The sequence below is a fragment of the Leucoraja erinacea genome, chromosome 24, assembly GCF_028641065.1.
Source record: "Leucoraja erinacea ecotype New England chromosome 24, Leri_hhj_1, whole genome shotgun sequence".
Lineage (NCBI taxonomy): Eukaryota > Metazoa > Chordata > Chondrichthyes > Rajiformes > Rajidae > Leucoraja > Leucoraja erinaceus.
Genome location: NC_073400.1, coordinates 26296795 through 26368883, shown reverse-complemented (window position 1 = coordinate 26368883; position 72089 = coordinate 26296795). Strand labels below are relative to the sequence as shown.

General features: G+C 42.4%; 2 protein-coding genes across 4 annotated transcripts in view; both read right to left on the bottom strand.

Annotated features, from left to right (window-relative positions):
* Nucleotides 1-3637, bottom strand: part of LOC129708843 (uncharacterized) — a 3646-nt gene extending 9 nt beyond the window's left edge. The window contains exons 1-2 of the mRNA XM_055654866.1: nt 2646-3637; nt 1-2309 (exon numbers count right to left, since the gene is read on the bottom strand). The exon at nt 1-2309 is cut by the window's left edge and continues 9 nt beyond it. Coding sequence (XP_055510841.1) covers nt 1009-2309; nt 2646-2766 — 1422 coding nt within the window. The 5' untranslated portion in view covers nt 2767-3637 and the 3' untranslated portion in view covers nt 1-1008. The remainder of the gene's footprint in view (nt 2310-2645) is intronic.
* Nucleotides 3638-12375: 8738 nt separating this feature from the next.
* Nucleotides 12376-71435, bottom strand: cttnbp2nlb (CTTNBP2 N-terminal like b). 3 transcript variants are annotated; one of them, XM_055654864.1, is made up of 6 exons: nt 71258-71389; nt 53289-53394; nt 30372-30602; nt 25790-25897; nt 17915-19630; nt 12376-14349 (listed from the first exon to the last, which is right to left on the bottom strand). In XM_055654864.1, exons 1-5 carry the CDS (start codon nt 71260-71262, stop codon nt 17933-17935), a joined length of 2148 nt encoding a protein of 715 aa, XP_055510839.1. In that variant the 5' UTR covers nt 71263-71389; the 3' UTR covers nt 12376-14349; nt 17915-17932. The 3 variants fall into 3 exon arrangements, with proteins under 3 accessions (XP_055510839.1, XP_055510840.1, XP_055510838.1); XM_055654865.1 differs by lacking the exon at nt 12376-14349 and having other exon boundaries at nt 17653-19630; nt 71339-71435; XM_055654863.1 differs by lacking the exon at nt 12376-14349 and having other exon boundaries at nt 17653-19630.
* Between the last annotated feature and the right edge of the window lie 654 nt (nt 71436-72089).

Below are 72089 nucleotides of genomic sequence, written 5' to 3'. Positions count from 1 at the left end.
CATAATGTGCAAGTGAAATGAATTTGTCAGCAGCGGTACAATGGTAAAGAACACACAATACACAATAAAAATTTAACACAAACATCCACCACAGCATTCATCACTGTGGTGGAAGGCACAAAAATTGGCCAGTCCTCCTCCATTTTCCCCCCGTGGTCGGGAACCTCAGATGTTGGGAAAGAGGGAGATGCAGCGAGACCTGGGTGTCATGGTACACCAGTCATTGAAGGTAGGCATGCAGGTGCAGCAGGCAGTAAAGAAAGCGAATGGCATGTTGGCTTTCATAGCAAGAGGATTCGAGTATAGGAGCAGGGAGGTTCTACTGCAGTTGTATAGGGTCTTGGTGAGACCACACCTGGAGTATTGCGTGCAGTTTTGGTCTCCAAATCTGAGGAAGGACATTATTGCCATAGAGGGAGTGCAGAGAAGGTTCACCAGACTGATTCCTGGGATGTCAGGACTGTCTTATGAAGAAAGACTGGATAGACTTGGTTTATACTCTCTAGAGTTTAGGAGATTGAGAGGGGATCTTATAGAAACTTACAAAATTCTTAAGGGGTTGGACAGGCTAGATGCAGGAAGATTGTTTCCGATGTTGGGGAAGTCCAGGACAAGGGGTCACAGCTTAAGGATAAGGGGGAAATCCTTTAAAACCGAGATGAGGAGAACTTTTTTCACACAGAGAGTGGTGTGTCTCTGGAACTCTCTGCCACAGAGGGTAGTTGAGGCCAGTTCATTGGCTATATTTAAGAGGGAGTTAGATGTGGCCCTTGTGGCCAAGGGGATCAGAGGGTATGGAGAAAAGGCAGGTACGGGATACTGAGTTGGATGATCAGCCATGATCATATTAAATGGCGGTGCAGGCTCGAAGGGCCGAATGGTCTACTCCTGCACCTAATTTCTATGTTTCTATGTTTCTATGTTACCGCTGTGGGCGTCCAGATGGTAAAAGGACAAATCAATCACACGCAATCTACCAAACGTAGGATGTTGAATTTTCTTTGTCTTCTAACCGAGGGTCAAACAGGCATCATTAATATTGATGATGTTGACATTTCTAATGGTGGTGATTGCAGATTTTTGAGTGGCCATCCTGCCACGTTTTCTGATTACGTGCACCGTGGCTCTTTGAATGATGATTTTGTTGGTATTTGCGCTGGTGATGTTATTCACTTCTCCACCGGGGCCTCGAACAATGCTCCCGCTGTGATTTTTCATGCTGATCCAATTGGAACGTTGAAGAAGGACCCCTCCGCGTTTACGTGCGGTGTTCCGAGGAGGATATTGAGCTGCGGCCATCTTGGACGGTGGACGAGAGGTCCAGGCGATGCTTCCACTGCATCTCCGGTTGAGTTTCTGAACTGTGGTCACGTTGGGGTTTTGAGTGGTGACAGTGCAAGTGTTCCTGATGATGTTATTTGGGTTTCTGTTTGCCGAGTTTTTAATGAGGAAAATGTTGGGGTTTTTAGTGGCAATTAACAACAAGTTGTGACCAGCAGTCGTTCTTGGCTTTTCGCTGGACACCATCGAAGGATTTTGGTTGGTTGGTCTTGCCTTCTGAGTAGACGTTAGCACAGAGTTTCTTGAGATGATTCCCCAAGGGTTCCTAGCGATGGTTGCCGACACTTTTCCGATGCTGTTTAACTTGGGTTTCCTCGCTAAAGTTATCCAAGACCCATCAGCGTTCTCGATGGCAGGAGTCCGGTGACATCTAGTGGAACTCACCGAGTAGTTTCTAGTAGAGGGACGAGGGGCTGAATGGCTCACATCTTCGTTCCTAGCAGAAGCCTTAGTTGGCCCATCATTGGCATGGATAAAGATTGCTGCTTCAGGGTACTTTGTGGCAGTGGCTGAAATATTTGCAGTGATGTTTGACCTGTGGTTGTTCATTAGTCTTTCCTTAAGCCTTTTTGCAGTAGTGCATAATTTCTCTCTGGTAAAACACCCATGAAGGAACTTGAGATGTTTATACACATTCAAAGTGCTGGGTTGAAGCAAATCATTATTTCTGTTGGTAACCACGGATGGCAATTTAATCCTCGGGTTTTTCGTGGATATTACCCATTGTTTTAAAGGCATCGATCCTTTAGAACCCCGAGTTGTCGGACTGGAAACCTGGGCAACATTTCCCATGGCTGTAAATTGTTCATAGCTTGGACGTAGCAACTTTTTGACTTCAGCTATTAAAGGAATCAGATATTTTCGGTGATGTGTTCTCCATCCAGGATGGGCACAGAAGGATATCAGATCTTCTGGGTCAGATTCAATCCCAATTACATCACACAGAGAGGATTTGGTATCCTCATCAGCTGAAGGGAGACCACAGAAAGAGTTATTAATTATACGATACGATACGATATGCCAAGTCATAAAAACACAAAATACATGGAACATTTGGTCCAACCATTCATCCATTCCTTCATCCATCCATCCATCCATCCATCCATCCATCCATCAAGGCAAAGCAAGGTAGGCATGAGGGAGAAAAGAATTGGGATATTAACGGATAGCGTTGGATGAAACAGCTGTAGATAAGGGGGCGCACAGCTGGAGATAAGGGGGCGCACAGCTGGAGATAAGGGGGCGCAGAGATGGTGGGGAAACATGTTGAACATAAACAGACTTAATATTAAATATTCTTGTACCAAGTGTGTTCCAAATGTTGCCCATCCCCGACCAACACCTGCGTTGACTTGGTCTCGTTCCTTCAAGGATCTGATCTTGTGTAATAATTTCCAAGCTGGGGGAATAAAAGATTGCAGCCATAAATGTTGTGAGAAACAAAGAATCCGCAGATGCCAGTTTAAAAAAAAAGTCACAAAGTGCTGGAGTAACTCGGTGGATCAGGCTGCACCTCTGGAGAACTCGGATAGGTGGCGTTTCTGAAGAAGGGTACCGATCCGAAATGTCACCTAGCCATGGTCTCCAGAGATACTACCTGACCAGCTGAGCTATTCCAACGCTTTGTGTCCTTATTTGGCATTGAGAACCATGCGCCCATGCCTCTGCAGTGGACAGAGGTCCTCTGTAACCAGAGGAAGGAGTGTACTCTCTCATTAACTACCCATCTCCCTGCCTCTTGCACGGAAGAGTCTACATGCACAAAATGCTGGAGTAACTCAGTGTGTGAGGCAGCATCTATGGAGAGGCAGCATCTAAGGAATTAGCGACGTTTCGGGTTGAGACCCTTCTTTAGACTACATACTCTTGGCCAAGCCGCTATCACATATCCCACTAAACTGGAGTAGAAGCAAGTCTTACTTGATCCCTGCATCGGAATAATAATTTGGAGGTTGGAGGTTGGGATTCACAAGTGCTGGTGTTGGCATTGTACCTCAGTTAGTGTCATGTAATGGGGGTTGAATGGAGTCATTCAGAAATAGAACATCATGAGAGGTCTGGGTCACATTTAAAATGGACCTACTGGATAGGGTTCCAACCAAAACGTCACTTATTCTTTTTCCCCAGAGATGCTGCCTGACCCTTTGAGTTACTGCAGCATTCTGAGCATATCATGGGCATAAACCAACATCTGCAGTGCCTTCCTAAACAAATTCACAACTCATGGCTGGTTCTGGACCCCCGACATTGGGAACATGTTTGCTGCATTTAGCGTGTCCAATCCCTTAATAATCTTTTATTTTTTAAAATATTTCATTTATTAGAAGTAATGTACATTACAGCGATATAACCCAAAAATAACATAATACATTTCCTGTACCACTTCTTAGTTTAAGCTTTAAAAAGAAGGAAAGTAGAGAGAGTTAGATAGGATAGTAAGTGCGTGAAAGAGTGACCGAGAGGGACCCGTAGAAACGTAAAACCTGAAGAGGAGATAAAAAGAAAATCAAAGAAAAAGAAAAAACAAAGGGAGAAAAATAGAGAACAAAAGATATAAGAAAGTAAAATAAGATAAAAGGGATATACCTACTTCGTATCTTTACACACCCCTCACCAGGTCCTGAAACCATTTATTTTCAAAGTTATGTTGCACCCTATACTTATAATAAGTCGATAAATGGAGACCAAATCTTTTGGAAATGGTCTGCGTTGCCTGCTAGGAGGAATCTCATGTCTTCCAGGGGTAACATTTCGGACATATTTGAAATCCACATTTTTATCGTTGGTGTGGGAGCGTTTTTCCAGAATTTAATCCCTTAATAATTTTATATGTTTCTATAAGATCCCCCTCGCATCCTTCTAAATTCCAGTGAATACAAGCCCAGTCGCTCCATTCTTTCATCATATGTCAGTCCCGCCATCCCGGGAATTAACCTTATAAACCTACACTGCACTCCCTCAATAACAGGAATGTCGTTCCTCAAATTTGGAGACCAAACCTGCACACTATAGTCCAGGTGTGGTCTCACCAGAGCCCTGCACAACTGCAGAAGGACCTCTTTGCTCCTGTACTCAAATCCTCTCGTTTTGCAGGCCAACATGCAATTAGCTGTCTTCACTGCCTGCTGCACCTGCATGCTTGCTCCTGCTTCTAATATCCCATTGAACATCTCAAATTCAAACATTTGACATCGGACAGAGTGCCAAGAGATTTTTAAACCGGTTTCATATGTTATTAATTATGCTAGATGCTTTGACATAACTTAGTACATATCTAAATGGTAAAACTCACCACGAGGAAATCAGAGGAGCTTCTGAATGTGGATCACAGTCAGAACACGTGATTTATAGAGAATATAGTTCCTCCCCTTAAAAGCCGATAGTACTTAGCAACCAACCACACATTAGGAAATATCCACTAAACCTAATTTAGACACTTTGAAGATGATGCTGTATGTGGAATGGGTATTGGCTGATAGCAAAGTTCACTGATCTCAAGCAGCACGAACAGGATGTCTCTGAATCGGTATTTGGAACATTCTTTGGACGAGGAATGTCAGTGAGGTTTAGCCAGCTGACTTTACACCAAAGAGAAAAAGACACAAAGTGGTGGAGTAACACAGCGGGTCAGGCAGCATCCCTGGAGAACATGGAGAGGTGATGACTTGGGGCAGGATCCATCTTCAAACCCAGGTGTCTGTGGAAGGTTTTCTGACCTGAAATGTGTGAGGAAACCGGAGCTGCTGGAGGAAACCCACATGGTCGCAGGGAGAACATGCAAACTTCACACAGACAGCAGCAGAGATGGAACACAGGTCTCTGGCGCTGTGAGGCAGCGGCTCCACCTGCCGCACCACTGTTTGTTCTTTGCTCAAGACTATCTCTCGTGTCTGTCGACAGCTTATAGTGTTCCCAAAGGGGAAGTTCATTATAACGGTAAACCATGCTTTGCACTAAACATGTTCAGTTCAAATAGGGTGGCACAGCGGTAGCGATGCTTCCTTGCAGCGCTGTAGACCCGGCTTGGATCCTGACTGCAGCTGATGTCTGTACAGAGTTTGTACGTTCTCCCTGTGACCTCGTGGGTTTTCCCCAGGTGCTCTGGTTTCCTCCCACGTACAAAAGACCTGCAGATTTGTTGGTTAATTGCCCCTGGTGTGTAAGATAGAACTAGTGTATGGGTCATCGTTGGTCAGCGGGCCAAGAGGGCCTGTTTCCATGCTGTGTCTAATGTAAATCCTCTATTGCACCAGCATGGAATCATTTCATAGTGTATAAACTCAATGCTGAATAAGGTGCAACTTTTAGTACTTGTATGTACTTGGAAACAGATTTAAGGTGCCCACTCATTTTATGCAGAATTCTTCTCAGCAAAGTCTTATGACTTAAACCCTGAGGCACGAAGATGAAAAGTTAGTGGATAATCAACACCATTTGAAAAGCTAGCAATTTGGACAACTACAAGAGTATATTTCACAATAAATGGGCTTGTAGATTAAAAGTGAAAATCAAAACCAAAATTCTGAGGGAGGGAGACAGCTGGGAGTTGGGGGCAGGATGTTTGGCAAGTGATAGGTGGATACAAGTGAATGGGAAATGGATTGGACCTTGGACAAAGAACAGAGTCAAAAAGACAATAGAAAAGTGAGAAAAAGAGATAATAGAATATAATTGAAATGTGAGGCCAGAGGAAGAAATATAATAATAATAATTTTATTTATAGAGCACTCTAAAAACAAACATAGCTGCAACAAAGTGCTGTACATCACTAATCATTGACAAAAAAGTTAATACACACCAAAAATAACAATCAAAAGAAATAGTAGGAAAAGACATGTAAAATAAAGAAACATCAAAAACACCACAAACAGAAGCAAAGCCTCAGGCATGGTCAAAAGCCAGGGAGTACAAATGTGTTTTAACACTGGATTTGAAGATGGAAGGAGATTGCGGGGAGGGGGAGGGAGAAATGGATGTGTATCCAGGTGGGGCACAGGGAAGAGCAAGGGAAAAGGGAGGGGGTGGGGGTGTTTGCGAGTTAACTACCAAAAATTTGAGAATTCAATGTTCACCCCATTAGGTTGCAAGGGCCTGTTACCACGTTGTATCTCCATATTAAACTAAATTAAAAAAGACAGCTTCAGGTTGGAATCCTTCTTCACGATGGTCTTGAAGAAAGGTCCTGACCAAAAGCACAGTCTGGCCATTTCCCACTATAGATGTTGCCTGACCCACTGAGCAACTCCAGAAGCTTATTTTCACTCAAGATTCCAGCACCTGTAGTCTCCTGTGTTTCGTTTAGAGATACAGTGCAGAAACAGGCCTTTCAGCCTACCGAGTCCGCACCGACCAGTGATCCCCACACATTGACACGACCCTACGCCCACTAGGGACAATTTTACATTTTATACCAAGTCAATTAACCTACAAACCTGTAGGTCTTTGGAGTGTGGGAGGAAACCGAAGATCTCGGAGAAAACCCATGCGGTCACAGGGAGAACGTACAAACTCCGTAAAGACAGCACCCGCAGTTAGGATTGAACCCGGGTCTCCGGCGTTGTAAGGGAGGTAGCTTTATCGCTGAGCCATCGTGCCTGCTATTTATCTCCAGTATGTATGCAGGTATTTGTTGACTTTGAAATGCTTGCGATGAGGAAAACGTCAATGAAATGCAAGACCTCTTGGTAAGAAATCTATGTTTATTAATTGTATTTACCATCAAATGTAAATATGCAATACCTATACATTTTTAAAATTTACAACATGCGGATTCAAAAGGCACATAGAAGTTGCACTTTGAATTACGTGAAATATCCCAGCAGTACAAACAAACCCCTATTAAGAGAGAGCAGCTTTGAATTTAGAAGTTTGTAAATAAAGTACAAAAAGGAATAACTTCTTTACATGCATTTTTAGTTACAAAGTACATCAAATGTATGGAAAAAATACCGATTCTACTGTATCAAAAACATGTTTATAAATTATTAAAAATATATTGTCATATAAGATTTTAAAATAAAAATACTAATTGGTCTAACCAATTAAGCTGTGACTTGGAAGCATTACATTATGTTGCACTGTGAGCAATATTGCAGTATTGTTCTACTGAAGCAATATTAACATGTAATCTGCTTCAAAAGGCAATTTTAAAACACAATGATTCATATCAAGAGCAACCTACCTTTTGATTTATCGTCGGTATACAGAGGGACAAATATTGCAATGATTTTTCACCACCAGGACATGTTTAAGGAATGCCTCCACATGCTAATGTGTAGTAAGCATAGTGTTCTATAGACTTTAGAGATGCCACATGGAAACAGGCCCTTCGGCCCACCCAGTCCACGCCAACCAACAATCACCCCCGCACACTAGCACTTTCCCACACTCTAGGGACGATTTACAACGTGTTCAATTCTGGGCACCGTTTGTAGGAAAGATGTTGTCCAGCTGCAAAGGGTACAGTGGAGATTTACGGAGATGTTGCCAGGACTCGAGGGTCTGAACTATAGGGAGAGGTTGAGCAGTCTGGGACTCAGGAGGATGAGGGGTGATCTTATGGGTGTATAAAATCATGAGAGGAATAGATCGGGTAGATACACAGAATCTCTTGCCCAGAGTAGGGGAAATCGAGAACCAGAGGACATAGGTTTAAGGAGAAGGGGGAAAAAACATAATAGGAATCTGAGGGGTAACCTTTTCATTCAAAGGGTGGTGGGTTTATGGAACGAGCTGCCAGAGGTGGTAGATGAGGCAGAAACAATTGCAATGTTTAAGAAACAATTAGACAGGTATATGGATATGACGGGTTTGGAGGGACATGGGTTAAACACAGGCAGGTGGGGCTTGTGAAGATGGGACATATGGGTTGGCGTGGGCAAGTTGGGTCGAAGGGCCTGTTTGTATGTGGCTCCCAAGAATTGCCAATTACTAAGGAATAGGATACCTGTCTGGTTATCTAATCTTTAGGAAAAGATTCTGTCATGCAGACATCAATCAGATAGCTTACAGGGGTCATTCCTGCTCACTATAGCTCAGTTACTCTGGTCTTACCCACCAACGCATAGAGAGATGGGTGAATGAAGATTAAGGTCCGCTATTCTTGAATGAAACCTGCAGATAATCAGTTAATTTCAGCACTGTTTTCAATATTCAGAAATGGAACCAAAAAGCTTTCGATTTGGTTTGTTATTCACAAACAATAATGCAAATTAGGAACAATGCAGAGTTTATGTACATCAATTCTTGCATGCAGAACTTGATAAAATACTTAAAATAGACACAAAGTGCTGGAGCAAATCAGCGGGTCAGGCGGCATCTCTGGAGAAAAGGAACAGGTGATGTTTCGACTCGGAACCCTTCTTCAAGATAAGGGTAAATATATAGTTTGTCATGACTCAAGTGGTATGGTAAATAAATCTTGGCAGCAGTTTTGTATAAGGAAAAGATTACAAAAAAAATCATATCTCAAAAAAAAAAAATCAAAATTTGTTTCCTAAAAATTGCGATTAACACATATTCGTTACTTAGTACATGAAGACAAAAATAAATTGAATGCATATCTTTCAAAGGTCAAGTAGTTCTGATTTACAAGAACAGGCAGTTGCATTGAGCTTTTCCTAAACCCCACCCCCTCCCCCGAAGTTACAGTAGAAATTAAATCTAAAGCAGCAAATAATAAACGCATCCGATACACCTCAAGTAAATTTGAGTTGCGGCATTTGTCTAAATCTTAGATGCACGTGGTATTTACGGACATTTATCAGCTGAGTTTGTTGCATTCATGTTAATAATCATAAGGAATAGGAGTAGAATTAGGCCATTCGGACAGTCAAGTCTACTCCGCCATTCAATCATGGCTGATCCATCTCTCCCTCCTAACCCCATTCTCCTGCCTTCTCCCCATAACCTCCGATACCTGCACTAACAAGAATCTGTCTAGGCCTTAAAAATATCCACTGACTTGGCCTCCACAGCCTTCTGTGGCAAAGAATTCCACAGATTCACCACCTCTGACTAAAGAGATTTCTCCTCATCACCTTCCTAAAATAAACTCCTTTAATTCTGAGGCTGTGACCTCTAGTCCTAGACTCCCCCACTCGTGGAAACATTCTCTGCACACCCACTCAATCCAAGCCTTTCACTATTCTGTAGATTTCAATGAGGTCCCCGCTCATTCTTCAAAACTCCAGCGAGCACAGGCCCAGCGCCGACAAACCCTCATCATAGGTTCACCTACTCATTCCTGGGATCATTCTTGTACACAAGCCCTCTTGAAAGAAATGCTAGCATTGAGTTTGCTTTCTTTACTACCGATAGTAGATTAAATTGATTTGATTCAGAGGATAGGTTTCCACACAATGAGTGGAAAAGCTACAATATTTAACATCCTTGTTGTTTATCAGAGCATTTGGTTGCAGCATAGATTACTTAAATATCAGTATAAAGATGGATACATTTCTTTCAAGAAATACTAGCTACCATTATATACTCCAGGAAAGCTGGCTACTCTTTGAGGTGGAAAATCAAAGATCACAAATCTTTTAAACACTCGTTCAGAATTATCTTTCTTTAAAAATAATATACATCAACCATGCATCTTTTGTTTGCTGCTTGTTTGTTTAAATATATGTATCTACTTACATATGTAACATGCACAAAATATATATATATACGGATGCAAGAAAATGCTAAATGTTATCTGCACTGTTGTTTAATTTCATGGGATAATAAGATCATAAGTAATAGGAGCAGAATTAGGCCACTCGGCCCATCAAGCCTACTCCGCCATTTAATCATGGCTGATCTATTTCTTCCTCCTAACCCCATTCTCCTGCCTTCTCCACATAACCTCTGACACCCGTACTAATCAAGAATTTATCTATCTTTGTCCTAAATATAACCACTGACTGCCTCCAAAGCCTTCAGTGGCAAACAAATTCCACAGATTCGCCACCCTCTGACTAAAGAAATTCCTCCTCTTCTCCTTCGTCAAAGACCGTCCTTTAATTCTGAGGCGATGACCTCTAGTCCTGGAGGTCATTTTCTAATTTAATTCTTATGATGCTAATTTAGTCCATGTACACTGGCCACATGTAAAACAAGGAAATATTCAAAGACATTCAAAAGGCTTTCATAATCTATTTTGGAAAGTATTGTGAGAAGGGAAGTAGAGAGGAACAATTTTGACAACGCAGGAATAAAGAACCTCTACATAATGATGCGTAGGAAGGAACTGCAGATGCTGGTTTACACCCAAAATAGACAAAATACTGGAGTAACTCAGCGGGACAGACAGCATCTCTGGAGAGAAGGAATGGGTGATGTTTCGGGTCGTAACCCTTCTTCATACCCTTCTCCAGGTTGACCCGAAACGTCACCCATTCCTTCTCTCCAGAGATGCTGCCTGTCCTGCTGAGGTACTCCAGCATTTTATGTCCATCTTACTCTACGTAATGATAGTTGGCAAGAACGAGAGGAAGATAACACTGTGGGTTCACATGCTTCCAGTTTCAATACAGACATACTTGTGAACTTTGTAGTGTTTCCAGCTGACGAGATAAGCTGCAAAGGCTAGCGAGTAACAGGGCAGGTTTCATCTATTCTCAGTAGAGTTACGTTAAATGTGGAGTAATTAATATTAATTTTAAGCCAACTGTGTGCAATTCCCAGTTATCAAAAATCCAGAATTATAATAGATAGGTTGTATTAAAATAACTTTTGTAAATTAACTTGAAGCAATCTGTAATTGTAAGGTATTAAAAAGGTAATTAGGTTTACAAGAATCATAAAATCACTTGCTTCACAGAGTGGTGAAGAGATTTGCATTTCATCCATAGCGCTTAGTCCTCATTGTTAGATTTAATTAATTGGACAAATTAATTCAAATCATATGCATCCATGTACAATTTAGAGCGATTTTGGTCGATACCAGTTTCATTGATTCACGTCAACTCTAGCAAGACCTCTTGTCTTCTGCTGCCCAATGAGTTAGCGTCAATTTGAAAATGAATTGCATTATACAAATCCCACAAGAATATTTGATAAAGTTTAAAATGTACAATGCTTTCTCATTTTTTTCCAATGTCGCAAACCGCACAAATAACAGTCACCTTTGTCGGCTTAATTCCCAACTATGAACCGCTGAAGCACAAAATCGACTAGCCTTCCCATTTCAGATTTAATAGGTTTGGATAAAATTTGTGCCAAGCCAGACTTCGTTCCAAAGAGAGTAAAATTAAACATTTTGAATCATTTCCTCATTCTAATTTAATTTAACTTGCATTGTACAAATTACTGCTAGTGGAATTCATGGATGAATTTAATGTCGCTTATTGCAGAATACAAAAAATAAAACTCCTGTATTATGGACACAGGCCAGACCAGCACACAAACCAACCTCCCTTCCATTGACTCCATTTATACCTCACGCTGCCTCTGCAAGGCCAGCAGCACAATCAAGGACGACTCGCACCCTGGCCGCTTCCTCCCCTCGGCAAAAGGTATAGAGGTATGAAAACACACACCTCCAGATTCAGGGACAGATTCTTCCCAGCTGCTATCAAGCAACTGAACCATCCTACCAACAACTAGAGAACAGTCCTGAGCAACTATACACTCATTGGAGAGCCTCGGACTATATTTGATCAGGCTTTACTGGACTTTATCTTGCACTGAACATTATTCATGTTATTGCCTTTATCATGTATCTGTACACTGTAGATGTCTCGATTGTAATCATGTATTGTCTTTCCGTTGAAAGATACATAGCACGCAACAAAAGCTTTTCACTGTACCTCGATACATGTGACAATAAACTATACTAAATTCATTAACAGTCACAACTCCCTACCTCTCTCAATCCTCCATCACTATCCATCTCCCTGCTTTCACCTACATCACGCCATCTTAATTTATTGCCTCTGCATGGTAGCAATCGTCTTTTTAATCCCTGAAGAAAAACACATTTTTAAGCCTAATGGTGGCATGTTTGAGGCAGCAATTATAAAATAATTCTAAAAACCTCAACTAAAAACCTCCATAAACTGTTCAACCTTTCCCTCAGCAGCTTATAATGCCAGAAGTGCTCAGGTGATTAGCTGCACTGCAACTCAATTCCAGGGTCTACTTATGAGCATGCATGTTGCTAACTGGAGTATATTGACCTATTCTTCTGCAACTAATTAACTTTTCCTTCAATTTAAAATTATATCAGCACCGTCAGTTCTTCAATATGACAAAAGTATTTAACATCTGCATTCAACATGTCTATAGTTCCTCAATCATTTTCATGATCATTTGTTAGTGTGAAGGACTTCCTGCAAATGGTCGTGAATTAGCCCAGTCCCAGTCACTCTTAGAAACCACTCTTAGTAACCTTCCATTAGTTTACCTTTCTAAGTTCCAGATTTACTGACAGAATATTTACTTTTAGTTTTAGAGATACAGCGTGGGTAGAGGCCCTTCGGCCCACTGAGTCCGTGCCAATCACCAATACACTAGTTCTATTCTACACACAATTTACAGAAGCCAATTCGCCTACAAACCTGCACGTCTTTGGAATGTGGAAGGAATCTAGGAGCACCTGGAGAAAACCCACGTGGTCACTGGGAGAATGTACAAACTCCATACAGGCAGCACCTACGGTCAGGATCAAACCTGGGTCTCTGGCGCTGGGAGGCAGCAACCCTGCCACTGCGCCACAAGGCAATGCCTCCAGCATAGTCTTTGAAGCATTCCCAACTATTTCACAGAAACAGTTCTCAGAACCATTGAAGATAGACACCCAACGCTGGTGTAATTCGGCGGGACAGGCAGCATCTCTGGGTAGATGGAATGGGCGACTTTTCGGGTCGAGACCCTTCTTCAGATCAGCATCTGGTGTGTAAGACAGCCAACTGCATTAATTGGGTTTATTGACACTTCAGTTCAGTCTTTCGACTTTAGAGATAGGGTGTGGAAATAGGCTCTTCAGTCCATGCCAATCACATTACACCTCTGATTTCATTTTCGCTAGTATTATTGGACAGTCTACACAGCTTTGAGAAAATAAGTAATTTAAAAAAGGTCTCCTTGGATTTTAAAAATACACCCTAAAATATTGATATGTTAAACCATGCATCAAGCAACAGGATATGGTGAGGATGTTTCCACTAGTGGGAGAGTCTAGGACCAGAGGCCAAAGCCTCAGAATAAAAGGATGTACCTTTAGAAAGGAGATAATGAGGAATTTCTTCAGTCAGTGGGTGGTGAATCTGTGGAATTCATTATCACAAATGACTGCGGAGGCCAAGCCAATGGATATTTTTTAAGGTGGAGATTGACAGATTCTTGATTAGTGCGGGTGTCAGGGGTTACGGGGAGAAGGCAGGAGAATGGGGTTGAGTCAGAAAGATAGATCAGCCGTGATTGAATGGCGGAGTGGACGTGATGGGCTGAATGGCGTAATTCTGCTCCTAGAACGCATGAATATTGTACTAATCGGAGAGTCCACTTATCAGTCACATTTTTGTCAAAGTGGAATATGTCCCTTTGGGATCAGCGCGTATAATGTCTCCATAAAGCAATGCTTGACCACCTGCGATAGATCAATCACAGCAAGGCAAGTCAATCACGTCACAAATGTTCTGTTCACATATCATAATGTTTTCTGAACTAGTTCAGGGGGTGCCTTTATAAAGCATTTCTCTCTTCTGCTCCCTTTCACATGTCAACTGCTGAATTTTCCAACACATTGCAGAAGTCAGCAAGTCAGCTGAGAACGTGCGTGATCCCGGAGAAGACTTTGATCGTAGATGGTGCTGCTGCTGCCGAGTAAAGCTGGAGGAATATGGACACTGCTTCCATATACTGGTAGAATTTTAAATGCCGACGGCCAGCCAAGACGCAGGACGAGATGACGCAAGTTCCTCTGGGTCTCCCACAATTGCAGTTCATGCAGCCAAGATGATGATATCACTGGAGTCCAAACTGCTAGTTCCCCGATGTCAACTGATTTTTAAATGGTTGCTGCAGAACAGATCATTAAAAACAAACACAGAAGACTCAGACATTTTGAGAGGGCTCAGACATTTAAGACATTTACCTCTTCTTTGGAAACCTAATACTTAAGCGTTACTCTATTCCCCCCACATCTTTTAACCCATTAACTTCATACTCCAAGGGCATCAGAACTACCAAAGGTTGTTCCGAAGATAGACCCAAAATGCTGGAGTAACTCAATGGGTCAGGCAGCATCTCTGGAGGAAACGAACAGGTGACGTTTCAGGTTGGAACCCTTCTTCAGTAAGTCCATTTTAAATGTGAACCAGAACCCACATAATGCTCGATTTCAGAATGCCACAGTTTATGACACAACCCAGAAAAGGAATAGGTGACATTTTATGTTGAGACCGAAGAAGGGTCTCAACCCGAAACATCATCTATTCCTTTTTCCCCCCAGAGATGCTGCCTGAGCCACTGAGTTACTCCAGCATTCTCTGGGGTAAACCAGAACCTAGGGGTTGTTACCTAGTTTAATCAAAAGGATTTATTTCCAAGGTTTAGTCAGGGATGAGCCAGAATATCTGTCAAAGGACCTTTACATGGCTGGGTGAGTTTTCTGAGAATTTCAAGTCGATAGACTTTGTAATATTGAGTGTTAACCAAATTTTTGTTCTATTGTTGCCTGGGTTAGATAACACAAGTAAATGTATGGATGACAGTGAAGATGGTTATGAATTACAATGGGAATTTGATTTTCTGGGCAGGTGGGCTGAGGAACGGCCCATGGCATTTAATTCAGATAAGTGTGAGATGTTGCAATTTGGAAAGCTGAACCAGAGCAGGGTCTTCATAACAATATACATGTGTATAGTTTGCTGAAGGTAGCATCACAGGTAGGGAGGTTATCATGACAGGTCTAGATCGGGTAGGCACATAGAGTCTCTTGCCCAGAGTCAGGGAATCAAGAACCAGAGGACATAGGTTTAAGGTGAGGAGGGAAAGATTCAATAGGAATAAGAGGGTTAACTTTTTCACGCAAAAGATGGCAGGGGTACGGAACAAGCTGCTGGAGGAGGTAGTTGAGGCAGGTACTATTGCAACATTTAAGAAACACGTAGACAGGCACATGGATGGGATAGGTTTATAGAGGGATATGGGCCGAAAACAGACAGGTGGGATTAGTGTAGATGGGACATGTTGGTCGTTGTGGGCAGGTTGCGTAGAAGGGTCTGTTTCCATGCTGTGTGACTATGATTCTATGAGCCATCAAAATGGGTTCCCACTGGCAAGGAATTTGATGGGTCTTATCTCGCTTCAGGTAGAGTTCAGGAAATCCCACGACTCCATAATTGCACTGGGTAATCTGAAGAAGCTCCACCTTCATATCTGTGGTAGAGAGCCAGAAGTGAACCTTCCGCCATTTTAATCATAAGAATGCACATGGGAATAGGAAGGCCCCACACAATACATACATGATTTTCATCAAGGGGTTTGGTAAAGAAAAATAAAAAAAATTGTTTTATATGTTCATTTCAAAAAACATGATAGTATCTTCTTAGTGTTGATAATGTCTCCTAAATATCATAGATTTCATCTCCCTATTGTATACTGGCTTCCAGTTACACTGAATATTTATTTTAAACAAGCTGTTGGAACTCATAAATCTGTTATTACTGCATGTAGTTTAGAGATACAGCACGGAAACAGGCCCTTCAGCCCACCGAGACCATGCCGACTAGCGATCACCCATATACAAAACACAATCCTACACACTGGGGACAATTTACAATTTTACAAAAGCCAATTATTCTACAAACTTGTACGTCTTCAAAGTTTTGGGAGGAAACCGGAACACCCAGAGGAAAAAAAACGGGGCACCCAGGCAGGTCACGGGGGGTGGGGTGGGGGGTGGGAAACCTACAAACTCCGTACAGACAGCACCTGTGATCAGGATGGAACCCGGGTCTCTGACAATGTAAGGTAGCAACTCTACCGCTGCGGCACCGTTGCTCAAAGTCTGCATGGGAAGGACCTGCCACTGAACATCGCTAATAGTTTAAGTGACTCTGAATAAAGTTTAATGACCCATTAACTAATGGGCGTAAACCAGAACAATCGATCACTTTGCAACCTATTTGGCAGAGCTATTTGTAAATTAAAGAGACACTTGAATTTGTTGCTCAAGTATTGGTGACTGCCCCAAACATGATGTGCAGGTACTTGGAAATGAAGGAATCGAATGAGCATTAATAAGACTTAAATGACAGGGCTAGTCCAATTATTTAACTCCCAAACGAAAATTGAATACCAACAATAACTGTAGCAAGTGGTCACTTTGTTAACTAAGATAATGTGGCAATATATATAGTTCAGTGGAAGTCTTCACTGAGTACATTATATTTTATCCAACTGGCTTAAATGTACTCAACGCAATAAAACATTTAATAACCACCACAATAACGATTTCTTTAAGCATCATAACAATACAATAATGAAGGCTTAATTAATGTAGTTATGTGACGTTATCAGATGTTTCACATTCACTATTTCCATCCATTACATGTCCCACCCCTCATTTACCATTCCATTACAAAGTGCCACCCTTGGGTAGAGTTGCTGCCTTACAGTGCCAGAGACCAGGTTCGACCCTGACTACGGGTGCTGTCTGTACGGAGGTTGTACGTTCTCCCTGTGACCGCGTGGGTTTTCTCCGGGCGCTCCGGTTTCCTCCCACATTCCAAAGACGTTGGTAGAAATGGTAAATTGCTCCTAGTGTGTAGGATAGTGCTAGTGTACGGGTGATCGCTGGTAGGTGCAGACACGGTGGGCTGAAGGGCATGTTTTGATGCTGCACCTCTAAAGTCTAAAGTAAAGAACCAAAGTGGTTGTCAATTTGTTCACTGTGTCCACTGAAAGATCTCTCTATACCTGATGGCACTGTCATAATTCCTTACATGGAGGCTGGTTTACTCAGCAAAATGATTCTAAACAGATTTACAAAGTATATCATTTTCATTCCCTCTCAAACACCCTCCTATTTTACTTATGCACTGTGGAACCCACAAATGTAACTTTACATGTATTAAAAACAAATAAATGTGATTGCTAGGTAGACAAAAATGCTGGAGAAACTCATCGGGCGAGGCAGCATCTATGGAGCGAAGGAAATAGGCAACGTTTTGGGCCGAAACCCTTCTTCAGACAAATGCGATTGCTATCTTTTTTTTTGGCGAATGGAGAAACCACAATTATGATATGCTATGGAATTTCAAAACACTTTGGGGGAATATTCAGCGATTCAATCCATTAACTAATGTTTGCTAACACTTAAAAGTTTTTATTAAATGGGATTTATGAATTTTTATTACATTTCATTTTGTTTAAATAACTTTTACCCACTATAACCTACAAATCAGCGTCCTTTGCATTTAAGACACAATGGTAAATATAAAAACACTAACAAGAAGTGAGAATCTACAATAGAATAATTGCTAAAGTTTGCAAATACAAAAATGCACTATAAATAATAAACAACAGTTAAAACTGCAATTATCTTAAAATCAAGGGAATAAAAATAGCATCAACTCACATCAGATTTGTACACAGCTTAACTACTGGTTGGTAGAAGTATATCAATCTCTTTATTGGATGGGGTGATCAAACTGTTATCCATACCACATGTATTTTGAAGGTCCACTGTGGCGTTACAAACATCCATTGAAATTGCTGAGAGCTTCATGGAGGCTGGAGGATTTGGTTCATTGGATACTATCCCCACTGGGACAACATGAAGTGACCTCTCAGCGCCATCCCCCGAACCCGTCACTGGGCTATGGTCCGAAGAGGGTTTTGACGATGAAACATCCTCGTGATTCCCTGTCTCACGCCAGTTGAAGAACCGCTGAGGTTGGGAGTTGGGAGTACTCGGCTCATTCTTTGCGGATTGGAGCGGTCCACCATCTCCGGCGGCTCGCCCCAACGGATGAGGCGAAGCTGGCGACTGCGCAAGACCGGGCTTTTTAGGGGGAATTGGCGGAGGGTTCCCTCGATCCACCCTTGGTGTTGTTGGCGATTTTATACCGGGTATCAGCGGGCTTTGCGGACTGGAGACCTTGGTGGGCGTTGGCGAGTGATTGGCCTCACCGACTGGCGTCTTTGTTGACGTGCCCAGCTGACGATAGTCAGTGCCAAAAGGGGAATTATTTGGCGTTTTGAGGGTACTTGTCTGGCTTGTGAATCTAGAAAGGACTTGGGTCACGGTATTGCGGGCCAACTGTTTGGCAGCTGAGCTGTCCAAGGTAGTGGGGGACAGATCCCTAGGGGGGGGACTCTGCAAGCCGCCAGTCTGCTGATCTTGCTCTGCTTGAGCTTGGAATTTAAATCGAGCAGCATGGAACCTTTGATTCAGCCCAGCTTGGTAGGAGGACTGGAAACCGGTGGTGGGGCTCGCCGACCCAATTAGTCGCTTCGTCAGCACGGGGGACGAGCACGGCGAGGAGGAGACCGACGAGGCGGCGGACGAGTTGACCGTGTTGCTCGGAGAAAGGGAACTCCCGCCGGCGAGATGCGAGGCCAAACCAGTGGTCACAGCGGCCGTTCCGTTTTCAACAACGTGATCGGGTGCGGGAGAAGCCGGCTTGTTTTTACTCGGGGAAAAAACATCCGTCTCATTGTCGTCGGTTGACCGATCTTCACCATTGTTGCAAGTAAGTGTGCCACAATGCCCGTTTAAATGCGGGACAAGTGCCGATGGTTTAGACAATGTGCAATGACCCTGCTTTGCGTCATTTCTGTTCGTCACTTCCACATCTGGAAAATCTACTTGGCACGCTTTGCTTTCATTCGAGCCAGCCCCTTCGGACAAGCCTGCTTCGTTCCCCACGGCTTTATTAGAGTTGTCTGCTCCACTTTTTAGCTCCTCAATCATTTTTCTTAAGTGCTCCACTTCTTCACTGAGGGCTCGCGTTTGCTTCTCTTTACGGTTCAGCTTTGCCCTCAGCTGCTCCTTCTCAGTGTCAAACTCGGAGAGCTGCTTCTCCATTTGGGCTTCCTTCTGCAAGGCCCGTCTCTTCTCGACAGCCAACTCTTCCTCCAATTTACTGCTCCTCGCCAGCTCCTTCTCAAGCTTTAGTTTTAGCTCCGCAACTTTCTGCACTTCCTCCGCAGTCTTATGGCTTGCTTTTTTGCATTCTTTCACCAACACTGCGGTTAGCTGCTTGTGGCGCGATCGTTCTTCTTCCAACTGCGCGTACATTTTCTTCTGCTCCTTTTCCACCTTCTTCACCTGCGACTTTTCAAATTCCAGCTATAAATACGTATTTTGGGGAAGGAAGCGACAAAAAAAACAAAATATTTTAGTACATATATCAGTATTTCCCCCATTCCCAAGATTTTAGTTTAGAGTTACAGCACGGAACATGCCCTTCGGCCCACCGAGTCCGCCAATACTATCTTACACACTAGGGACAATTTACATTTACGTCATGCCAATTAACCTACAGACCTGGATGTCTTTGGAACGTTGGCGGAAACCGAAAGTCTCAGGGAAAACCCACGCAGATCACGGGGAGAACGTACAAACTCCGTACAGACAAGCACCTCCTTGTCAGGATCGAACCCGGGTCTCTGGCGCTGTAAGGCAGTAGCTTAACTATGCCACCGTGCCCCCGCCTGCTTCTTATCTTCTGTAGATAAATTACTATTTGTCAAATATCTCTATTTTAAAATCAGTGTTTGTTTCTGTTACTTATCGCAAGGCTTCTATTTAAAATGTCGAACAAAAGAGAGGCTACAGCTGTATCTTTCGATTCATCTATAAATGAGCCAAAACATATAAGATTATTAATGGTTTGGACACGCTGGCGGCAGGAAACAGGGTCTAAATGTTGGTGGAGTCCAGAACCAGGGGCCACTGTTTAAGAATAAGGGATAAGCCATTTAAAACAGAGATGAGGAAATACTTTTTCACACACACAGAGTTATGAGTGTGGAATTCTCTGCCTCAGAGGGCGGTGGAGGCCGGTTCTCTGGATGCTTTCAAGAGAGAGTTAGATAGGGCTCTTAAAGGTAGCGGAGTCAGGGGATATGGGGAGAAGGCAGGAACGGGGTACTGATTGTGGGTGATCAGCCATGATCACATTGAATGGCAGTGCTGGCTCGAAGGGCCGAATGGCCTACTCCTGCACCTATTGTTTAGTGAGCCCATTTGAGGAGAATGTTAGAAACCAAACCAACAAGAGAGGGGCAGGAACAACTAGATTAGTAGTTCATTAGAATAACGTTAAGTATGATTTTAGATTCAAATAGAAAAAAATTATATTTTTACTAAACACTCAATATTGTTTCATATACTGCTTATTCTGTTGCTACGGTTACTTGTCGGGGTTTGAAAACAAAGCGGGACATCATAATTTAACATTGAATACTAACAAGAAAGGCAACCATGAAATTGAACAATGACGTTATTAATCTAGCTACAAAAGAGTTTGAGCTGCGAGTCATGTCCAATCACCACGTGATCAGGGTGCCTTTTATATTCAACAATGGAAGAATCAGCTGTGACAGCACATTGGCGGAAGCTTAGTTCTCGTCTGCACAAAGTTAATTGTCACCCGAGTGCATCACCCTAAATATTTTTAATGCTTCATCAGATTCCTCTCTTGTCCCCTTGTCCACTTCGCTAAAGCTATCTGTCATAGCATGCAGCATGGAAACAGGTCCTATGCCCCAACTAGTCGATGCCGACCAAGATATCCCATCTAAGCTTTTACTCACGTTTAGCCCACATCCCTCAAACTCTTCTGTTTCATACACCTGTCCAACTGTCTTTTAAATGTTGTTATAGTGCGTGCCTCAACTACTTTGTCTGGCAGCTCATTCCACACACCCATTATTATCGAAGTGAAAACGTTGCCCCTCAGGTTCCTATTAAGTTTTTCCCCTGTCACCTGAAACCGATGTCCTTTGGTTCTTGATTCCCCTATCCCGAGCAAGACTCTGTGCACATCTGACCTTAACTATTGCAATAGGGTGTCACAAACTAATACACTGTCACAGGATAATTAGTAGGAAAGTTAAAAACATGATTACAATTTTGGAATAATAAACACCAAGCATGGAAACAGTCCCTTCGGCCCATCCCATCCCTCCTGATCAAGATGTCCTATTTTAGCTAGTCCCATTTGCTCGCATTTGGCCCATATCCCTATAAACCTTTCTTATACGTGTACTGGTTCAAGTGTTTTTTAAATGTTGTTATTGAACCTGCCTCACTACTTCCCCTGGCAGCTCCTTCCATATACTCACCACTACTTTAGGAATCATTAGGAAAGCTAACTTAAAAGAAAAGGCGACGTTTTGAGCCGAGACCCTTCTTCAGACTGGTATGTGAATTGATTCAGCAGCAATGAGAATCACACACACACACACACCCCCCCAAAACCGCCATTGCAGGAATGTAGCTGGTTTTGACTGCACTGAATTTGTGTCTGCATCAGACCAGCAGGTGGCTCAACATCAACCCAAATCACAAAAGGTATTATATGGAGTCATTCTTCCATGAATAATCTGTTGCCACAGATTTCCAGACTCCTGGTCGCATAGCAACCAATGAAATCAAAAACTATTAAATCAGGGTCATGATATTATTTAAAATACATAAATATACCCAGAGACCCGGGTACGATCCCGACTGTGGGTGCTGCCTATACAGAGTTTACACGTTCTCCCTGCGAACGCGTGGGTTTTCTCCGAGTGGTTGCGGTTTCCTCCCATATTCCAAACAAGTGTGGGTTTGAAGATTAATTGGCTTCTGTAAATTGTCTCTAGTGTGTAGGATAGAACTAGTGTACAGGTGATCGTTGTTCAGTACAGACTTAGTGGGCTGAAGGGCCTGTTTCCACGCTGTATCTCTGAACTCAATATTCAGAATATTTAGACATGGGCTTGTCTTCTAGGAAATATATTTTCTTGAAGGGAATTAGTTTATTTTGAATAAAAGCACAAACTTGGAGAATAATGTTTAATATTATGTCGATGTGAGGAACTGCAGATGTTGGTTTGCAAATTGAGGGTCTGAGGAAGGGTCCCAACCCAAAGCATTGTCCATCCATTTCCTCCACAGATGCTGCCTACCCCGCTGAGTTCCTCCAGCACTTTCTGTTTTACTGATTAATATCATGTAGTTTTCATTTCATTTAAAGTGCTTTTTGAAGATCACTGCCCAGTACTGCAATGATATAGGGTCCAAGTAAGACAGAAATGCTGGAGAAACTCAGCGGGTGAGGGAGCATCTATGGAGCCTCACCTGCTGAGTTTCTCCAGCATTTTTGTCTACCTTCGATTTTTCAAGCAACTGCAGTTCTTTCTTAAGCAGAGGGTCCAAGTAAGACTCCCAGAGGAGTGCGAAAGTGGAGAATAGGTGGTCCTGCTGAAACATCCAAGCGCTCTTGTATGAGCTGGGTCTGAAGAAGGGTCCCGACCCGAAACGCTACCCATCCTTTTTCTCCTGAGATGCTGCCTGACTCGCTGAGTTACTTCAGTACTTTGTGTCTATCTTCGGAATAAACCAGCACCTTTCTACAAAGGATTTAAAATGAATCTGATAGAGCTCTGTGGCGCAGCAGTAGAGTTTCTGTCTTACAGCTCTGGAGACCCGGGTTCGATCCTGACTACGGGTGCTCTCTGTGCAGAGTTTGTACGTTCTCACAGTGACCTGCGTGGGTTTTCTCCGAGATCTTTCGGTTTCCTCCAACACTCTAAAGATGTACAGGTTTGTAGGTTAATTGGCTTGGTATTAATGAAAATTGTCCCTAGTGTGTGTAGGGTAGGGTTAATGTGCGGGGATCGCTGGTCGGCGTGGACTCGGTGGGCAAAAGGACCTGTTTCCACACTGTATCTCTAAACTAAACCAAAGTAGGTTGATGGAGGTGGACAGAAACAAAAAGTCTTCACATAGTGGAAAAGTACAGAAGAGGTTAATTATAAAGTTAGAAGGTATTTCTTCTCCTTAAGAATCATTACTTTCTCATAGGCTAGTCAAATATGTACTGGGCATTGAATGATGACAGTTATTTAAAGAGAAACTTGATCATTTACTGAATGACAAAACAATTCCAGTTATTTAGGGAATGCTGTTACTTTGCTGTAATTAATGAAAAATAATGGCCTGCTTGGGTTTCAAGGTCTTCATTCAACCACTCCAAGAGTTACAGTCTCCAAAACATTTTCCTGAAGTGGCCACATTTTTTTCCTATTTCCAGTTGTCTCGCAAGAATGTATACAGTTAGAGGATTTTTCCAATCAGATTCCATCACATCTAAAACTGCTACATAATGCAGTTGCTAGCTCTATTTGTGTAATGCAAGGTGCAAGTCCAGATTGTAAACAGCTCGTAAGGGAATACGTTACAAGCTTTTTCCATGTTTCTCTCTAAAAGACAATGAATAAATAACAACACAATGGGCTGTTGGGATGGCCAGAAATCCATGTTATAGCTGTAGAAGCAAAGACTGCGACATTCTCTTTTCCATGAACTGCCAGTTTTAAATATTGCCAGTGTTTTAGGGAGGTTTCTGACAAAGCGTGGCCAAGAAGCAGACAAGGGCAGCACAGTAGCGCAGTGGTAGGGTTGCTGCCTTACAGCGCCAGAGACCCGGGTTCTATCCTGACTTTGGATGCTGTCTGTACACGTTTTCCCTGTGACCCCGTGGAATAGATAGAATAAATGCACAGCGTAGGTGAATCAAGAACCAGAGGGCATAGGTGTAAGGTGAGGGAGGGGGGGGAAAGATTTAATAGGAACCCGAGGGGTAACTTTCTTTTCCACACAAAGTGTGGTAGGTGTATGGAACGTGCTGTCGGTGGAGGTAGTTGAGACAGGTGCAACGTTTAAAAAAACATTCAGGTAGGTACAGGGATAGAACAGGTTTAGAGGGATATGGGGCCAGACGCAGGCAGGGGGCGGGGGGCCTAGTGTAGATGGGCATGTTGGTCAGCATGGGCAAGTTGGGCCGAAGGGCCTGTCTCCATGCTGTATGACTATAAAACCACCAAAAGCAATTAATTTCAACTTCAGGCCTTCCACATGTACAGAAATACAGAAGTTGGGAAGTAACGTTAACGAACGGCAACACTTTCAACGTGACATTTGGACATCATAACTACAGTGCGGCCTAATCAGATCCCGTTTAGTGGCTGACTGCAGAAGAACTGTGACATTGCAGACACAGCGGGAGCGGTTCGGTGAATGAGATCACAGTACTGGGAAGACGTGTGGTGAGATGAGGTTGAGACCAGTGGAGCAAGCTCTCACAGCACTAAATCCCATTAACTGTTGTTGAAAGCAAAAAAAAATATTGGCATTAAGATAAAATTAAAAAATTGGGGCACAGTGGCACAACTGGTAGAGTTGCTGCCTTACAGCACCCGAGACTCGGGTTCGATCCTGACTACGGGGGATCCTGACTACGGGGGTTGTCTGTGTGGAATTTGTACGTTCTCCCTGTGACCACGTGGGTTTTCTCCGGGTGCTAAGGTTTCCTCCCACACTCCAAAGACGTACAGGTTTGTCGTTTACTTGGGTTCGGTAAAAATTGGAAATTGTCTCTAGCATGTGGAATAGTACAAGCGTATGGGGCGATTGGTGGTCGGCAGACTGGATGGGCCAAAGGGCTCGTTTCTGCACTGTATCTCTAACATCTAAAGTCTAAAATCTCTAAAGTCTAGAGTTTGTTAACGTTGGCTAGATCACGGAAAGACACAAAATACCTCAGTAACTTAGAGGGTCAGGCAGCATCCCTATAGAAAATGGATAGGTGATGTTTCGAGTCAAGACCCTTCTGTGGCTAGGTCATACAACCCAGTTTTTGTTAGATATGGCATGTGCCCCACTAAACCATTTCTGTCTCCTCCAAATAGATAATGGGATACATGCACTTCTTGGGTCTTTTTTCACTCTTCCAATTCTTCTTGGGCTTATTGTCAATTTCTGTTTTAGTGTTTCACAGTGGAGACCTTGAGATTATGTTTAAAAGGCACAACAAGCTGGAGTAACTCAGCGGGACAGGCAGCATCTCTGGAGAGAAAGAATGGGTGATGTTTCGGGTCGAGACCCTTCTTCAAGGGTCTTCCTTCTCGATTCAAAACATCACCCTTTCCTTCTCTCCAGAGATGCTGCCTGTCCCGCGGAGTTACTCCAGCTTTTTGTGCCTGTCTTCGGTGTAAACCAGCATCTGCAATTCCTTCCTTCACACAGAGTGCGGTGGGAATATGGAATGAGCTACCAGAGGTGAGTATGATAGCAACATTTAAAAGACATTTGGACAGGTACATTGATAGGAAAGGTTCTGAGGGATATGGGCTAAACGTGGGCAGGTGAGGACTAGCAGAGACGGGGCAATTTTGGTCAGCATAGACAAGATGGGGCTGTTTCTATGCAGCGTGACTATGACACACTTCTCCGTACCTGTTGTGTGAGCCGTTCTCGTTCCTTCTCCAGCATGTAAGTCACGTCATCGCCTTCAGCCGTGTCCTGGGCATGTCTTCGCCTCTCCTCTTCCAGGTCCAAAATTACCTAGAAAATGAAATTCCATTAAAAAAACCCCCCATCAGTTTTAAATTCCTGCATTTTGTGACAGGCACCTTATAATGCTGCAAGTTGCATTCAAGAGCCATTGTATTGGTAACTCTACAAACGTCTGAAACACTGATTCTGCTATTTGTTAACCACTACATTTTGTTAATCTGACATAAGCATGCAACCTCCGGCTGTAATTTGTTCTATTTAGAGATACAGCGTAGAAACGGCTCGGTGGGGCAGCGGTAGAGTTGCTGCCTTACAGCGCGTGCGGCACCGGAGAGCCGGGTTTAATCCCGACAATGGGTGCTTTCGGTACGGAGTTTCTACATTCTCCCCGTGACCACGTGGGCTTTCACCGAGATCTTCGGTTTCCTGCCACACTCCAAAGACGTACGGGAAGGTAAATTGGCTTGGTATAAGTGTAAGTTGTCCCTAGTGTGTGTATGACAGTGTTAATGCGCGGGGATCACTGGTCGGTGCAGACTCGGTGGGCCGAAGGGCCCGTTTCTGCGCTGTATCTCTAAACGAAACAGGCTCATCGGCCCATCAAGTTCTACATGACCAACGATTACTCGTACAGTAGTTCTATCCTACACCCCAAGGACAGTTTGTAGAAGCCAATTACCCCACAAACTTGCACGTCTTTGGAGTATGGGGGGAAACCGGAGAAAACCCACCTGGTCCCAGGTACAATGTTCAAACTCCACACAGACAGCACCTGTAGTCAGGATCGAACCCGGGTCTTTGAAGCTGTAAGGCAACAGCTCTACTGCTGCACCACCGTGCTGCCGCTACTGAAGGGTTTGCCCGTAACCTAAAGTGTATTCCTGATCTTTTAACCAAACTCATTACAGACCTTGGAAATTTTCTCTGTTAACTACTGTAACATTATAATGTTTAAGATTATATTCAACACTCTGGTAGTTTTCTCTTTGTACCTGTGTTGTACTTGGGTTAACTGCGCTCATGCGCAGTACGATTTAACTGGACAGCACACAAAGGTTTTCAATGTATCTCTGTACATGCAACAACAATAATACAGCCATTCATATTCCTCACGCCTAATTAAAGTGTTAGTTAAGTTCTATTTAAATTTATTTTAATTTATATAATTTAATTGCCACACAACCAGGGTCGGTGGAATTTTGGGTTGCCAGCAGTGGTACAGTAATAAAGAACACACAACCACAATAAAAATTTTACACAAACATCCACCACAGCATTCATCACTGTGGTGGAAAACACCCCATTTCCAAATGGAGACCATGATCTGGAAGTTTGTGGAGCCCAAATAGATAGCCTAAAAAACTGTAAGGATAGATCATGTACTGTGTATGTATTTGAAGAGTATTGAAGGCTTATCCAGAATGGGTGGTACAGAGTTGCTGTCTTACAGCGGCAGAAACCTGGGTTTAATCCCGACTACGGGTACTGGCTGTACAGAGTTTGTACATTCGCCCTGTGACTGGGTGTTTTTTCTCCCCAGTTCTCCAGTTTCATCCCACACTCCAAAGGCGTACAGGTGCTACATCTTGGCAGGACAAATCAAAATAGGACGTACATGGTAAATGGTAGGGAATTGAAGAATGCAGGTGAACAGAGGGATCTGGGAATAACTGTGCACAGTTCCCTGAAAGTGGAATCTCATGTAGATAGGGTGGTAAAGAAAGCTTTTGGTGTGCTGGCCTTTATAAATCAGAGCATTGAGTATACAAGTTGGGATGTAATGTTAAAATTGTACAAGGCATTGGTGAGGCCAATTCTGGAGTATGTTGTACAATTTTGGTCGCCTAATTATAGGATGGATGTCAACAAAATAGAGAGAGTACAGAGGAGATTTACTAGAATGTTGCCTGGGTTTCAGCAACTAAGTTACAGAGAAAGGTTGAACAAGTTAGGGCTCGATTCTTTGGAGCGCAGAAGGTTAAGGGGGGGGACTTGATAGAGGTCTTTAAAATGATGAGAGGGATAGACAGAGTTGACGTGGATAAACTTTTCCCACTGAGAGTAGGGAAGATTCAAACAAGGGGACATGACTTGAGAATTAAGGGACAGAAGTTTAGGGATAACATGAGGGGGAACTTCTTTACTCAGAGAGTGGCGGCTGTGTGGAATGAGCTTCCAGTGAAGGTGGTGGAGGCAGGTTCGTTTTTATCATTTAAAAATAAATTGGATAGTTATATGGACGGGAAAGGAATGGAGGGTTCTGGTCTGAGCGCAGGTACATGGGACTAGGGGAGAATATGTGTTCGGCACGGACTAGAAGGGTCGAGATGGCCTGTTTCCGTGCTGTAAATTGTTATATGGTTATAGGTTGTAGGTTAATTGGCTAGAGTCCCTGGCGCTAGTGTACAGGATTTAGTGGAAGATTGCAACCTTCACGTGGTCTGCCCTGTTTCGATTAATGCAATCAACTCGACGTGCACAAACAGAAGTTCAAATAGAACAAGTTGTCCTACAACTTTAGGCTGTGCACGCCACACGAAAGAAGAAGTGTATAAGATGGTCGGCGTGGACTCGGTGGGCCAAAGGGCCTGTTTCTGTGCTGTATCTCCAAATTAAGGAAACCGATTAAAAGAGTCTGAAGAAGGGCTTCGACCCGAAACGTTGCCTATTTCCTTCGCTCTGTAGATGCTGTCTCACCCGCTGAGTTTCTCCAACATTTTTGTCTACCTTCGATTTTCCAGCATCTGCAGTTCCTTCTCAAGCAAAGGAGCTCATATGGCTGGTAAAGAGAACTAGTCTCCTGTATTATGAGAGCCCAGCACAAAAAGCCACTACAAAATGATTGGGGATGGCAAACACTTCTACAGTACATCCGAAACCTTATAAAAAAATTAAGACTGAGATTAATAATTTTTTTTAATTAGTCAACAATGGGAAGGATTATGGAACCAAGGATGTAGTGAGATACATATCAACCATGATCAAATTTGATTTGGGACTGAATGGCCTACATTTCGTTTCTATGGTTTGAGTAAGCAGTTTTTTTGGAGGGGGAGAGCAGACAGCTAGACTGCAGAGTATTTGGTTTCATTAGCCCAAAGCCAAACAGATGTCTTGGATTTCCTGACAAAGCTTGCAAAAATAATAAATAAAATGCATATCTTAACAAAAAAAAATAATTTTGAACAGAAAATCTGCCTACTGTTCTCCCAAGTCAGCTTTGCCCTAGAAACACAATTGCTGCCTGTATTTCAACTTGGAGGTATTCGCCATCTCATTAATAGCTTGATTCCAAGATAGCACAGTGCCAGATTAAATATGTGCACATATATATACTTTAGTAGACACAAAATGCTGGAGTAACTCAGCGGGCGAGGCAGCATCGAGATGCTGCCTCACCCGCTGAGTTACTACAGCATTTTGTGTCTACCTTCGATTTTACCAGCATCTGCAGTTCTTTCTTAAACACATATATTTTAGTGCAGTCCTTTGGGATTAATCCACACTGCACAGTTGCAATCTCCACCGTCAGCATTGTGGTAAATTGAGAGATCTTTTGGATGCCGTTTACAGTGGATGTATTGTGTATGTAATTAATGGGAGAACAACCATGAGTCTGCACTATGTTATTGAAGAGGAATTTTCTGTCTTAATTATTGTGTGCAGTGTCGTCTTCTCCTCCTTTTAACTTGCTGTAATGTCTTGAACTTCTAACATAAAGAAGCCACCTGCACCTATCAGTGTAGAATGCAGCAAAAAGTAGGGTATCGTCAAAGTAGGGGAGTTGACCATTACATTTATACAGGTCTAACACCGATTTTCCGGCACTCCCGGTTCCAGTGCCTTTCTGGATTATCCGATTTGCCAGATCAACAGAGGTCACGAGCTCCGAGTGGAGTGCAATGGTATCGGAATGGCCCGCGTGGGTAGCTGAGGTGCCGAGATACCGGCCCGCAGAGTCGGCTATGGGAACGGATCTGCCAGCTCCGGCGTTCCAGATCCCCGGCTGCAGGGGACAAATTTAATTGCCGATCGGTCGCGGAATTCCCGATGCGGTCGAGATCAACCGCCTCAGCCAGTCTAGGCGCCAGGGAGCCTTCCGTGAGGGATTTCAAATATGCTCTCATAACTTTGCCCAGATTAAAGGAGATCCCAGACCACCAGTTGACAGAAGGTCGGGGGGGTGGACTTGCAAATCTGGATGCATCCAGATGCATTAAGGTCACATAAGGACCATGATTCCACATGAACACATCTGACGACATCTCTGGGAAGTTCACCCAATATCCCGGCCAACTTTATTCCTCAATCATTAAAAGTAAAACTTACTGTCTGGAGAACATTGCTGGACTCAAATTGGCCGACACTCTCCCTTACACTACCAACAACTGCACTGCAAAAATAATTAGCTATGAATTGCTTCATGGTGACACTAGCCTATATTCCCATTAACTTTTGAAGTTCCTTGAAATGAGAAGAACTTATTATGCGAAGCCTCGTGCAAGATAACATTTTATAATACCTTTCTGTGTCGGCTCTCCGCGGCAGCCAACTGGGATATCATCCGATCTTGCATCTTCTTGCATTGTGTCATCACTACTTTGAGTACAGACAGCGGGTTTGTACACACGGGCTGCTTGTCAACATGAGCCCCATCATGGATTGACTCACAGTCCCTTTGCAGAGCAAGGAACGGGTCACTGATGTCATACTTTCCATAGCGTTCTTGGATAAAACAATCTTTTTGTTGTGCCTGTAACCAACCAGACCATACATAGTTAGTCAAGAGTATTTTATTGCCATACGTCAAGTGGTACAATTGAAATTCTTACTTGCAGCCATATTACATATGTCTGCCAATGCAAAAAACATTTTTCACACAGAGAGTGGTGAATCTCTGGAACTCTCCGCCACAGAAGGTAGTTGAGGCCAGTTCATTGGCTATATTTAAGAGGGAGTTAGATGTGGCCCTTGTGGCTAAAGTGATCAGGGGCTATGGAGAGAAGGCAGGTACAGGATACTGAGTTGGATGATCAGCCATGATCATATTGAATGGCGGTGCAGGCTCGAAGGGCCGAATGGCGTACTCCTGCATTTATGTTTCTATATTCTTACACAACAGATATGTAAACATAGTACTCTGTAAACATCATAATAAGCAACAAAAAAAAAAATGTTCAGTATAAATCTGATCTTGTTGCTCCAGTTTCCTCCCACATTCCAAAGAAGTGCAGGTTGCAGGTTAATTGGCTTATTTCACTTGCCCCTCGTGTGTAGGGTGCGTAAGTGGGATAACATAGAACCAGTGAACGGGTGATCGATGGCTGGCATGGACTCGGTGGGCCGAAGGGCCTGTTTCCGCAGTGTATCTCTATATTAATTAGGTTAGTATACATTTTACATTTGGTTTATAAACCTATGCAACCCTACACTAATGCTTTTATGCAAAAGTTAAAAATGTTTGGAAATATATATCAGATTAGTGCTTTTCATTCAGCATCGTACTCTCATACCAAATAATCGTGAGATGACAAAGTGGTCAACATTTAGGCAACACTTTTTAAAACAAAATAATAGGGTAGTGGACTTTGATAGAAAATGATTCAGTGCCTTGGCTGTATTTAGAGATTTTTCAAAAAAGTATTTTTGTTGGAGCCTATGATTAAAATGTGTTGTGATTTATCCTGGAATATTAAATCAATAGAAAGTCCAACGGGCACAATTACAGAACCGTAAATTATCGTGAAGTTAATGAAGCAGATTTTTGCACTTCGTAATAAATTTCAGCCCGCAGGCAACAGTTTCACTCGAGCTTATTACCACCAGGAATACTGTTCCCAATGGGCAACATAAATCTAGGATAGGTCCCAGAGATCATCTTCTGGCCAATTTAGTGTTCATACAGCAAGCGTGAATCACATTTGTGGCAGTTTTTGCAATGTTTCCAAAATCACTATTCAACTTGCAAGCTTTTAATTATAAAAATGAGTATTTTTTTTTTAAAAAAGCATTGTCAAAATGGGGCATGGTGGCGCAGCCGTAGAGTTGCTGTCTTACAGCACTTGCGGCGCCCAGACCCGGGTTCGATCCCGACTACAGGTGCTGTCTGTACGGAGTTTGTACGTTCACCCCGTGACCGCATGACTTTTCTCCGAGATCTTCGGTTTCCTCTCACACTCCAAAGACGTACAGGTTTGTAGGTTAATTGGCTTGGTATAAATGTAAAAATTCTCCCTAGTGTGTGTAGGGTAGTGTTAATGTGCAGGGATCGCTGGTTGGTGCGGATTCGATGGGCCAAAGGGCCTGTGTCCGCACTGTATCTCTAAACTAAAATATAGTTGAGTTTAGGAATAAAGTCGCTCTCTTATGCCCCAATCCCACTTAGGAAACCTGAACGGAAACCTCTGGAGACTTTGCGCCCCACCCAAGGATTCCGTGCGGTTCCCGGAGGTTGCAGGTAGTGGAAGCAGGTAGGGAGACTGACAGAAACCTCCGGGAACTGCACAGAAACCTTGGGTGGGGCGCAAAGTCTCCAGAGGTTTCCGTTCAGGTTTCCTAAGTGGGACAGGGGCATAAGTCAACAATCATACTCAGTTCTGATTTAACTTTAAAACACAATCAAACTCGATAATTACATTCAAAGTGCTGGAGTAACCCAACGAGACAGGCAGTATCTCGCCGATATTTTGGGTCAGAACACTTCCTCAGACCTCTTCTTTCACCCATGTTCACCAGATTCTGCCTGACTCACTGAGTTACTCCAGCACTGTGTGTGCGTCTTTTTTTTGTAACACGGCATCTGCATTTCCTTGTGTCTACATCCAGAAATACATGCGCAGCCATCCATTTGTTTTTTGGAGCTTTCTCAAATCATTTTCATGGGGTGCTTTTGTGGGAACATTGAGCAACGTCCAATACCTGCAGGCAAGGTAGGAAACTCTGAAGATTTGTCAGACAGCAAACATTTCTTAACTGTCCCAATACATCAAGAATAGTGTTTCCAACTTAATAATAATGCAGTAACAAAAGATGGAACACAGCATTAAATGGTACAAACATATTTAGACTTGAGAGATGCAATGTGGAAACTGGCTCTTTGGCCCACCGAGTCCATGTCGACCAGCGATCACCCTGTACATGCTAGCATTATCTTACTCGCACTAGGGACAATTTACAATTTTACCAAAGCCAATTAACCTACAAACCTGTATATCTTTGAAGTGTGGGAGGAAACCAGAGCATCTGGAGAAAAAACACATGGTCACAGGGAGAAACATAGAATCATAGGTGCAGGAGTAGGCCTTTCGAGCCAGCACCACCATTCAATATGATCATGGCTGATCATCTAAAATCAGTACGCCGTTCTTACTTCTTCCCCATATACCTTTAGCCCTAAGAGCTAAATCTATCTCTAACTCCTACAATCAGCACCCGTAGTCAGGATTGAACCCGGGTCTCTGGTGCTGTAAGGCAACAACTCTACCACTGTGCCACTGAACTGATTTGATAGTATTAAAGGTCCCTTTTGTAAATCTGAGTGGTTTTAAAAACAAAGGGATGCCAATTTATTAACTGAGAGAGAGGTAGGAGCTGAAAATCAGTTGGACTTATTTAACACAAACTAAGGAGACTTCTTGCAGTTCAAAGCCTACTTTGAGATCGATGATCAGCCACTTCTGTCGAGTCTATGCTGCCAGCTGGATAAAGATGATCCTAAATCAATCTGTGGTTTTACAGCATGGTGAATCAAGTCTCCCAACTTGCACAGCATTATCTAGGCCAAAGAGCCAATTGAGTTGGAACAGACAGTTCTGATCAGATTCAGTCATATTTCCTTTAAATTTTGAACTGCAACCGAGTTGTTTGCCAGAGGCTACGGAAACCAAATCACAACAGCATAGAACAACATAGAATAATACAGCGCAGGAACAGGCCCTTAGGCCACAATGTCTGCGCTGAATATATGCACACAATCCATATCCCTCCATATGTATGTGTTAATCTGAAATCTTCTTAAATGCCACTATCATATCTGCTTCAACCACCAACACCCCAGGCACCCATCACCCTCCGGGTAAAAAAGAAATATCCCGCACATATCTTTTAAACTTTGACTGGGCAGGAAATAGCCGATTTCCTTCTTAAAAGACCAGGCTTTACAAAATTCTGGCAGCTTTTATTGATCATAGTTCGAGGTTTATGGATTCAAACGCACAAATTTTCACAGTAGCTGAACCATTTTAAGATGATTGCTTGGGAACCGGAGGGAAAGATAATTTGTCCAGCATCATAACAACCTTGATGTAGAATTCTATTTCCAGAGTAGGGGAATCGAGAACCAGAGGACGTGGATTTAAGGTGAGGTGGGTAAGATTTAATAAGAATCTGAGGGTTGTAGGTGTATGGAACGAGCTGCCAGAGGAGGTAGTTGAGGCAGGTACTGTCGTAAAGTTCAGGAAACATTTAGACAGGTACATAGATGGGATAGGTTTAGAGGGATATGGGCCAAATGCAGGAGGGTGGGACATGTTGGTCAGCATGGCCAAGTTGGGCCGAAGGGCCTGTTTTCACCCTGGAAGACTCCATGACTCTATTTGGTCATTGAATGCCTTTATTTTGTTTTTAAATAGAGTTTTGGTAAAATCCAATTCATGGGTCATCACTTTGAACTTTTAACATGGTAGATAATCTCTGAGCAGCAAGCTGAATATGACTTACCTTTCCACATCATCCCAGTACCTATCCCATTAAGCCTTACAATAACTGTAACTAATTGTCCAGGTTTTCCATGTTTCACAGATACATAGATACATACTGATTTACTGCAGATTATTTTACATTTATGAAGAGACTGATGCAAACATGAACTTTACTATCATTTCTTTCATCAAAATTACGAGAGATACAATGATTTTGCAATGGATATCCACGGCTATTTTCATCTGTATACCATTTTAAAAATGTCTAATGTATTATTGTAACGTTTAAGAAACATTTAGACAGGACTGGACAAATTTAGAGGGGTATGGGCCAAAGTCAGGCAGGTTGGACAAGTGGAGATGGGACATATTGGTCGGTGTGGCAAAATTGACCAACAGGCCTTTTTCGTCGCTGTATGACTCTATTTAATCTCCATTTATTCCACCAGCTAGATCAGCGAGTCATTAAGGTTATGCATTTCAATACAAACTTCTTCTTTTTCTTCTTCTTCTTCTTCTTCTTCAAGTCCACACACAAGATTAGAAATTGCTCAGCCAGAGCTGAACATGCTTCTCGGCATCTGCATACAATGGTGTCTGTCTTGTGCTTCTTGTGCGTGGCGCTGGAAAGATTGGTGGAAACAGGGCAGCGACGTGAACGCTCTTTCCTTGACCCCAATACAAACTGCTGAAACGTAGGTAGAATGTTTCTCTGTTATCTGACATTTAATTACTAAAGAATGCAGCCCATCTGATGCTAATCATCACTTAAAAACAGTAATGCATTTTCACTTTGATATACAATATGCATTTCGTTGTCTCTGTACTGTACACTGCACAATGACAATAAAGTTTGAATCTGAATCTGAATCTGTTGTGGTTTATTTCGATTGAGACTAACCTAAAAACGGGGGTTCCTTTTTAACCTGCACCTGAGAAACTCTGGTTTAAGATAAGTATTTCTTGTCAAACATATTTTTGCCATGATATCAATCACCAGTACTACGAGGAAGAAATGTGGACAAATAAATTCTTCTTGAGAACGTGTGGCGTTGAACTACTGGAAATTTGTGCCTTTCTTCACATTGAGCCTCTGTGCTGCAAAGTTCAAAGGCATCATACTCAAATGAGCATATTAGAATGCATAATTCATCATAGTTCAGTTTAGAGATACAGCACGAACACAGGCCCTTCGGCCCACCGAGTCCGCACTGACCAGCGATCCGCATACACTAGCACTATCCTACACACGAGGGACAATTTACAATTTTACCGAAGACAATTAACCTACAAACTTGTACGTCTTTGGAGTGTGGGAGGAAACCGAAGCACCCGGAGAAAACCCAAGCGGTCACAGGGAGAACGTACAAACTCCATACCGACAGCACCTGCCGTCAGGATTGAACCGGCTCTCTCAGGTGTTGTAAGACAGCAACTCTACCGCTGCGCTTCTGTGCTGTCTGGATCATTATCTTTCACAATTTCAGTTTAAAAACCTGTCAGAACTGGTGACTCAAAAGAATGTAGTCTGTACAAAGTCAGGAATGTTATATCGCTATTTTATAGGAACCAGAAGGGTAACTTATTCATGCAAAGGGTGGTAGGTGTATGGAACAAGCTGCCGGAGGAGTAGTTGAGGTAGGTACTATTGTAATGTTTAAGAAACATTTAGACAGGTACATGAATAGGAGCAGTTTAGAGAGATACATGAATACAGGTACATGAATACGATAGGTTTAGAGAGATATGGGCCAAATGCAGGCAGGTGGAACTAGTGTAGATGGGACATGTTGGCCAGTGTGAGCAAGTTGGGCCGAAGGGCCTGCTTCCACGCTGTAAGGCTCTATGACCCAAGACATTATATTATGTGCCTGCTAAAATTTAGTTGCACGTTGCTTTAAAGATAGAATATCCAAGTCCTCCTGCATAAACACAGGGCAAGTTCATACCGGGATCAATCAACACGCTAAATTTTGGCACTGCCTCTCGAGAATTTTTTTCCTGGAACCCAGATCAGAACACAACATGCACATAACGAGTCGGGGAGGAAAGAGGAGTGGCGATGGTGGACATGGTTCCAGATTTGTCACTCTTTGGTGCATAAAAGGTATTTCTCGACATCACTAGCGTTAAATGTCTCAGATTCCCTCAATGAGGAAAACATTTTTCCTTTTATGTCTTCAGTGAACTTTAGTTTAGTTTAGAGATACGGCATGGAAACAGGCCCTTCGGCCCACCAAGACCACACTGACCATCGACCACCCATTCACACTAGTTCTATGTTATCCCACTTTTCCATCCCTTACACACGAGGGCCAAATTTACAGATGCCTACTGACCCGCATGGCTCTGGGATGTGGGACGAAACCGGAGCACCCGGAGATATCCCACGTGGGTATGGGGAGAATGCACAAACTCGGCACCGACAGCACCCGAGGTCAGGATCGAACCCGGGTCTCTGGCACTGTGGGGCAGTGGCTCTCTCAGCTGCCACACCGCGCTGCCCACTCCTTTGTTATTTAAAAAACTCTTATACGACTATCCCTGACACATATATAGCTCAAAGGGACCAATCTTCAACCACGCCACAGAATGCAGGCTGCCGAACCATAAAAAGCTATCAATATCTCTCCTGGGACTGCTTAAGAATGAAGGTAGTTGACCAGATGGAGCCTGATTAAGGAAAGTACAATGAGAAAAATGTTCCTATTGTCCCAAGCACTCATGCAGGGTTTTAACCGTTTGTTTCACAGCTGCTGCTCAACCTGCTGAGTTCCTCCAGCATTTTCTTTAAGACGACCCAAAGTAATCAAATTGGTGATGATTATAAAGAGAAAAATAAACTCAATGGAGAGTAACAGTTCATATTGAATGCTCTGCTCAAGGATTCTGCATAGGGAGTTATCCACTGTGTTTAGGTTGGGCAAGTGTTAACTTTTTGGTGCTTCCATTATCCATAATACAGAAAATACATATTTCATAATACAGAAAATCTTCCAGGTGCCTGAAATACTGAAATAAATGTCAAATGCTGGAGGCGCTCAGTATTTTGTGCATACAATAAATAATATTAATAAATAATAGACCCAAATCAAATATTGATTTAAATCTGTGTTACTGATTTTGTAACCAACTCCTGTACAGACACAAAATGCTGGACAGGCAGCATCTCAGGAGCAAAGAAATAGGTGACGTTACGGAGGTGAGGAAAATCCTGACTACGTGTGCTGTTTGTACGGATTCTGTACGTTCTCCCCGTGACCTGCCTGGGTTTTTTTTTCAGGATCCCCGGTTTCCTCCCACACTCCAAAGACGTACAGGTTTGTAAGTTAATTAGCTTGGTATAATTGTAAATTGTCCCGACTGTGTGTAGATAGCACAATGTGCGGTGGGTGCTGGTCGGCGCGGACTTGGTGGGACAAAGCGCCTATTTCCGCGCTGTTTCTCTCACCTAAACTAAATCAGGGCCAACAACAGATGACCTCAGGAAGATTGGTCGATAATGGCCAATTGTTGGTTAGGGTAGGTGTGCAGGGTTGGGGACATTACAGATGAAAAAAACAAAGATCCGGGAAGAAGACTGGAAGGAAGAGTCATTGGGAAGACCAGGGTGTAGACAGGAAAAGAGCGCCAAGAAACGGATAAAATCAAAGCGCCAGGGAGAAGATCAACAATACTAAAGAGAAGAGGAAATTGTGAGAGGCAAGCCGGGAGATGGTTCATAATAAGTTCATAAATTCATAAGTGATTGGAACAGAATTAGGCCATTCCACCCATCGGCTGATGGGGCCGAGATTGGGGCAGAAGATAATAGAGAGCCGAGAAGAGGTCCAAGGTGCCATGCAGAATATAGCGGAGAAAAATATTATCGGAAATATCAAGCGATCTATCCATCCAAGAAGATCATTCACTGCTGGACTCATTAATAGTGAACCAGAAGGTAACGATGGGATCAGCATTAAACCTACCCATCAAAACATACACTTGCAGTGTGATGAGTTCATTGATCCTACTTTAAATATATTAAACAGTTAACATCAATTGTGTTTGACGTCTTTTGTCATGACAACAGGTACATGGTGATCTCCTTAACATTTCTATGTCATCTGGACGGATAATCATGCTGTATTTCAGAGAGGAGAATCTGGTGTACACATTACCCAACTGCTGTGCTCGAAAAATTGAATTTCTAGGCTTTGCTCTCAGAAAACACTATTAGTTGCGTGAAAAAGACACAAAGTGCTGGAATAACTCTGCAAGTCAGGTAATTTCTTTGGAGAACATGGATAAGGTGACATTTCACATTTCACTTCTTCAGACGATCGTGTCACCTATCCATGTTCTCCAAAGATGTATTCAAGAGAGGGTTAGATATAGCTCTTAGGGCTAACAGAATCAAGGGATATGGGGAGAAAGCAGGAAAGGGATGCTGATTTTGGATGATCAGCCATGATCCTTTTCAATGGCGGTGCTGGCTCGAAGGGCCGAATGGCCTACTTCTGCACCCATTTTCTAGGTTTCGACGTTGCCTGACTCGCTGAGTTACACCAGTAATTTGTGTAATTTTTTGGTAAACCAACGTCTGCCGTTCCTTGTCTCTACATTATTTGTGTAGTATAGTTATCAAGTTATTTTTTAACTTCAGAAAATTGCTGTAGATGGAAGAGACCTGTAGGTGTTCGTCCGACAAAGATCTACATCCATATACAAACAAAATGGAAGTTGAAAAAAGTTTTGGCAAGAGCCAGATCAAACTGAACTGTAAGATTGATCCAGGAAAGTATGTACCATGGGATATTGACTTCTTCGATAGTAAAAAGGGATAAAAGAAAGTCAACAACTTTTTAACATAGATGAGGTGAAAGATTCAGATGAAAGATTCTATCAATCTTCAGCTTGCATCTAGACTGCCAGTGTTCTTGGGGGGGGGGGGAAATCAAATTTCCTGCATTTAGATTAATGGTTTAATTTTTACAATGTTACGTTATTGTTTGGCTCGTCTGAAAAGATTGTTCACGTGCCAGTAAATAAAACAAAAGAAAGCTCAGTGCAGAATTTCCTCCGGTTTATTACACAGACAGCACAGCGGCAAGATATTTGGTCACGCCTTTTTTGTGGCTCCATGGTGTGAGAGTAAGTGACCTTTGTAGTGTAGTTGTATCGTTGGAATTTTACCCCCCCTCCCTTCTCCACACAAAAAAAAAATGTTATCTGCAAAACCAAAAGGAAGACCGGAGGAAAACATTTACAACCAGCAATATTTTTAAGCGCCGACATTTTTCACACAGAATAGGATGGGCTCATGATTCCAGCACTTTCAAACGAGTACATTTGTACATACCGCAGCATAAAGGCACACATAAAGATTCACACGACTAAAATATACGACATATTTGCGCCATTTTTTTCTTCAAACTATTATATATTTTTTTTTAATGTGTTTTTACACAGAAAAATCACTTTTATTAAAAAGGTTCCTTACGGTAATAAAAAAAATATTTTAGCAGGGCAAACCTTCAGAGAGGAGAAATTAATTGTAATCCGAGGACAATCTTTAAAGAAGATATTAATGGCTAATTAAAAGAAACCCACAAAACTGATGGTGCTGGAAATCTGAACCTCAACCGTAATGCTGACCTGTCACAAACTATCCCTCCCACTCTGTAGCCTCCTATACTATTATAGTGAGGCTCAATGCGAGCGTGTGGAAAGACACCGTCATCATTTTATGCACCAGTCATCATTTTGAGAGGTCCAATCAGTATAGATCTGGGCAATGTCCATTCAGTTGGACATTTCTGTACCAGCTGCTCCTCTTAGAAAGATTTGTTCTGAAGAACTCCTTTGGCCAAAAGTCAATTAGGTAGAGGTTTACACGTAATGACCTTAAGACCCCAAAGGGAAGGGAAACGGTGGATTCTTATCAGCTGCTTTCTTGAGCAGCCAAAGTCAATTAGCAATGTGCCTCATCACAAGAACTGAACCACCAGGGCAGCATGGTGGCACAGCGGCAGAGTTGCTGCCTTACAGCGCCAGAGTCCCGGGTTCGATCCTGACTATGGGTGCTGTCTGTATGGAGTTTGTACGTTCTTCTTGTGACCTGCGTGGTTTTTCCCCGGGATTTCCGGTTTACTCCCACACTCCAAAGACGTACAGGTTTGTAGGTTAATTGGCTTCGGTAAAATTGTAAACTGTCCTCAGTGTGTAGGATAGTGTTAGTGTGCGGGGATCGTTGGTCGGCACGGACTCAGTGGGCCGAAGGGCCAGTTTCTGCGTTGTAATTCTACATTAAAAATGAAACTAAATGAACTTTCTAAACATAACAAGAAACTAAATTCCACAGTGGATGCCATTTTTTAAAGTATTAATGTTTAGTGGAACGGTAAAGACAAAAAGCCACTTCTAAAACAATGCCTTGCCAATCTCCTGGTCAAACCCATTCCGACTTCCCCATTTAGATCTATGTTGCCTTTTTAATTTATTTTGAGTTTATAACAATCGCCGTTCAATCATATCAGCCCAGCCTACTACTCTTACACTGATAAGTATCATTGCTCGAGGTAATGTGTCTGCTGTCAAAACTGAATTATTTCGTCATTTTTTGGAACTCATATCTTCAGTTTTATTTTCAAATAGACTTGAGGCCACTTTGATCTCCTTTAACATTACAATGAAGCCCAACACAAACTTGAGGAATAGCACCCCATCTTCTGACTGGCCACATTGCTGCCATTTGGACTAGGTACTGAATTAAAACAAAGAATCAAAGTGCAAGAATAACGCAACAGGTCTAGCAGCATCTCCAAAGAGCATGAATTGGTGACGTTTCGATGACCCTTCTTCAGACTCCTGACCCGCAGAGCTATTCCAGCAATTTGTGTTTTTTTCGTAAACCAGGATTTGTAGTTCCTTTTTTCCTCAATATCAAATTCAAATACCTACAGATAATTTGATTGCTTTTTGTCTGTCACAGTTGCCCATTTGTGATAATGGTTCAGCATTTTGTTTCAAGCCGTTCCACCCCCACCATATTTTCTTTTATTTACTCTGGGAGTGCAAGACTTGCCCCAACCAGACCTACCTACTGATCACATCTTCCTTCTCTGTATTTCATTCTTTTGTTTTGTGTTATTCCTCTCTAACAGTTCAATTTAGTCACTGACAGGTGACCTTATTTACTGGAGGCACAAGTAACTGCAGATGCTGCAATCTGCTGTAGAACGCAAATAACTTGAATAATGGGGCTGTCGCACTGTACGAGCTGATTCAAGAGTTCTCACGAGTTTCCCCTGATTCGAACTCGGAGAATTACGGTAATAGCCGCTCGTGGGTACTCGGGGCTCTCGTGGACATTTTTCAACATGTTGAAAAATCTTCACGAGCTTACCGCATTTCTCGAGTACCTGCTGTTAGCGTTACGAGCCGCTAAGAGATGTCCCGAGCTCCGACGTACCCACTGCATACATTCTACGTGCTTACCACGAGTTTGATTTTTTTAATTAAATTCAGGGGAGCTCTTGAATTAGCTCATACAGTGGGACAGCCTCTTAACTTAAGTATGCCAGACAGCATCTCTGCAGAACAGGAGCCAGATGACAACAATCGATCAGTCATAGTCACACAGTGTTGAAACCGGCCCTTCTGCCCAACTTGCCCACGGTGACAAACACGTCCCAAATGATATTTTCACTAAGAATGGGTGCTGCACATTTGCCTGTGGTGCTCATGTCTCTCTGGAGGATCAGGATCTGAGGTTTGATTGCCACATGCTCAGGCGTTGAACTAACACCTTCAACCCAAGGGTAATAATTAATTTTGGGGTCAATTGGAGCAGAAAATCATGTGTAGGGATAGGTATGAATGGAAGTACTTCCCCAACCTGTGTCGCCGATATGAGTACTGTGGTGGTACGATCAAGTTAGCTGAAGATGATTAAGATAATACAGTCCTGGAACTCCTGCAATGTTCCTGAAGTCTCAGTGCTTAGGAATTAGTGTCAACCCACGCATCCCCGATACAAAAACATAGCGGGCTTACAACTGTGACTCACACCAGGAAATACCAAATGAATTTGTGGAGGGAAACAAAACATACCAGAAATGGCCATTACTGCAGTTTGCTCTTGGGGTTAAAATAAAAGTTCATTTCCAGTACATAACACTGAAAAATAAAATTTGCACTTGAATTGCAAATATTATATGCTTGAGATAGGATTCAGTTGAGCAATGTTTCCTCAATGTCCTCATTCCATCTTGCTTCTTATATTGTGTGGGAAGGAATAGCAGATGCTGGTTTAAACCAAAGATAGACACAAAATGCTGAAGTAACTCAGCAGGACAGGCAGCAACACTGAAGAGAAGGAACGGGTGACATTTCTGGCTGTTATCCAAATTATGTTGTTGTCAATGAGCTATGCGATCTTTGACATGAGCTCATTCCACTTACCCTATCCTACAAAATCAGGTCTAAATCTTTCTGTGGACTGGAAACAAATGATCACAAACCAGAATTACTCTTCTTCCTATCGCTTATCAATGGGTGTTTCCATAATTAAATTGAGATTAGTTAAACATCTTAACTTTGCTGTTTAAGAAAGTACTGCAGATGCTCGTAAAATCAAAGGTAGACACAAAAAGCTGGAGTAATGCCCCTGTCCCACTTAGGAAACCTGAACGGAAACCTCTGGAGACCTTGTGCCCCACCCAAGGTTTCCGTGCGGTTCCCGGAGGTTTTTGTCAGTCTCCCTACCTGCTTCCACTACCTACAACCTCTGGCAACCACCTGCAACCTCCGGGAACATGAATGTGTGAAGTTCTTTCAATTAACTGGAAAAGCCTGATGGATTCTTCTTGCTGCAGAATATATCTTGTGTGTGCGACACGTTAGGATTGTGCCACGTAATAAGAGGCTAGGCCATCAGTGAAATATTGCTCACAGTTGCCTTGACAGCCTTGCCAAAAATGGTTTGTGATATTGAACTTCACACATTCATGTTGCTTTTATGCTTTTCATAAATCGATGGGGGCGGTCGATGAGAGCAGAGGGGAACCACCGTTAGGGGGAAGAGCAATGGAGGATGCGGTGTGTTGGGGGGGGGGGGGGAGGGGGGGGGGGGGGGGGGGGGGGGGGGGGGGGGGCAATGGAGGTGCCGGCGGGGGTACTTGGTAACTTTGTCTTCTCCGTATGTGGCAACTATTTACATACCTTGGTTATGCAAGCAAAGAATTTCACTGTGTCTTGTCACATCTGACAATAAAGTATTCCATTGCAGGCTGCAAGCTTAAAAAGCAAGCCACTTAAAAAGGAATCAAAAATCAGGTCTTGTCACAAAGATTTAGTTAACATTTGAGATGCTAATTTCTATTAGTAAATGAAATGTGCTTTTAATACTATTTTCATAAAAAGGCAACAATTTAATCACGAACATTCAATATCCATCCAAGAAAGTTTGGCCAAGCTCAATAACTTTCGTTCTAATATTAGCAATCAGGTGCCAATTATTTCAGTAGTTTTTGCACAGGAATCAAAAGATTGTTATGCAGATGCTTTTCATTAACAAGATAGTCTAAGTAATATATTAACTCAAGTATAACCAATCTTTTTTTACACACTATAGAAACACAATGCCTTGCCTATCTATTTTTATTGTCCAGAACACTTGATTAAGCACACAATTGTTTATTTAATGTGGCTAACATGATCATGAACCATCTATCCATTGCCAAAATCCAATCTCAGACAAACCTGCTTTTGTTTATACCTCTAACGTTGTGTTACATTTACTTTAGTTCATTGCCACTGACTACTTAAAATAAATGTATGCCAATCCATATTATAACACACCTAATCCATTTGTAAATCACTTTGTTCAAACTAGCAAGCATTTTGATAAATGGCCTCAATTTAAATTTCATATTTTATACTTGAATAATGCCAGAATGCATCGTGAGTTAATGTACACTGGCGTACCTACTGCAGAGAAATAATGGCTGCTTAAAATGCCGACCATATTTCTGCTTACTTGGAGTACTTTAAGAAAGTTCTTTCAATTTCCTTTGCTATTTCCTTAAATTAATGTTTTGTGATTATACAATTGAAGGAATGATTGGAGAGCAAATGAAAGGAAAGATATGAATCAATATGGTTATATTGAATTATCACCCTACTCCATAAGTAATATAATAGTTAAGATTCCCCTTTATCAATCTATTGTTTCAGCAACATTTCAAAGGAACACTAGGATTCCTCATTCACCTTTTTGTGAAGGTTGCTGTAAATTGTTTCCGCACTTCTTTGCTGAGCATATGTGGGGCATTCTGAAGATGGATCTCGACCCAAATGTCACTTATTCCCTTTTGCCAGAGATGCTGCCTGACCTGCTGAGTAACTGCAAGCATTTTGTGTCTATCTTCAATGCTGAGCAATCTATTGTATAAGCTATTAATAATAAATCTGCCTTCCACCTTTAAATCACCCATAGTTTCTGCTATTGGATGTATATGTTCATCATTATTAATATCATCACTCAATAAATTGCTAAAAAAATTGTGTGTTTTAAAAAAAAAAATGCCTCCCCCCATTCCTAGCCAGTGTATTGATGTAGTGAATTTGTTATCATACCTGGGGGGGGGGGGGGGGGGGGGGGTGAGAAGGAATCCAGGTCAGTCAGTATGTTTAATTAACACTAACCTATGTATCATTAAAACATTGTGTTAGTGTAACCATACACAGTACAGTACATGACCAGGCCCTTGGGTGGCCAGAGCAGTGTGGGTCTCTGATGATGTGAATAAAGTTGCTGTTATTTTTCACCCGAATTAACATGTTTAAAATCCTCATAAGCGTGTAACTGTCAAGATTTCTAGTAGCTACAGCTATAAATATTCCTGTGATCATTCTTTAATCCTAGTGAATCTTTATTTAGGAACCCTATAGCATAAAATAATTTAAAAAAAAACATCATAACATCAGAATATTCCTTATCTTATCTTTTGGGTCGTGACCTGAAAGGGCACCCACCCTTGCTCTCCAGAGAGGCTGCCTGGCCCAATGAGTTACTCCAGCACTTTGTGTCTTTTAAAATAAATATCTGCAGTTCCTTGCATGTCATCAGATGGCAACTTCTAGGTTTGTTAGTCTTGGGGAAACCGACACAAACAGCACGTTTCATGTTTTAGTGGCAACTTCACATCATGAAGTGTACCACTGTGAAAATGCAGTCCCCATTTTGTTTGTATTCGCCTTTTACCTCACAACTTCCCTCTCTCCCCATACTACTACCTTCTGGTCGTGGTGGGGTTAATATTATCGAATCCATGATCTTTGGTTGAGGTATTTTTCATTTTTGATTACTTGGGTACACATTCCTTCTTCTGAAGTGCACAGTAGAACTATTGAAGCGAGCAGAAGATAGACACGAAAAGCTGGAGTAACTCAGCGGGACAGGCAGCATCTCCGGAGAGAAGGAATGGGTGATGTTTCGGGTCGAGATCCTTCTTCACACTGGTTAGGGATAAGGGGAACAAGAGATATAGACGCTATCAGTCAACATAGAAATTTTTTAAATTTTAAATCAATGCCTTGCACCATCTTAGAGTGCTTTCACTTTATTTTGGTTTCTATCAGGATACATTTTTGAGTGAAATTTTTCAGTCGTATAGCACTGGAACAGTAATCTAACTTGAAAAAAAGTGCTGGAGTCATTGGATTATTCCCTACTCTAAATAGAAACAAAATGCTGGAGTAACTCAGCGGGTCAGGCAGCATCTCTGGAGAAAAGGTACGGGAGATGTTTCGGGACGGGACCCTTCTTCATACGTCTTCTACTTCAGGGGTCTGAAGAAGGATCCCAACCCAAAATGTCACCTATTCCTTTTCTCCAGAGATGCTGCCTGACCCGCTGAGTTACTCCAGCATTTTGTGCCCTTCCTACACATCCCGACTCTAAATATCGTCTGTTCATTTCGTCCCACAGATGCTCCATGGCCTGTTGAGTTCCTCCAGCACTTTAGATTTTGCTCAAGGTTCCAGCATCAACAGTAATCTTGACTCGCACTTCACTGCGATTCTGTGGAAATCTGCATTGTATGTCTTGCAATTTGAATAGGCGATCTAACCAAGAGGCATTTTGTCGGCTCTGCTAAAAATCATTTTACCACATTACTCAAAGAGCAGAGAGATCATCAACTCAGTGAATGACTCATTTTGGTCTGCCGGAACTTTGTCCATCTCCCAGCAGAACAAGATGTCAGTCAGGGAATGTTGCCGACTGGCCCACCCCAGACTGCAGGAGTACGTGCTGAGGGACACACAGAAGCTTGGTGCAGCCAACGGCAAGACTCGATATTTGGTACCTCTCAAATAAGGGAAGGGATTTCATGCCAGGGTGGCAAGGGTGTGCAGTAAAATTGTGTAATTTGTGTAAACATTACGTGATGCCGAATTGGTATAGCCTCCGAGAATGTCAGATTTATTTGGCACAGTTCCTATATGTAGCATTTCAACTCCCCCTCCCATTCTCAATCCGACCTCTCTGTCCTGGGTCTCCTCCATTGCCAGAGTGAGCAACACCGGAAATTGGAGGAACCGCACCTCATATTCCGCCTGGGCAGCTTGCGTCCTGATGGCATGAACGTTGAATTCTCCCAATTTTGCTAGCCCTCGCTCTCCTCCCCTTCCTTAACCCTCGAGCTGTCTCCTCCCATCCCACCGCCTCCCTTTTTCCTTCCTTCTCCCCCTCACCCCCCATCAGTCTGAAGAAGGGTTTCGGCCGGAAACATCGCCTATTTCCTTCGCTCCATAGATGCTGCTGCACCCGCTGAGTTTCTCCAGTAATTTTTGTGTACCTCCTATAATGTAAATATTTATTTACTTGAATAAAGTTTCTTTTGATTTAAAAAAAAGTTAGTTCTTCTGGGAAAAACACATTTTGTCCAAGCAACACCAGTAAAATAATTTTAACTAGTCATTCATAAGTGAGCTGTCTATAATTAACTGTCTGTCTACCTACATGACTGAGACCACACTCTGCATCTCAAGCTTTTAAACTGTTGAATATTTCTAGGGTAGTTTACTAGATTTCCCAATGCTTGTTGACGTGAAAAACTTCATTTTCTTCAATTGGGAAAGTCTTCGAAAGGAAATGATGGGCAAGTATTTATTTACATTCCATAGCTTTATTTCAACTAAACAAATGTATTTCCTGCAAAACCTATCCTTGTAAAGTCAATGGAAAAAGTTAAAAACATACCTTGAGCATTACCAAATTTGTTTGGATGACTATCAACATTAGACAGGGGCGAGGTGCTGGGAGACTGGAGGATGGCCAATGTTGTGTCTTTGCTGCAAGATAAAGCATGGGAACTATGGTCCTGCGAGCCTAAGGTCTACGGTATTTAAGACAGTGTAGAGGAGTATGAGGGTATATATAAATATATTGAGATAGACAGGAGTTGATTAGGAATAGTCAGCTTGGTTTTGTACATCGGAGCTTGTGTCTTGTGAATCAGATTTAATTTGTCTGTATGGACTTTATCAAGAGTTTTGGTAAGGCTTTGCATGGGATGCTGCTCTGGAAGGTTAGATCTCATGGGATTTGGGGAAAGCTAGCTGACTGGATAGAGAAATGGCTTAATGGAAGGAAGCAGAGGGTGATAGTGGAACGTTGTTTCTCAGGCTGGAGATCTATGACAAGTGCTGCGCCTCAGGAATCAGTGCTGGGCCCTTTGCTGTTATTAAGTTATATGGATGAGAATATACAAGGCATAGAAGGCCTTCAAGGTCAATTGTGGGGCCCTGGGGAGTGGTGTAGAGCAGAGAGATCTATGAGTACATGTACATTGTTCTCAGAAAGTGCCGCCACAAGTAGATAAGGTGGTCAAGGAGGCTTTTGGTCTATAGACATTCGTCAGTCAGGGTACTGAAGTTGGGATGTTATGTTACAGTTGTAGAACTTCCACATAACATGGTTGCGAGTTACCAGAGTGAAAGTGGAAGCATAATCCATGACTTTGAGGAGCTACCCAAGGAGAAACAAAGACCTATTAAATGTTGGTTAATATACAAAAGAACACAAAGTGCTGTAGTAACTCCGCTGCATCTCTGGAGAACATGTATAGGTCGAGACCCTCTAGGAATAATAGGACCTTGTGCAAAAATTCATGGCTTTCTCTGAGGGAAGGATATTGAGCAAATAATTTCACTTGCAAATATTAATCAAATTCTTGCAAGAGCCTTTAGGCTAAAGTCAGCTTCTAAAGGTTCTGACACGCACCACGTACTTCAAGAGTGAGAAGGAACTGTAGATGCTGGTTTACACTGAAGAAAGACAATATGCTGGAGTAAGTCAGTGGGTCAGGCGGCATACTTCAAATTTAACAGACTCCAATAAATAATCAGTACATGTTCTTCCTTAAATTTAAATTCATTCAAAGTTGTGGGATCCTCAACGCCCTGCTTCCTCCAAGGAATGTTACAATTCTAGTGATTCAGGAAAGGACATATTGCAATGCTGGAGACTTGTGGTCAGAGGCAGTTACCAATGTGTCACGTCAACATTTTATCTACTATGAAGTCACGACATGATAACGTCTAGACTAATGGCTCAGACAGGATAAAGCTACTAAAACCACCACAGATCATTTTAAACAATATTGCGTAATACTAAGCATAGCTGAATGTCGCAGGGTGACGACTGTTTGGTGGTGAGTAGTCGCCCAAAGACTCAAACCCTTTTTCTGGTCGCTGCTGGATTTTCACCATTTGGAAAAATTTTGGCGACCTGCTGCGACTATGACGTGTGTCGGCTAGTCGCAGAGCAAAAAAAAAAAAATCACGTAAGTGGGACAGGCCCTTGACTCTCCAAATTTCCCCCAAGCTAGGTTCTGCTTTATTCCTACTTCCACAATTTAGATCACAGTTGTCTCAAGTCAAGCAGCATATTGCTATTTTAGGGCACAAAAACATTTTTTCCCTCTTTTCTTAAATTCTGAGCTAATTAAAAAAAAATAGAATTTTCCAAAACCATGCATGAAAGTTATACTATTTATAATGCTTTGTTCAAAAATATTAGATCATTCAATTTTTTTCATGAACAAAGTGTTGCCCAGGGATTAGATTTATTGCTAATAACAGTGTACATTTGAAATACTATGTAAACATGGTCTTAAAAAGAAGTCGTACAAGCGAACAATGCAAACGGAAATAGGTCACAGACCAGTCATCATTTTGCTTCCTTATTAGCATTCTTGAAGTCTGCCAATATCAAGCATCATGGGCGGAAATCCTGGGGTGGACGGGGGGGGACGACACGTCCCCACCCTCATGCTTTGAGAGGTGGGGGACAATCCCCCTCATGTTTTGTAATCCAGACTTTATCAGACGCTTTCTAAGGGCTGAATCGGCCTGTTCGCTGGGCCTCTCAGCGGCCGGCGCGGCTTAAAATTTAACTGCTGCATCGAGGCTCCTGATGTTGAAGCCCACACTGGCCGATGAAAGGCCCCGTGAAAGTGCCGATTCAAGCCCCACGATTCGGGGCGGACGAAGCTGCTGGAGTTCAGAGTCGGTCACCAACCAGGTCAACTCCCAATGTTACCGTCCACAGGGCCCAAGGCTGAAGCTTCTGCTTGTATGCATGCGCGCGTGTGTGTGCCTGCGAGCGGCCGCCAAGAAATTGTGTTCCCCCCCCCCACCCGTTTTGATAGCGATTTCCGTACCCGTCAAGCGCCATTAAGACTAAAGGACAAACAAGCAGTCAAAGTAGCTATTGAGTGGCATTGTGGAATGAAGCGTCCTTCTCATGGAATGTGGTCACAAATTTAAAAAGTGAAAGGTGCAAAGAACATATGAATGAAAGGTATGAAAAGAATAAATCAAAGCCAGCAACAATGACCAAGGAAAGGTGGAACCCACAATGGTCCATTGTTGGACATGGAAAAGGTGACACCGAGTGGATACAAACAGTGAAACTAGGCCGGACAACAGTGAAACTAGTAGCACGACTAGGGTGGCGGAGGAACAGAGAGAGGGAACACCAGAAGTTGCATTCAACACATTTCCTACGGCAATTTTAACGTAGCAAACCTTTAATCGAGCAAACTAATAGTAAATCCGACAATGAGCTAAAAGAAGAGTGAACCAATGTTGAGTCAAAGATATCATAAATAAATAAGATATAGAAACAGAGACACTTGACAGGTTAGAGGGAGAATATTCATTATATGGGTTCCAGGCAACTCAACTGCTCAGGTGGAGCGAGGTATTAATGCAGGACTGGGTAAGATTATAAAGGGAAGGATAAGCATTTTAAAATTACAAGTGCTGGGGACATTTTGCAACTTCAAAGCTGACCTGTCTATTCCTTTCTTGTGTTGATTTATTGCTTCTCCTTGATGAACTCGTGCTACCTGCCTCAACTTGTACCTATAACAATGTTCCACATATGAAACACTCACGTCAAGAGAATTTTCCAGCAATACTTTCATGGGTCTACTAATAGCTATAATGCACGTATTAATATTTGTTATCGTCTCACAGAAAAGTAGAAAACCCATAGAAAAGGGTGGCATGGTGGCGCAGCAGTAAAGTTGCTGCCTTACAGCGGCAGAGACCTGGATTTGATTCCGACTATGGGTGCTGGCCGTACGGAGTTTACATAGATACATAGAAAATAGGTGCAGGAGTAGGCCATTCGGCCCTTTGAGCCTGCACCTCTCCCAGAGACCACATGGATTTCTCTGGGAGCTCCGGTTTTCTCCAACACAAAGAGGTAGAGGTTTGTAGGTTAATTGGCTTTGGTTAAGTTGTCAATTGTCCCCAGTGTGTAGGATAATGCTAGTGTATGGGGATCGCTGGTCAGCATGCACTCGGTGGGCCGAAAGGCCTGTTTCTGCACTGTATCGCTAAAGTAAAGTAATGTATAGTGCCTCTCCGGAGAGGCTGCCTGACCTACTGAGTCACTCCACCATTTTGTGTATTAAACCAACATCTGCATTCCCTCATTTTGGCATGGAGGAGTTGGGCTGAAGGGGCTATATGACGAGGACTAAAGCTACAATTCACTTCTTCCAATATAGTATACAGCGTCCAGTGTTCACGATGTGGTCGTCTTTACATGAAAGGAAACAATGCAAACTAAAGCACGGCTTTGCAGAGCACTGCTGTTCAGTCTACGAGAACAAGCCTGTACCTAGAGTCATCTTTTATCCTCCATCTTAATCTCACTCAGACAGGTTTTGACTTCTTACACCATTCTAACAAAGCCCAACACAGATTAGAGGAATCTTTCCGCTAACCCAGATACATTACAGCCCCCAGCATTCGATGGTGATGGGAATTTCAGATAACTGGCCTTTCTAAATCCTTGGCAGAAATGAATAAGTTTATTGGCCAAGTATTCACATACAAGGAATTTGCCTTGGTGCTCCGCCCGCAAGTGACAACATGACATAGTGACAATTAGGAATGATACATAAGACATTAAACATTAATAATAAAACATTATTGATTAAACATGTGAATTAAATAAAATACCAGAGCAAAAGGAGGCCACAGATTTTTAGTTATTGAGTGGAGCTGCTACTTGTGGAAAAAAGCTGTTTTTATGCCTGGCAGTGGCAGCTTTGACAGTCTGGAGTCACCTTCCAATGGCCAGTTTAATGCATGAACCTGCAATGTTAATGCAGTTTCAACCCCTTTTCTACCCATACTGCCAGAGCGGCTGCATTTAAAACATTTCCAGCATTTTCTTGTTTTCCAGAAAATATGACACTATAGTGGCATTTAAGAGGATTTGGGATTGGCATATGGATACGTAAGAAATGATGGAATATGGATAATGCGTGGGTAGACAAGAGCAGTTTGTGTCTACCTGAGATAAGAGATGGGCTTGGTATCATGTTCGGGGAAGAGCCTGTTCTTATGCTGTACTGTTCTATGTTCCATGTTAAAATACAGTATTCTGAAATATTCGGATGGATAGGATAGGTTTTAAGGAATATTGGCCAAACGCAGGCAAGTCAAGAGTAGAATAGATGGGACATGTTGGTTGGTGTGGGCAAGTTGGGCCAGTTTCCACGCTGTAATATTATGAGCATGACTTGTTCTTTCTCTATACAGCTCCAGCCATAGTATTCCCCTCTCTACCCCATTCTCCTAACATCTCCCTCCATTTACAGATCGAGGGCTTGAGAATAGGTTAATGTTCACATAGTGACAATTAGGAATGATGTTGGGGAAGTCCAGAACAAGGGGTCACAGTTTAAGGATAAGGGGGAAATCTTTTGGGACCCCAATCTAACCTTGCTGTGGGGGCCAGAGAGTTTAGGTGTGGCCCTTGTGGCTAAAGGGATCAGGGGGTATGGAGAGAAAGCAGGTAAGGATACTGAGTTGGATGATCAGTGATCATATTGAATGGCGGTGCCGAAAGGCCGAATGGCCTGCCTCACCTATTTTCTATGTATGGCACTTCACTGGGGTGTAGCTGTACAACAAAAATATGCGGTTCTGTTCCTTTGTCATTGGCACTAGTTTGTTTTCAATAGTTAGTTAATTTAGTTTATTGTCGCCTGAACAGAGATACCGTGAAAAGCTTTTGTTGCGTGCTAACCAGTCAGCGGAAAGATAATACACGATTACAATCAATTCATCCACAGTGTACAGATACATGATGAAGGGAATAAAGATAAAACTACTGTCATGGGAAAAATAGCTGCAAAAGGCAAAATGTATTTGACAATACTTACTTGCAGTGCTTCTATCACCATATCCCTTGCTTCAAGTTCCCCCTCAAGCACGCTGAAGAACATCAGTAGCTCGGACTTGCTGAGATTTTCTAGGTTCATGTTGGTTCTATGAAAGAAAGATTATTGCTGTTAGCCTTGTCTTTTCTCCCTTTGTGCTTGATGCAAGGTTTAAGAAACATACTGTAATGTACAGGTAATTCTAGAAAGGATGAATCAATGAAGGTGGGTCCGATATATAAAGATATTTCATTTTAATAGTTTTCCACATGCGAAAACCCCACCTTTATACTATGTCATCTTTAGACCAGTTTGAGCTACTCCAACCTTGTTAGTCCAGAAATGTCTTTAAGTGTAGTTGAGTTTAGAGATACACCACGGAAACAGGCCCGTTGGCCCACCGAGTCAATGACGACCAACGATCACCCGTACCCTAGTTCTATCCTAAACACGAGGGACAATTTACAGAAGTCAATTAACCTACAAACCTGCACATCTTTAGAATGTGGGAGGAAACCGGAGCACCTGGAGAAAACCCACGCGGTCACAGGGCAAATGTACAAACTCCATACGGACAGCACCCGTAACCCAGGTCTCTGGCGCTGAAAGGCAACAACTCTACCGCTGTTCCACATTGTAATTATTTTATCAATGTTATCATTTTTTAAATCCAACGCTTGTCCTTCATCACCAATTTATTAGATTTTCATTTGTAAATGTCTCTCAAATTAGAGCCTGTTTGTTAAAAACGTTTGTGTTCTCTCTCATGATGCTCCCTGATCTGCAGAGTATTTCCATCGTTGTGCTTCTTCATTTCAGATGTTTCTTCTGAGCTCTGAAGATGGATATTAAAAAAAAAAAAAAAAAAAAAAAAAAAAAAAAAATGGACAAGCCCCTTTCAGTTATCAAATTACAGCAACAAGGGTTTTCTGTTCAACATTGTGCAGCGCTGGCACAGAAAACAAGTCCATGGTGAAAGGAGTTACTAAAAAAAATGAAGGCTCCCTTACAGTACAGACCTTTGTGTTGAGCAGATCTCTTACACCCAGTTTCACACAGGGTCTGGATAATTGTTCTGGATTGCATGCAAGAAGACTGCCACTGATACAAGCAAGCATTGAAATAGTTATTCTTGCTTTTCATCAACCTTGAAAAGCAAATTCCATTCTGAACACCTTTTGTTACCTAGTCGTCTTTACTGAAGGTCCATCACTGATTTTCCAGCACCCTTGCTTCTGGAGCCTTGCCAGATTTTCCGTTTTGCCGCACAAACAGGGGTCATGGCTTTGGAGGGGCCGAGATACCGGCCCGCAAAGTCTGTATGAGAAGGGATCTGCCGACTCCGGCTGGACTGGAGTTTCAGAGCCCTGGCTGCATGCTGCAAATTTGACCTGCTGATCAGCCGGGGAAGTCAGCAATGGGAAGGAACGGACTGCAGATGTTGGTTTGCACCAAAGATAGACACACAATGCTGGAGTAACTCAGCAGGTCAGGCAGCATCTCTGGAGAAAATGAATAGGTGGCGTTTCGGGTCGAGACCCTTCTTCACACTGAGTCAGGAGGGAGGGAAACTAGAGATATGAAAAGGTACAAAGAACAAATGAATGAAAGGTGTGAAAAGAACAAGTCAAAGCCAGCAAATGATCAAGGAAAGGTGGAGACCACAATGGTCCATTGTTGGCTGTTGAGAAGATGATAACGAGTGGACAGACCTTTGTGTTGTAACAGTGAAAACAGTGAAGTAAGCAGGACGACAGTGCAACCAGTAGGACGACTCGGGTGGGGGAAGGATGGAGAGAGAGAGGAAACTCTGTTTAGTTAAAACGTCAGGGAATTTGTGCACAGAATTAATGCATACTCTACTCATTGTATGGATTGAAGATAGAATCAAAGTGCTCGAGTAACTCAGCGGGTCAGGCAGAATTTCTGGAGAAAACAGATAGGTGAGGTTTCGGGTCGGACCCTACTTCAGACAAGTCGCCCACCCTTTTTCTCCAGAGTCACATCTTTCATGCTGCCTGACCTGCTGAGTTACACGTGATGCCGTCTGGAGCTATGCTCCTGGTAGGGTCACCCATGGCGCTAAGGTCGAGGGGGAGGTCTCTGACAAAGAGCAATCTAACCAAGACCTCAACGGTGGAACAGTGGAGGACAATGGTTGACTTTAGTGGAGCGTCACAATAGCTGTGAAGGCGGATGAAGGCTGCAGCAGAAAAGGGTCTCCGGTCGCCTTGGACTCCATGCCACTGGATCCTGACCCAGATCTGTCAAGGACCGTGGGGTGGCTGTCTGTGCACCAGTTACACAAAGTCACGCACAGGCGTCCTCCATGAGAGGACAGTCATACTCGTTTCGAGTGACTGCCGATGATGATGATGACACCAGCACTTTGTATCTATCATCGGTATAAACCAGCATCTGCAGCTCCTTTCTACACATTTTGTATGGATTGAATTTCACTTGGGATCCCATCTCATGAATAATGAATAGAAGTTTTAGGTGGACCTGCTCCATACTTAACTCGTATCTAATTTCAGATCTGTAACTAACAAGAAGACTCTGATGATGCTATTTAACATATTAGAATCAGGCAACATTAGATTTGTAACGTAGATTCTCCATTGTGCGGTTCTATACCACAATGGTGATGCAAAAATTAAAGAAAAGCAACAAAGGTTTGGCTAACGTGCTTCTGCAAATATACATAATAATGGCTTTAAAAAAAACCTCATCTGTTTAAAAAGGCCAGTCAAGTTGAAATATCACATTAACATTCTTACTCTATACAGGTCAGGAGTAATTTTCTCGTTAAGTATTTCTCCACTCTCCATGCCACTCGCCTACTTCAGAAAACCTATCATCAGTCTCTAAATTATGCGCATAAATCCACCTGTAGATTCCTCTACTCTTCCTTAAAGGCTGTCCAGGAGCTAAAGTATGGTTTTGCTTGAATAGACATCAGCCTCACTCAAGTTTAAAGGTCATAAGAGTCAAGTACATTTCCCAGGCCGGCTCCTCATCGAGCAAAGAATTTGACGCCGTTACAGGTGGTGATTTTCAGATGAAATATCAGGAACTGTTCTGGTTTAAAGTTTAACAAGCATATAACCATATAACAATTACAGCATGGAAACAGGCCATCTCGACCCTTCTAGTCCGTGCCGAACACATAATCTCCCCTAGTCCCATATACCTGCGCTCAGACCATAACCCTCCATTCCCTTCCCATCCATATAACTATCCAATTTATCTTTAAATGATAAAAACGAACCTGCCTCCACCACCTTCACTGGAAGCTCATTCCACACAGCTACCACTCTCTGAGTAAAGAAGTTCCCCCTCATGTTACCCCTAAACTTCAGTCCCTTAATTCTCATGTCATGTCCCCTTGTTTGAATCTTCCCTACTCTCAGTGGGAAAAGCTTTTCCACGTCAACTCTGTCTATCATGCACAAGCAACATGCACATATGCTACAAATGTTGATCCTAATCTTACAATATGTACTATCATTATACATTGTACACCTGAAGGGGTTAAAGTAACTCCAATGATGTCTCATAAAAATAATACTTGGAATTTGTCAGTTATAACGTTCCAAATCTCTGTAGCAGAACATAACTGAAGGTCAGGTCTTTGAGGAGACATCTAGATTTGGGGAGACACAGTGTCGCAGAGGAGTGGTGAAGTGGCACAGCGGTATGGTTGCTGCTTTAAGGGCCTGTCCCACTTGGGCGCGAAGATTTTGCGAATCCCAAAATCCCAAGGCGCAGCGCGGGACTGCGCGTCTCTGCCTCCATCACCACGCACCGTGCGCGCATCACGTGCGCGTCATGACGCGCAAATGATGTCGCTTAAATGATGCGCAAATGACGCCCAAGTGGGACAGCGCTGGAGACTGTATAGCGCTGGAGACCCATGTTCAATCTTGATTACGGATGCTGTCTATACAGAGTTTGTGTGTTCTCACTGTGACTGCTTGGGTTTTCTCTGGGTGTTCCGGTTTCCTTCGACACAGGTTTGTAGGTTAATTGGCTTGGTAACATTGTAAATTGTGGTGTGTGTGTGTGTGTGTGTGTGTGTGTGTGTGTGTGTGTGTGTGTGTGTGTGTGTGTGTGTGTGTGTGTGTGTGTGTGTGTGTATATATATATATAAAAATCACTGGACTTGGTGGGGCAAAGGGCCTGTTACCGCGTGATATCTCGAAAACCAAACTAAAATGAAAACAGTTCTAACATACAAATGTTTAGTGGCTAAATGCTACAGTTCGGCAAGTTAATGTCATGTTTAAATATATAACTAATTTCAATTGCATTACTTTGGGTATTTGCAGAAACAACATGGGTAAATCAACTGGAAATTTGTGTAATCACACGGACTTATTTTGTGGGACTTGTTTCATGGTTAGTGAATGGGAGTCAGCACTTTTAAGTAAATAATTACAGTCAGCATGGTTTTGTGTGTGGGAGATCACATAATTATGAATTTGTTTGAAAGTTCTTTAAAGAAGTAACCAAAAAGGTGGACGAGGACAGGGCAGTGGACTATTTGTATTTCAGTAAGCTTTTGATCAGGTTCTACATTGTCGGCTGTTCTGAAAGGTTAAATTGTATGGAATCCAGGGAGCATTAGCTAACTGGATACAGGATTTGCTTCATGATAGGAAGCAGATGGTGGTGGTGGAAGAGTGTTTTGTGGACTGGAGGCTTGTGAATCGTCGTGTGCCTCAGGGAACGGTGATGGTCCCATTGCTGTTTGGCATCTATAGTCAATGATTTAGATGAACATATACATGGCATGACGAGTCTGTTTGCAGATGACAAAAATGATATCGTACACAGTTAAGATTTTCATAGACGGCGAAGACTGTTGCCAGGACTTGGCGGCCTGAACCATAAGGAGAGGGACAGTCTACGACTTAATCCCTATGAGTACAAGACAGCTGAAGGGTGCATATATAGAGGTGCATAAAATAGAGGGGAATAGGGTGAATGCAGGGTTTGTTTCCCCTCCCCCCAGAGTAGTGGAATCAAGAACTAAAGGCCATAGATTGAAGATTAGAGGGGAAAGATTTAAAGGAACGCCAAGGGGCAACTTTTCCCACCCAGAGGAAGGGAGGTACGTGGAATTAACTGATTGAAGAAATATTTTAGACATGTACAATAACAATATTAACAACACATTTGGACAGGTACATGGATTGGAAAGGTTTAGACGAAGTGGGGTTTGTTTAGATGGGGCATCTCTTTCAGCATAGACAAATTGAGCTGAAGGGCCTATTCCCATGCTGTACGACTGGGAAACGTCATGATTTAAGCAATTAATTTATTGATTGATTGACACCATGATTTAAGCACAGTAGAGAAAATGCAAACACAGTGAGCAGGTCGGGTAACATTTTGTGGAGAGAGAAACAAAATGTATTAACTTTTCAGGTTAATGATCCTATGAGGATGGAAGTGTTAGGAACGCAAAACAAGTTTTAAGATGGAGATCAACAGATTAGTTGGAGGTTTGACGGGAAGGGGGCAGGGAAGAGATAGGCTAATTATGTGGCAAAAATGGGAGTCTAAGCTAGTCCCATTTGAATTTGACACAAAGCTTAATTTATCCAATCTACCCAATACAATCCTACCAACAACTAGAGAGCAGTCCTGAGTTACGATCTACCTCATTTGAGACCATCGGGCTATCTTTGATCAGACTTTACTGGACTTTATCAAGCACTAAACGTTATTCCCTTTACCCTGTATCTGTACACTGTGGATGGCTCGATTGTAATCATATATTGTTTTTCCGCTGAATGGTTAGCACGCAGCAAAAAAAAAAAAAAAAAAAAAAAAGCTTTTCCCCCATACCTTGGTACACGTGACAATGAACTAAACTAATTTAAAGGCAGCCCCAATGGCCAGTTTGACTTGGCAGCATTGACATTTAGCTCAGAAGCTGGAAACAAAATTAATTCTTGGTAGTACTGGCAGTGGGAGGTGGAAGCAGTGGTCAAAAGAACAGAGAAAAAAAATCTAAAGGAAATCACTGGTTGGGAAGAAAAGATCATTAAAATTGAAGAATCGCAAGTGATTTAGCACAGAAGCTATTAGAAACATAGAAATTAGTGCAGGAGTAGGCCATTCGGCCCTTCGAGCCTGCACCGCCATTCAATATGATCATGGCTGATCATCCAACTCAGTACCCCCGTACCTGCCTTCTCTCCATACCCCCTGATCCCCTTAGCCACAAGGGCCACATCTAACTCCCTCTTAAATATAGCCAATGAACTGGCCTCAACTACCCTCTGTGGCAGAGAGTTCCAGAGATTCACCACTCTCTGTGTGAAAAAAGTTCTTCTCATCTCGGTTTTAAAGGATTTCCCCCTTATCCTTAAGCTGTGACCCCTTGTCCTGGACTTCCCTAACATCGGGAACAATCTTCCTGCATCTAGCCTGTCCAACCCCTTAAGAATTTTGTAAGTTTCTATAAGATCCCAATCTTCTAAATTCTAGAGAGTATAAACCAAGTCTATCCAGTCTTTCTTCATAAGACAGTCCTGACATCCCAGGAATCAGTCTGGTTCCCAGGAATCACTCACATCGGACTATTCCCCTCCCACATTGCCTCCTTGCTCCAACACTTCCACCCCTGCCCCTCTTTTCAATCTCACATATGCTATTTTCAGGGGCACAGAAAATGCTCCTAAAACCCACACGTTAGAAAGTCACATTTTTGAAAAATTACCAGAAAATTACTTCTGGAGATCCCAATCAGACAAAACCCAATCTGGTATCTTAGTCAATTACAAATCATGTCTCCGAGGGCAGATAGAACAAACTTGAATGTATGGCAATCAAATAACTTTACCACTTCTGTAACAAGATAATAAAAATGGCAGAATATAAAGTCAGATGATTGACTATTTTCAGGCACAGCAGAGACTCACTGCCCAGCCCATCACGGGTACTGATCCCCCCAACCAATGAAGGGGTTTACCGGAATCGCTGCCTCAAAAAGCTGGCAAGCATCATCAGAGACCCACACCGCCCTAGCCACACACTCATTTCACTCCTGCCATCGGGGCAGGAGAAGAAGATACGAGGGCCTGAAAACTGTAACGTCCAGGTTCAGAAACAGCTTCTTCCCTACAGCCATAAGGCAATTAAACACTACAAACCTCCAAACAAGGTCTGAACTACATTGACGGGTGCATTTGTTCTGTCCTTTTGCACTATTGTTGTTTGTTTTCTTATATACCACATCAGACGCCAGTCTGAAGAAGAGTCTCGACCCGAAACGTCACCCATTCCTTCTCACCAGAAAAATAATCTTATTTGCAAGTCCAATTTTTGCCTCTTCACAACAACTTTCTTTTCCAAAAGAATTGTTGTGGGATTTCAGCTTCACAGGACTCAAGTTCGCACTTCCTCTTATGTTTAGCACCATTTCTGCTGTAAAATCACCTCACCACAATAATGCTCACAACTAATTAGAAGTTACCAGACGGTGTTAGAAAAAAGTCTACCATGCCAACAGCTGGAAACCATCACAGAGAAGCAGAGCAAAGTTTGCACTTTTCTTTACCATAAAAATGGGAAAATATAGCTTAAAAAAGTTACTGAAATGAGCCAGGAAGTTATCTTCAGATACATCCATTCTTGAGCCATACATTTAAGTAACAACATTGCCATTTGCAGCAACTCGGTGTACAGTGAAAAAAATGACATAAAATGCTGGAGTAACTGAGCAAGTCTGGCTGCATCTCTGGAGAACAAGGTTCCGCGATGTTTCCAGTTGACACCCTTTAGACTTTAGAGATATAGTGTGGAAACAGGCCCTTTGTCCCACTGAGTCAGCATTGACCTGCAATCACCCCACACACCCCAGTTCCATCCTGCATACTGGGGACAATTTACAACAGCCAATTAACCTACAAGCCTGTACACCTTGAGAGTGGGAGGAAAACACCCAGAGAAACCCCATGTGGTCCCAGGGAGATTGGGCAAACTCCGTACAGACAGCACCCGTAGTTAGGAATGAATTCCGGTCTCTGGATTTAGATTTGGGAAGCATGATCAGTGTGTCTGCAGATGATGTGAAATTTAGCAGAGTCATACAGCTACACACACCAGGGAAACTGGATCTTTGAGATAGTCTGGCTGAAATCGACCTTCAATCCACCTCATCCATACTAACCAAGTTGTCTAATCAAGCTAGTCCACTTTCCTGACCCTCGCTCATAAGGGAAGGGGAATTAAAATGGGTAGCTGCCAGAGACCCTTTGTCTTCTATCCATCTCTGTCCTTTGTCCACCAATCTGTTAATTAAAGACCCCCCCACATATAATCACCCTATTTGTCCCACCTCCACAACTCTTCCAATTTTCTTCCCCCCCCAAAATCAGTCTGAAGACAGTTCCCAACTCAAAAACAAAATCCTACCCATATTCTCCAAAATAGCTGTAAAAGGATATAAAAATGTATCTACCATGCCCTCAATCAGATATCTGTGGCCATATCAAGCTGTCTGCAGAATGTAAAAGACTAGATGTTACTAAATGCTGAGGTTCTATCCATTCCCAGTTCAGTATAGATCTGGGCAATGTCCATTCAGTTGGATATTTCTGTACCAGCTGCTCCTCTTAGAAAGATTTGTTCTGAAGAACCCCTTTGGCCAAAAGTCAATTAGGTAGAGGTTTACACGTAATGACCTTAAGACCCCAAAGGGAAGGGAAACGGTGGATTCTTATCAGCTGCTTTCTTGAGCAGCCAAAGTCAATTAGCAATGTGCCTCATCACAAGAACTGAACCACCAGGGCAGCATGGTGGCACAGCGACAGAGTTGCTGCCTTACAGCACTAGAGTCCCGGGTTCGATCCTGACTATGGGTGCTGTCTGTATGGAGTTTGTACGTTCTCCCTATGACCTGCGTGAATTTAGTCCAGGAGCTCTGCTTTCCTCCCATATACGTGTTCGGCAGGGTCGAGATGGCCTGTTTCCGTGCTGTAATTGTCATATGGTTTTATATGATTATTCCAAAGACAGACAGGTTTGTAGGCTAGTTAACTTGATAAAAATATAAATTGTCCCTCGTGCGTGTGGGATAGTGTCCGTGTGCATGGACTCGGTGGGCCGAAGGGCCTGTCCCGCACTATATCTTTCAAACTAGTACCAAGAACATAATTGATTGGTGGTGAGAAGTCCATCAGAACCTTTATGCATACCTAGAATCTAATGGGCTAGAAAAAAATTGAAACTTGCAATGAACTTTGACTAACACAACCTTGCAAGTGGTATGCAAAAATGAATTCATACAGTGGAAACACTTACACAACTCAAAAGGCGAGACGTCACACTGAATTGATAGAGCACAAATTGCTGATTTAACGTTTTAAACACTCAAATACCAGATTACAGATTTTCTTTGAAATATCGAGCAGTTCTAAAACTGTGAATGTTTGCAATTGTAACAAGGAATGAATTGTACGCACAGCAGATACATTTTGAAGAGTTTGCTATTTGTATGCACAGGAAGTGGATGGAGAGGATAGTGTAATGACAGAAGTCTGTTGTCCTGTTCCCTTTTCTAAATACTCCCTCTGTCACCATGGTATGACTGGGCTTCTGCACACAATTTAGGAACTTAATGAACTGCAAATATAGGGGACTAGTTGCCTATGTTTATTTCCCCAATAGAGAATAGGCCACCTCAACAAATACTTCATTGACTCTTATTTTCCTGGGCTTTGACTTAATTGGTTTCCTGAATAAAAAGCTGCTCTAAACAAAGGGCCCCAATCAGAAAGGAGCCAAATAACACACTTTCACTTCAGTAAGGAAAAGTGGATCTATAGTGTGTTGGAAGGAACTGCAGATGCTGGTTTAAACTGAACATAAGACACAAAAAGCTGGAGTAGCTCAGCGGGCCAGACAGCATCTCTGGAGAAAAAGAATAGGTGACGTTTCGGGTCGAGACACTGCTTCACACTGACTGTAGCGTTATATAATGATCAGAACTCCACTTTACCATACAATAGACAATAGGCAATAGACAATAGGTGCAGGAGTAGGCCATTCGGCCCTTCGAGGCAGCACTGTCATTCAGGGATCATGGCTGATCTATCGATCCCTCCTGACCCCATTCTCCTGCCTTCGCCCCATAATCTATAGTTTTAGTCTCTGTAAAGGTTTCAAATTACAGCGAGAACGGTTAAAAATATCTAGCAGACAAACTGCAAGTAATTCACTGGAATAACTATTTACAGAAGTCATCCCGTGCCCCAAAATATTCATTTCTTCATGATGTAAAATAATGTTTTCTGTTCGGGACAGTCAAGTATGTTATTGAAAAAAGTGAAAAATGTGTCTAATTATCTAACCTCCGGAATTGGTAGCTGAAAGTGGCTCGGCTTGAAAACAATAGAATGCTTAAGTCCTTCATTGCCGACCATTGTTCCTCTCTCTGCCTTCCTGCCACATCTGATCTTTCGCGACCTTGATGCAGCTGTTCTTTACCGAACACAGCAGCTCTTTGTCTGCTGCATAATAAAGTGTAGTTTATTGCTTTCCAGATTTAATTTATTCTGCTTCAAGTAAATTTAATGGAAGTGACAAGTTAATTAAGGCATGTTCAATCCGAATCCAATAGCCTAATTCTGCAAATTATGCCCAAATCAAAAAACTGGAGCACAAAGTCTGAATTTAAACCATTTGCCGTATCAGGTTGTTATAACCGTCACCTAGAATTTGTATTCATTTTCAAAACAAGATCAAATCATATGTGTAACAAAGCCATTACACTGTGACACACCAAATTAAAATTTATACTGACCAAAATTCACTGATATAGTATGGTTACAATAATGTACTTTAATGGTATTAACCAGTGTTATTATTTCTTTGTGTAGCAAGGAACTGCAGATGCTGGTTTAAACAAAAGATAGACACAAAAAGCTGGAGTAACTCAGCAGGTCGGACGGCATCTCTGGAGAAAAGGAATAGGTAACATTTCGGGTCGAGACGATCTTCAGGACTGAAGAAGGGTCTTGACCAGAAACGTCACCTATCCCTTTTCTCCAGAGATGCTGTCTGACCCGCTGAGTTACTCCAGCTTCTTGTGTCTATCTTCGATATAATTTCTTCACTGGCTTCAAGGCATAATGAAGAGGATGCTTTAATAAGCACTTCATCCACCCCCACCCCTCCCTATCCCACCTCCTTCCCCCAAAAGTAAGAGGCCTTTCTGAGAAAGGGAACAAGGTACTACAACAATGGAAAATATCAAGCAAAATAACAGAATATTTCTAAATACAAAGCACACAAAATTTCTCATACAAAAATACCGACACACATTTTGTGCTTTGAATTAAACTAACAAGATAACTTATGATTAGTGTAGGAAGAAGGAATTGCAGATGCAGGTTTATACTGAAGAAGGAGTAACTCAGCGGGTCAGGCAGCATCTCTTGAGAAAAGGAATAGGTGACGTTTTGGGTTGAGTCCCTTCTTCAGACCCAAACTGTTACCTATTCCTTTTCTCCAGAGAATGCTGTCTGACCCTCTGAGTTACTCTAGCTTTTTATGTCCATCTTCAACTCATGAATAGTGTGTACAGAAGACTGGAGTAAACAGCCCAAATATATTAAACATCCAAACATTTGTATGAAGTAATCTGTCACAGTGAATTAAGATTATATTTATATCCTTATACATTATTCTTACACGCTACCCTTTATATCGACCAACACAACTTAAGTACGTCTTCATAAGTCTTTATGCCAAATAGAATTTCTCTCCACAGATATTAACCAACGTGAAATAGCCTTTCAATAAACAAATCAAGGTGGAAATATTTAGTGGACAAATCCTCCAAAACAGAACCAGAAAAGAGTTAAGTATTATTCCACTGAGATACAAGAGACTGCAGGTGCTGGAATCTCGAGTTTGAAGATGAGCCCTGACCCAAAATGTTATCCACCCGTTTGCCTGCCAAGTTCCTCCAGTAGTTTTTTTTTTTACTAAAGCATCATGCAAATATAAGCCCGATCAACGTTCCACTTGTAGCCTGGGACAAAATGGAAATGCATTAAAATGGCCAAACAGATTACAAAAATAAAACACGCATCAAACTTGTAAATTTGATAATGTTATCATGATCCTCTAAACTTGGGCATTAAGTCATTTAGCAATGCGCTACAATTAAAAAGGCATGCATAATAAAGTTTATATCAGTCTCAAGAAGGGTGCCGACCTGACATATCACCTATCCATGACCAACAGAGATGCTGCTCGACCCACTGAGTTACTCCAGCACTTTATGTTTCACTCAAGGTTCCAGCATCTGCAGTTGCTTGTGTCTCAGGGTTTAAATCAGGCCATTGATCATTCTGCCTTTCAGCTAGGTTCCATCTACGCTTCATGCTGCCTCGGCGAGTCCACCAGCTTTATAAAGGATGAGTCTCACCCCGGACACTCCCTCTTCCCCCCTTTCCCATCAGACAAGAAGTACAGAAGTGCGAAAATGCATATCTCCAATTTCAGGAAGTTTCTACCCAGTTGTTATCAAGCAACTGAACCATCCCATCACCAACCAGAGAGTGGTCCTGACCTAACATCTACCTCATTGGAGACTATCGGACTATCTTCAATCAGAATTTATAATGCATTAAACATTATTCCCTTGGTCTGTATCTGTACACAATGGGTGGCTCGATTGTAATCACGCATGTAATCTCTTCGCTGCACGCAACAAAATAACTTTTCACTGTACCTTGCTAAACTAGCTAGCAATTGGAAACCAATCACAGGCATGACGGCCTAGAATTTGCTCAAGTAGGAATTCCTGTGGCATTTGCTACAAGTTGTTTACTTTCTTCAGTTATCAGCCAGTTATTCTGGAATTACATGTGGTTGGAAAAACAGACTGACATTGACGGAAAATTACAACAGGAATCGAGAAAAGGAGAAATAGATCTAGCATATTATTCACAGAAAATTAAATAGAGAGTAATATGATTAGGTCTGTGGAGAAGAAATATGATTTAACATATCTCCAGGAACCATAGGGCAGCACAAAGGCACAGCTGCTGCTTCACAGCGCCAGAGACTCAGGTTCGATCCCGACTCCGGGTGGCGTCTGTGTGGAGCCTACGACACATTCTCCCTGTGACCGTGTGGGTTTCCTCAGGGTGCTCTGGTTTCCACCCTCATCCCAAAGGTTTGCAGGTTTGTAGGTTAATTGGCTTCTATAAAATTGACTCTAGTCTAGTGTATAGGATAGAATTAGTGTATGGGTGATTGATGGTCATTGCAGACTCGGTGGGCCAAAGGGCCTCACACTGTATCTATATTATTTTAAATGTGATAATGGTATCACAGTAAATTAGTGGGCATTGCCAAAAAACAGGGAATGTGTCTGAAAATTAGATGTGTAAAACTAGTGCGTGAACCTCCTATGAACTTGATGGACCCTTTCACACAAAGGGTGGTGGGTGTATGGAACAAGCTGTCAGAGAAGGTCGTTGACTATCCAAACGTTTAAGATTCAGTTGGAAAGGTACATGAATAAGATAGGTTTGGTGGGATATGGGCCAAATGCAGGCAGGTGGGACTAGTGTAGCTGGGACATGTAGGTTGGTATTCCATGCTGTATGACTGAAGGGACTGTTTCCTAGTTGTATCTCTAAACTATTTGTCACCTGTAGCAGCTGAGAGTTCAGTTCCACTTCTATGGGTCCGTCATTTCAGAACCATGAAGTGCTGTATTCAGTGTTCTATATATGCTTTGCAACCACTCGATTTCTAAGCACAGTTTAATTCATATTTGCAGCACTACCTCCACAATCTTTTTGCGATTCAAGAGTCAAATTGACAAGAGTGAGTTCATTTTGAGAGGCCAGTGATAGAAAGGCACAATTCATCCAGAAATTTTTAGCAACGGGCATTTACTTCTCCAGCTTAAATGACTTTATTTTCCTTGCATTTATTAAAAGAATGTATCCCTTGAACGTATTATTTTACAAAGCAATTCTGAGCAAATAAATTTACTACACATCAACAAACAGGTCTTTATTAGCTCCATCAGACCGTTTACATTGAATGACTTGTGGAGGGGCAAGAAATGACTAGTAAGTTTAGGTTTAAATGTACCTCTGAACAACATTAAATGATTTCCAAAAATTAGCAATCGCAGAGTTTAAAATATTCCGTGTTCTTTTGTTTCACACTGATGTAAAACTCAATAATTTGATGTCAACAACCTACAGCAGCATTTATTGACTAGAAATTTATATTGGGTTGTCCTTAAAAACATTGCATAATTTTCACACGCAGTAATTGGGGCACTCAAAAACAAAGTATCATTGTGGCAATTTAAAATGCAAATCAAACCGATGCAATGAATTACAATTATCTTTTTATATTTTAATGCTGTTTTCTCTCAAATAAGAATATCAACGGAGGGGACAACGAGAGAGGCTTTTGGAGATTTGCAGGGTCAATTATTCATGTCAAGAAGTTATAGAAGCAGAATAAAGGGCCTGTCCCACTCTACGAGGTAATTCAAGAGTTCTCCCGAGTTTCCCCTGATTCGAACTTGGAGAATTACGGTAATAGCCGCTCGTAGGTACTAGGGGCTCTCGTGGACATTTTTCAACATGTTGAAAAATCTTCACGAGCTTACCGCGTTTCCCGAGTACCTGCCGTTAGCGTTACGAGCCGCTAAGAGACGCCCCGAGCTCCGACGTACATTCTACGTACTTACCACGTGTTTGATTTTTTTTTAAACTCGGGAGAGCTCTTGAATTACCTCGTACTGTGGGACAGGCCCTTTAGGCTCATCAAGTCTACTCCGCCATTCGATCATGGCTGATCTATCTTTCCCTCTTAACCCCATTCTCCTGCCTCCTCCCCATGAACCCTAACACCTGTACAAATCAAAAATCTATCTATGTGTAGGAAGGAACTGAAGATGCTGGTTTAAACCGAAGATAGACACAAAAAGCTGGAGTAACTCAGCCGGACAGGCAGCATCTCTGGAGATAAGGAATGGGTGATGTTTCGGGTTGAGACCCTTCTTCACACTGAAGAAGGGTCCTCCTTCTGAAGAAGGGTCTCACCTGAAACATCACCCATTCTTTCTCTCCAGAGATGCTGCCTGTCCCGCTGAGTTACACCATCTTTATGTGAAGAATCTATCTGTCTCTGCCTTACAAATATCCATTGACTTGGCCTCCACACCATTCTGTGGCAATGAATTACACAGATTCACCACCCTCTGACTAAAGAAATTCCTCTGCATCTCCTTCCTGAAGGAACGTCCTTCAATCCTGATGCTATGATCTCTGGTCCTAGACTCTCCCACTAGTGGAAACATCCTCTCCACATCCACTCTGTCCAGGCCTTTCACTATTTGGTAAGTTTCAATGAGATCCCCCTCATCCTTCTAAACTCCATCAAATAGAGGCCCAGTGCCGTCAAACGCTCATCGAATATTAATCCAGTGCCATCAAACACTCATATTTTGTTAACACACTCAATCCTGGGATCAATCTCGTAAACCTCCTCTGTACCATCTCCACGCCAAAACATCCTTCTTCAGATGAGGCCCAAGACTGCTCACAATACTGGCACAAGACGATTATTAGCGCAAGATAAATGACAGTATACGTTAGGTTAATTCTAATTCGTCATGTTGGTATCCTTAACTACCCCTCCATGAACAGCGTTCAATTATATTATTGATAGCCACCAGTTAAACAACAGTCTCATCCAAAAAAAAACTTCAAGTGCAAAGAATGAATGATATAGAACAATGTTACTCAGAATTCTGCCATTTCAAAATTGACACAGATGGATAGTCCTCTCAAATGTATATTCATGAGCTTATTACCGAAAATGTGATCACCTCCCTGTTACTATACAGCACAGTGACAGCCAAGCACAACGTGATTAATCAATAAATAAATGGACGCGAGTAATTAAATACATACACACACACACAATAGACCTTAAATATTTAAACAGGACAATTGATAATTACAGATAAAAAAGTGAGTCAATATGATTCAGGCTATTAATCATCCCATGTACCATTACAGATTAGATATGCAAATTAAGAATTTTCTCCAAAAAAAGATTCCACTCAAAAAACAAGGGAATACCCAATTTGCTTCTGCAATTAATGGTCCTCAAAGGACATTTTTAACAAATACCATTGGTGCTTCAATAACTTATAATTCTTTCCTTCATTTATTACAATAGAAAATATATTTGCAAACAATGACGCACCAGTAATATAAGGAACTGGCTTAATTCCTTTCAAGGAGTTATTTCCTCAAATTCAAACAAAAACGTGTGGTTTTTTTTTTTGGCAAGGATGCTATTTGTGTTTTCCCTCCGACCCCAAAATGTCTCATCTTTAATGGCTCAAGGATGACCCAAAGTTCTTCACCCTCTGAAGAGCGTTTCAAGTGCTCGTGGGAACAGAAGAACTTCATTGTATGACAACTCCCAAGTCACTTTAAAAAGTGCCTTACATGCTATTTAGGTACTTTCAAAATATTATTAATTATTACATGGTAATCACTCTTTCTCAATTGACCCCACCAACAAACATGTGTTCTTTAGATGTTTGGGTCTTGAAGGATGACGTCTACTTGAAACACAAAGAGGGTGGCACGGCGGCGCTGCGGTAGAGTTGTTGCGTTACAGCAGCAGAGACCCGGGTTCAATCCTGACTACCGGTGCTGGGTGAACAGAGTACGCGCTTGATCCCTCTGACCATGTGGGTTTTCGCCGAGTGCTCCGGTTTCCTCCCACATACCAAAGACGTAGAGATTTGTAGGTAATTGGCTTTGGGAAAATTGTAAATTGTCCCTAGTGTGTAAGAATACGCTGGCGTACGGGTGATCGCTGGTCAGTGCGAACTCGGTGGGCTGTATCTCTAAACTAAACAAAAGCTGGAGAAACTCAGAGGGTCAGGCAGCATCTCTGGAGACCCTCAGACTTCATTGGAGATATCTCAGACCATCTTTAATCGGACTTTAACTTGCACTGAACGTTATTCCCTTTATCCTGCATCCGTACCCTATGGACGGTCGGCTCCATTGTAATCAAGTATAGTCTTTCTGCTGACTGTATAGCACACAACAACAAAGCTTTTCACTGTACCTCGGTACACATGACAAAAAAACTAAACTAAAATGGGGGGGGGGAATGGACAGATGATGTTTCAGGTCCAGCCCCTTCTTCAGACCGAAGTAGCACCACAACCAGAAATGTTGCCTGTCGACATTCCCTTCACAGATGCTGCCTGACCCACCGATTAACTCCAGCACGTTGTGTTTCACTCAAGATTCCAGCATCTCCAGTTCCTCGTGCCTGTATTCAATGACTATTAAGGCGAAGGAAGTTTTCCATGTCACTGATTGCTCCTCGTCTGCTCAGTAAACTCACCGAAGCCTCCCCCTCACTTGGCCAAATGCCTCAATTACCCAAACCTCAACTCAGAATTAAAGAGCGTGGTCCAAACCCAAATTCAGGGAAAGAAATCTGAGGGGAATCCCTGAGAATGAATGTTAGTCACATTTTTATTTTAACCTAAAAAAGGTTTTCAACCACACACTACCACCTAGAAAAAAAAGTATTCAAACTTTTCTTACAGAGTAGAAAGCTACACAGAGAGATAGAGAGAGAGATATATGATGAAGGGTAAAACACACATTTACAACTTGTAACGTTTCAAATTGGATTGCAATACTTGATCTCTTTTGATCCAATTTTCTATTGATCTTTTTTTCCTATTGAATTGTGCCGCCTCGAAATAAAAGCCTTTAATCAAGAGAAAATGACTGGAAGGAGGAGGAGGGGGGGGAGAAAAGAAGAGAACTTACAAAGTATAAAGTGCAGGAAGAAAAATAAAAGAGTAAAATATTCCTCAGAAGGACTGGAAAAAAAACATTTTAAAAATCCACTCAAATCTTTACCTCATAAATCGACTCGAAGCATCGAATTCTTGCAGTGGAGGTGAAGGGATGGTTTAGAAGGGGGGTTAAAAAGAAACTTACATTTGAGGCTCCTCTCTGTGTCTGGCTCTTCGTGTTGAAGATCCGACTCAATCTCAGCTTCTGGTCTCTTTCCATCCCCTTGTCCTCCCGCCCCTCCCCCTTCCCCCGTCACTCACGGTGACTGGCGGCGGCCCGGGCCAATGGGTGGCGGCGGACGGGTGGGCGGGACGCGCGCACGCCCCGCCCACCGCCGACCACCGCGCATGCTCGGGGCGGCGCTCCCTTTGTCTCCCCGCCGTCCGCCTCTCGGTGACGTCACCTCCGGAGAGGTGGGCTTTCCTCTCACAATGGTGACACTTGATGCAAGCCAACTGATACAAGTACAAGCTTTGGATCTAAACTTTCCACAAACTTAGTTTGCAAACCCAACTTTTGGACAGGGTTTTGGATTTAAACTTTCCACAAACTTAGTTTGCAAACCCAACTTTGGACAGGGTTTTGGATCTCAACTTTTACAAACTTACTTTTGGACAGGGCTTTGGATCTCACCTTTTACAAACTTAGTTTGCAACCCAACTACTACAAACTTTTTACCAATTTACTTTCCAACCCAACTGATACAAGCTTTGGATTTAAACTTTCCACAAACTTAGTTTGCAAACCCAACTTTGGACAGGGTTTTGGATCTCAACTTTTACAAACTTACTTTTGGACAGGGTTTTGGATCTCACCTTTTACAAACTTAGTTTGCAACCCAACTACTACAAACTTTTTACCAATTTACTTTCCAACCCAACTGACACAAGCTTTG

Bases quoted from the DNA above. Each gene is read 5' to 3' on its own strand.
- cttnbp2nlb (XM_055654864.1), bottom strand. The intron at 30,603-53,288 runs GTAAGTATTGTC...GGTTGGTTACAG, and splicing joins TGGTGATAGAAGCACTGCAA to GCACAACAAAAAGATTGTTT. The intron at 19,631-25,789 runs GTACGGAGAAGT...ACGTATTTATAG, and splicing joins GAGAACGGCTCACACAACAG to CTGGAATTTGAAAAGTCGCA.